The sequence below is a fragment of the Tenrec ecaudatus genome, chromosome 17 (genome assembly GCF_050624435.1).
Source record: "Tenrec ecaudatus isolate mTenEca1 chromosome 17, mTenEca1.hap1, whole genome shotgun sequence".
NCBI classification, from domain to species: Eukaryota; Metazoa; Chordata; class Mammalia; order Afrosoricida; family Tenrecidae; genus Tenrec; species Tenrec ecaudatus.
In genome coordinates this window covers 52,550,780-52,622,868 of record NC_134546.1, presented here as the reverse complement: position 1 = coordinate 52,622,868, position 72,089 = coordinate 52,550,780, and the positions used below count along the sequence as shown (strand labels likewise).

Below are 72,089 nucleotides of genomic sequence, written 5' to 3'. Positions count from 1 at the left end.
TCTAAATTTTTATGATTCTATGATTATTATTATGCAAGGAAGAAAAAAAAGGGTTTGCACTTTTCAAATAGATTAAAAATGAACCAGAGAAATTAAAGAGCCAGCATGACCTAATTTGAAGATAGGTACCTTTTTGATGTTTTCTAGTTACCAATTACACTGTTCCTAAACCTTTCATGTTCGTGGCTTGTATGACTACAGAACGAACATAAACTTCTGAGACGTCGCTGCGTTCTTCTAATTGGCTTGATATAAAACCATGTGTTCGGGATGTGCCACTTTTATATAATGAAGGCATTCCGAACTATTGCCTTATCTTTTCAGTGCGTCTAAAGTAATGCGCTTGAGACAATGAGCGTTTACCGTGGACTAGAGATCACATTAATGCCACCATTTTCCCCATGGCCTCAAGGTTTACCACCTTATTGAAAGCACCCCACCCAGCCACCCCCCAAATGCCCTTGGCTCTATTCTGATTCAGAGCGATGCTATAGGACACAGTAAAGCCGCTCCTTAGAACTTTCAAGACTGCAGATCGTTACAGGAACAGCCTCATCTCTCTCCTATAGAGCGGGGTAGCTGGTGGATTTGAACCATCGACCTTGTAGTTAGCAACCCAATGTTTAAATGACTGCACTACCAGGGGTCTTTTTATTGAAAGGATGATCTCTATGAAGTTTATGTTAATATAACAAACCTTTTCTTGTGGGCAATGTAACACACTAGCTTTCATGATAAAAGAATGTAGTTCTTTAAAATTCTTGCCCTTGGCCCCCAAATCCCTGTTTGTATGATGTGAAAGGGCTCTTTTTCTTTCTTTCTTCCCCCAAATAGTCTTGTCATAATGTTCTGTTTCCTCCTTAAGCTAACTTCTAGCTTCGTATTTGAAAAGAATCACAATAAATATTACCCCTGAGCTTAAAAAAAGATTGAGAAAGAAGAGAAAGTAAACAAGTTAGCACAATGAGGCTCCTGCTGGCCCTTATGAATGCCTCTGAGGCACCCCTGAGTAAGGGAAGCTCATAGACCATTTGTGAATAGATACTACCTTCCTTTCTCCATTGGTAAAGTGGTGGCTCCAGTTCCCTCAAAGCAGAAGAGAGGTGCTGCTTGCCATGTGAGGTAGTTCGTTTATTGGGCCAACCTGGCCGATAAACACATGTGGGGTTAATTGAAGGGCAGAGGGATAAATGGCTCGGTGAGCCTCGCCTTTCTAGTTCTCGGATCTCTTGCTTTGTGACAGTCAGACCAGGGTGCAGCTGCCTTAGCCAGTTCCCTGCTTCAGCTGGCAAGGCTCACTTCCCGCAAGACATCCCTGAGGAGAAACCACATGGACCTACCCCGATGCAGCCCTGGGTGCTGGAGCAGCAGCATGGAGACCCCTGCCAGCGCTGAGATGCTTACACATTCACTGATTTGGCTTTCCTCCTACAGTTGGCATCATACATAGTGTGTGTTTTGTGAGATGGAGGAGGACTTTGTGGATTGGTATTGGACATATGGGTTAATGAGTTAATGTTGGACTTGTGGGCTTGGGCAGCACTGGGTTGGGATGTTTTCTTGATGTGCACTTAACCTTTGTATAAAACTCTCTCTTATCCAGGAATTTCTGTGGATTTGTTTCTTTAAAGTCCCCAGACTAACGCACTGTGCTACTGCAATCTGCAAGGCAAAGCCCTCCACCGAGCACAGGGCGCCCAGCATTCATGTGTTAATGCTAGGCTGTCATATTTGTAGCCCTGCCTTGATCACTTTACCACCTAGGTCATCTGATTAGTTTAATAAGAGACAGTGCGGTTGTCTCTGCAATATGGAGCATCCCGTCATTTTTAATTTGCAGAAGGTTGGCTTCATTGCTAACGTTTTAAGAAATCCATATGTCAATAACTATGTTTATTCCATAAGAGCATTCTAGAAACAGCATGTTCTAAACTGGTTTCCACCTTTTGGCAAACTGTGCACAGAGCTACAGTGAACTTCGGTGTACACTCACATGGTCATTAATTTTTCGTGATGGCATAGAAACGTATAGAATTTGACTTCAAGAGTATTCTGAGAAATTATAGTGATCTCCTATGCATAGCAATAGTCACGTATGTGATAATTTCATTGTTACCAGCGTATGATTAACCTGTACATGTCTTTAGTTGTCTAGTGCTGCTATGACAGAAATATCTCAAGGGATGGATTGAACAAATGGATTCTGTTCAGGAGGGTACTGGCTCTGGGAAAGACTTTTTCTCTCTGGCTCCAGGGCCCGGGGGGTGGGTGGTGCGTGGGGAGGGTCCGTATCTGTGTTGAGTTTCTGGGCCTGGGTTCCTAGTTGGGCTTCATGTGGTGTGTGTCTCCTCTTCCATGGCTGCCCCCTTCTCTGTGCCCGGGGTGGTCCTTTCTGCAGTTCAAAGGGGATGTGGTGTCTGCAGCACAGGAAAAGAAAACCTTCCCAAATGGGATTACATCCGAGATAAAGGAGCCGAGTATCAGGAGCACAAAATCTGTGAGAACGTTGAAGGAAAAGATCATGAAAATTTCCCTTGAATTGTTTGAAGCCTCTCCCCCTCGTATTTGGAGGGGCACCACTCTTCCCACAGCAAAAAATTTAATTTTTCTGGTGTGTGTAATACTCTCCCACCATGTCTGTTAACGCCGACAGAAATGGAATCGTGGACACTCCATGAATCACCTCTACTGGAAATAGAGAGAAGAATGGGAGGATGCATTTAAAGAGATGTGTGGTTTTATTGAGAATGGCTCTCTGAACTGATGTGGACGGTTCAGACAGTAAGTGGACACTGGCAGTCTGAAAGTGGTGCTTGGCCTAATGTCTTTCCATTGAATCCTAGCAAATAGAATGAAGTAAAGACTAAGTAAATGTGAGGGGACTTCAAAAAGTTTGTGGGGGAAATGGAATTTTTCATGAACTTTCTGAACCTCCCTGGTGTCTTGAAGAAATGATTACTTCTGAGCCAGCAAATGTTTTGTGATCCTCGGGAGTGGTGAATGTTTATTAAACTGTAGATAAGTGAAAAATAAACTTAGCACACAAAGAATTTGTCCTTAGGGATGATGTCAGCAAAAGTGGGTGACAGAGTAGGATATTCCAAGGTTCCATTTTTCCACAAAAGTGTGCGTGCGTGTCTGTGTGTGTGTGTGTGTGTGTGTGTGTGTGTGTGAGAGAGAGAGAGAGAGAGAGAGAGATTGTGGCCAAGACTATTAATGTCAACTTTATTAGAATGCTGAAAAACAATTGAAATTTTACAGCATCGCAGTAAATGTTTAATTTTTTTTAAAGCCACAAATGGTAGGAGGGCTTGTAACTTTGAATTAATTGTGCCCAACCCCCTGGTTTGGTGGTGGTCTTCAAGATAGCAGCCTGAGTTCCTGATTTGGGTACCTGGTCTCAGAGAAGCAGAGTGGATCCTGTTCTCAAAACAAGATGAACAACTATTGTGTTTGTCTCTTTGGACCTCTTGGGGGCTCCCTGAAGGATGAACAGATAGGCTGGACCTTTCTATTCTCTTAACTCACAACTCCTAACCCAAGAACCAAACTCACTGCCATGGAGTCGATGCTGACTCGTAATGAATCCCTGTGGGTTTCCAAGACTGTTTGTGAGAAGAGAAGGCCCAGTCTTTCTCCCCCAGAGAGCTGCTGGGGGTTTACACTGCCGACCATGTGGATTTCAGCCCAACACACAACCACTGCCCTCCCAGGCTCCTAGGCCAAGACATGACTGTGGAGGCATTCCTGGACACCATCGAGAAGAAAATGCCCCTCTGGCACCTAAGACAAAGATGAATGATTAAGTTCATTATTTCGCACTTTGCAAATGAAAAGAATCTTGATCAAGTTTACCCTTGACAAAATGCCACCACACGCTATTTAGTTTTTCCAGGTGAGAGTGGTAATGGTAGCTGATGCTTGCTGAAAGCTTCGTTCTGCTTCAGCTACTTTATATGCGTAAGTTTACTTTATAGTCACAGTCTTTTGAAATGGGCACGCATATTCTGTCCCCATCGCACACTCTGGCCCCGTGTTACATATGAAGGAGCAGGGCATGGAGATTTCTGTGCACTGTGGACATGGGGTGGGAAGGCCTTCTCTGAAACTGGGCCGGGGACTCTTAGCCGTCCGGTTCCAGAGCCCATGCATTTGATACCGATACCATCTGTGTCTTTACACGTCAAAGGTATGAGTAGAGAATTGCTTGGAAACTATTTGAAGAGTTGGTCACTTGAATATATTTTTAGGTGGCACAATTTACATCCAAGCAAGTGGCTTTTGGGGACTGCTGCTACATGACATGAAGATTGGTTTAGTGCTTCCATAAACATTTTAAGAAAGTGGTTCGCACCAATATGCTCTATGACTTGAAGCAATATTGAGTAGGGGGGCCTCTATTATTTAAAAGATCACATGGGATAGTGTAAAGTTAATGAAGTCACCAGAGTCTGGCTCTCAGTCTTGTCTTAGCAGCCTCAGTTAGGGTCCCAAAGAGGATTAAAGCAGTGTAACCATCGCATAAGACTAGTGTGTAAACGCAGAATGAAAATTTCTCGACATACAATGCAATAAAACTGTCTCATACACTAGTTATACTAGGACGATTGATGCATCTTCTTCCAGGTGGAGACCTAGCTGGGAAAGTAAGAAATCTTTTGATTTCTTTGGTGAACAACAGGTAGTTTAAATGTTTCTTGGAGTTGTTATTTTTGATTCCCCCCACCTAGGTTTTTAACATTATCTATTTGAGAAGCTCCTAAAAGATTTCATCAATAATAGCTGCTGTTGGCATGCGCTGTCACTCCTCAACTTAGAAATAGCCTTCACTCCCATGTCCCACCAGCAGGGGCTCTGCTGCCATAGAAACAGTTGTTAACAAACATGAGTATTTTAGAGAATCTGTGGGTTCAGAATTGAAGGAAGGGCAGAATCTATGAAAAGCCGAATTGCCGAAGAATGCTATTTTCAGAGATTCCTAAGTAGAATGGATTTGCTTGAGTGGGGGCCTATTTGCCCACAATGTACTTCTATAAACTGAAGTTGCACCAAGTAGAGATTGGATTCTATTTTCCTAATCTTCTCTTAAAAACAGAAATATCTATGTATGGCAATTAATCTCCATGGATTTCCTAATAGCCGTTCTCCGTTGCTTGCTTTCGTTTTCCTTGTTGCCTCCAGTGTTGACTCACAGCGACCCCATGTACAACAGGATGAAACATCACCCAATCCTGTGCCGCTCTCACATCGTGCTTCTTTGTAATCATTTTATTGGGGCCCTCACAGCTCTTATAACAATTCATACATCCATTGTGTCAAGCACATTCATACATATGTTGCCATCATCTTTTTCAAAACATTTTCTTTCTACTTGAGCCCTTGGTATCAGCTCCTCATCCGTCTCCCCGCCTCCCCATGAACTCCTGAAATATTATAGATTATTATTATTGTTTCCATATCGTACACTGTCCGCTGTCTCCCTTCACCCACATTTCTGTTGTATAATGCCCCTGGGGGAGGCGCATTATACATCAATCATTGTGATTGGTTCCCCCTTTTCCGCCCCATCTTCCCCTACCCTTATGGTATCAATACTCTCTTTATTGTTCCTGAGGGGTTTATCTGCTCCGGATTCCATGTGTTGAGAATTCTTATCTGTACCAGTGTACAAGTTCTGGTCTAACGGGATTTGTAAGGAAGACCTGGGGTCATGATAGTGGAAGGTGAGGGGGGAGGAAGCATTAAAGGACTAGAGCAGTGGTTCTCAACCTTCCTAATGCTGCGACCCTTTAATACAGTTCCTCATGTTGTGACCCCCCAACCACAAAATCATTTTTGTTGCTACTTTATAACTGTAATGTTGTTACAGTTATGTTTTCTGATGGTCTTAGGCGACTCCTGAGAAAGGGTCATTGGACCCCCAAAGGAGTCCAGACCCAGAGGTTGAGAACCCATGAACTAAAGGAATGTTGTGTTTCGTTGGTGCTATACTGCACCCTGGCTGGCTCATCCCTTCCTTGTGACCCTTCTGTGAAGGGATGTTCAATTGTCTACAAATGGGCTGTGGGTCTCACTCACCCTCATTCGCATCAGTATGATTGTTTTGGTTCTTCTGATGTCTGATACCTGATCTTCTCAACACCTCATGATCACACAGGCTGGTGTGCTTCTTCCATGTGGGCTTTGTTGCTTCTCACAATTGTTCTCATGTTCAAGGCCACTGTTGCAGCCTGAGTGTCAATCCATCTTGTGGAAGGCCTTCCTCTTTTTCACTGCCCTGCAATTTACCAAGTATGATGTCCCTCTCCAGGGATTCGTCGCTCTTGATAACGTGTCTAAAATATGTGAGATGATGTCTCGATAGCCTTGCTTCTAAGGAACACTGGCTGTACTTCTTCCAAGACAGATTTGTTTGTTCTTTTGGCAGTCTGTGGTACTTCAATATTCTTTGACAGCACCGCAATTCAAATTCATTGATTCTTCTTTGGTCTTCCTTATTCAGTGTCCAACTTTCACCTGCATATGAAACAATTGCGTACACCATGGCTTGGATCCAGGTACACCTTAGTCTTCAAAGTAATATCCTTGCTTTTCAACACTTTAAAGACTTACTTAATGCAATGCATCAGTAGATGCATCCCTTTTTTTTTTTAAAAAATGCTGCACTATGATTGTGTGTATTAGCTGTTACTTCTTGACGGTCAACGAGATTCCTTCAGGGCATTTGATCTCTTGACTGCTGCTTCCATGAACATTGACTGTGGATACAAATAAGATGAGATCCTTGACAATTTCACTCTTTTCTCCATTTATCATGATGTTGCATATTGGTTCACTGTGAGAATTTTGGTTTTCTTTACAGTGGGCTGTAACCCATATAGTTGACTGTAATCCTTGATCTGCATTAGCAAGTGCTTCAAGTCCTCCTCACTGTCAGCAATTAAGGTTGTGTCATCTGCATATCACAGGTTGTTAATGAGCTTTCTTTCAATCCTGATGCCACATTCTTCTTCATATAGTTGTTTCTCTGTTTACTTGCTCAACATACATATTGATTAAGTATGATGAGCGTATGTAACCCTGATGCATATCTTTCTGGATTTTAAAGCAAGCATTATTCTCTAGGCTGTCTATAATTTGTTATGATCCACACAGTCGAACGTCTTTGCACAGCCAATAAAACACAAGTAAACATCTTTCTGATGTTCTCTGCTTCCAGTCAAGGTCCATCTGACATCAGCAGTGATATCCTTTGTTCAATGTCCTCTTCTGAATCTGGCTTGAACCCTGTCCATGTGCTGCTGCAACCATTGTTGGATAATATTTAGTAAAAATTATTTGCATGTGATACCAATGAACTTGTTCTATAATCGGAGCATCCTGCTGAGTCGCCTTTCTTTGGAACAGGTATAAATATGTATCTCTTCCTGTCGGTCGCATTTTCTGGCAGAGATGAGTGAGTGCTTCCAGGGCTTCATCAGCTTGCTGAAACATTTCAGTGGGTGTTCCATCGATTCCCAGGGCCTTGTTTGTAGCTCCTAACACGTCCAGTGCAGCTGGTGCTTCCGCACCACTGGGTCTTGCTCAGATGCTACCTCCTGAAATGATGGAATGTCCACAAATTGTTTTTAGTACAGTGATATTGTGTATTTTCCCCACCATCTTTTGGTGTTTCCTGCATCATTCAACATTTTAACCCATAGAATCTCTCAATATTTCAACTTGAGGTTTGATTTTTTTTTAAGTTCTTTTGGTTTAAGATATGCTGAATGGGTTCTTCCTTTTTGGTTTTCTAACGGTGGGTCTTTGTATAATTCATTATAATATTTGACTTTGCTTGCTCAAGCTGCTCTGTAAAATGTTCTGTTCAGTTCTTTTACTTAATCATTGTTTCCATTTACCTTAGCTACCCTGTTTCCCCCAAAATAAGACAGTGTCTTATATTAATTTTTGCTCCCAAAGATGCACTAGGTCTTATTTTCAGGGGATGTCTTATTTTCCCATGAAGAAGAATACGGTTCACATTTATTGTTTTATTAAAAGAGACCTCGCACTTCCTGTCTGCCCCGGCTGCGCTGCGGCCAACAGTGAGCTGTGCGGCAACGTCCGCTGCTACAGTCCAGAGTTATGGTAGCTTCAGGGGGGCTTATTTTCGGGGAGATCTTATTTTGGGGGGATGCCTTCTATTTCAGCGAGAGGCATACGATTCAGCGAGTAAACCATATGATTTTCTGGTTCGAAATGACGAATACCAGTCCATTTCAGCTCATAATGCCTAGAATATCCATCTGTGTGTGGTCCACTTCATTTATGACCATTTCCAATTTTCCTAGATTCATACTTGGTGCATTTGAAGTCCTCGTTATTCATTGACGTTTGCCATGCTTTCTTCTCATGTTAGGCATGCTCTACCAGCAAATGAAGGTCCCCAAGGCTGCATTCCCCAGGGTTTACTCCATCCAAGTCACAGATCGACTCTGTGAAGGCAGCTCTTCCTCAGTTGTAGTTTGAGCACCTTCCGAGCACCGAGCTGCGGTGCTCATCTTCTGGCACTTTCTCTCGCAAGGTTCTGCTCCTGCTCGTTAGGTTTCCAGTCACTGGCAATGTCTGGGTGCTCGCCACAGGGTTCTTGGGAGCTAACTCCTCTGAAGTGGGCAGCCTATTCCTTCTTTGTTGTCTGTCTGCCTAGAAGCAGCAAAGTGATCAATGTGGAGGAAAAAACCATGAGTCATTCAAACGAGTCATGGCAATCCCACTCCCCTTTGCCAATGATGACAAAGCTACAGCTGCTGGATTCAGAGGAAGTGATGAGGACATGGATGCCAGTAGTCTTCTCGTTTCCATTTCTATGCGGCTTGAGTGCAAGCATGATGCCCGGACTGAAGCAGCTCCCTTGCAACTACTAGATGAGAAAGAACTCTGAGGCTGAAACCAACGAGCCAAGGACCCTAGTCTAGACCAGGAGGATTAAAGAACAACACAACAACCAAACCAAACCAAACCCGGGGCATTATTGAAAAGCTCTTGAAAAATAGTAGCAAGTTTTAACCCTTTCATATAGTTGTCTAGTAGTCAAACATTTGATTACATTGTTGCTTGCTGTATTCCATGGAAGACTGATTCTGTACAAACTGGGGCTATAATTTTAGGAGAAATGATAGGACAAATGTGGCGTTTGACTGTGTTGGTTAGTTCTTGTGGCTTCAGCATGACCCTGCAGCAGAGGGGTGAATTCAATTACTGCTCAGCAGGAAAGCATGGAGAGAATAAGTACAGCTTGGCTAGAGAGTTATTTTTCCTTGGTCATGTACTTTATTTTGGGGGGTCATGTACTTTAAATTGACACAAAGCCCTATAATTTGGAATTTTGCAGGGATTAAGGGCTGTTACTACTGAAGGCTATTGTGAGAATTTTTTTCAAGTATATTTATATGAACTTAGAGGTCAGCGGCTTAGAGATAAGTATTTCCAGGCTTGGAAGATTATTTCTAGAAATATATTTTTGGCTCCAGTCACTCACACATGGAATTGAGCTGAAGCAAACGACAAGTTTGATACTGTATGGATGTGTGCTGAAAATAAATACAACAAAACATACAACAGGTCAACAATTCCAGTTGTACAATCCAGTGACATTGATTACGTTTTTCAAATTGTGCCACCATTCGTTTTGCATTTTCCCACAAGATCCCACCCCCAGGCGCATGCATTCAATGCACCACGAGCAAACCCCCCCTTTCCTTCTTCCTTCTATCCCTGGTAGCCGTTAGTAACTTGGGGGGGGGTTTCTATCATTTCCTCATTTTACGTAAATGAGATCACACAGTGAGTGTCCTTTTGTGTCTGACTAATTTTTCTCAGCAAGCTTGACACTCTTCAGGGGACTATGCTGCAGAGCTCACCATTAGCTAGGATTGTTTTACACCCACAAGCAATTCACCACAGAGCAGACCAAAGCTATGCAGCCCCTGAGAAGGTCAACTTCAAATCTTCCTTAGTAGTGGACACATAGGAGAGGGCACAAAGCAGGTCCTCCTGAGACTTAAAACTAGGAGCTGCCTGATGGATTAACCAAGGAATTTATTTTGTTGTTTGCCAGAGAAACTTGGAAATTCTCATCCAACAAGATATGACATATACTTTGGACAATTGACCACTGTCTGCTTCCTGTTATTCCCTTTTCTGAATGAGAATTCTTATCTAGGATACTTTATTCTTTCTTCTGTACATTATTATTATTACTATTCTGTACATTATTCTGAACTCATGGGATATAGGTTATAAACAGAATTTCCAATTCTCATGGACTCATACTTTCTGTAGCTATAGAAGAACCCTAAAAACTGATCAGTCATCAGGCATCAAACAACAAAAAAATCATATCATTGTGTGCTCACCTCCCTGATATGATTGCTGAAGACAAATAGGTGCATAAGCAAATGTGGTGAAGAAAGCTGATGGTGCCTGGCTATCAAAAGCTATAGTGCCTGGGGTCTTAAAGACGTGAAGGTAAACAAGCAGCCCTATAGCTCAGAAACAACAAAGCCCACATGGAAAAAGCGCACCAGCCTGTGAGATCACAAGGTGTTGAAGGGATCAGGTATCAGGCATCATCAGAACAAAAAATCATATCATAGTGAATGAGGGGGGTGGGAGTGCAGAGTGGAGACCCAAAGCCCATTTGTAGACCACTAGAGATCCCCTTACAGAAGGGTCTTGGGGAGGAGATGAACCAGTCAGGATGCGATGTAGCAACAATGAAACATATAACTTTCCTCTAGTTCCTAAATGCTTCCTTCCCTCACACTATCATGATCCCAATTCTACCTTACACTTTGGCTAGACCAGAGAATATACACTGGTACAGACAGGAACTAGAAACACAGGGAATCCAGGACAGATGACCCCTTCAGGACCAGTGGTGTGAGTTGCCATACTGGGAGAGTAGAGGGAGGGTGGGGTGGAAAGAGGGAACAGATTACAAAGATCTACATGAGACCTCCTCCCTGGGGACGGACAACAGAAGAGTGGGTGAGAGGAGACATCGGACAGTGTAAGATATGACAAAATAATAATTTATAAATTATCCAGGGTTCATGAGGGAGGGAGGAGTGGGGAGGGAGGGGGAAAATGAGGAGCTGAGGCCAGGGGCTTATGTGGAGAGCAAATGTTTTGAGAATGATGTGGGCAATGAATGTACAAATGTGCTTTATACAATTGATGTATGGATGGATTGTGATAAGAGTTGTATGAGCCCCTAATAAAATGATTTTTTTAAAAGAACCCTAAAAACTATTACCTTGGGGGACTCTGGAGGGTGCAGAAAAGCTGGGGAGGAGATTTGGTCTGGGGTCGGAGATCAACGAAGGGAACCAGCGGCCCCCCGGACTTGAGCCCCCACCCCCACCCCTGGGAGAGTCGTGCTGAGCAGCTTCCAGAGCCAGCCGGGACCCAAAGAGGATGGGGGTCCTGGAGCCCAAGGCATGGGCGGCGGCAGGAGGAAGATGAGGAAGAGGCCCCTGGGTCTGTCTGGGATGAGGAAGAGGAAGGTTCCACCTTCACTATCACGAGCAGAGCCGTCAGCGCAGGCCCCCACACCTCCCTCGCGTGCCTCCTGACTGCGGCTCCCACTCTCGAGGCCCTGGTCAGACATCTGCTGGATACCCGAACTTCAGGGTCTGCCATGACCTTCACCCCGACCTTCCTGGCCACCCACCTGACCTTCACCTCCATGTCTGCTCTGCTGGGGCTTGGAGCTGAAACCCAGAGTCTTATCCTACTGATGAGCTCCAGAGGACATCAGGGGTGGCCATCTCTGTCCTGTCACCCTGGCTGGCCTCTCACCCTGAGGCTTTTGGCTCTGAGGTCAAGGGTTCGCTTGACCGGCTTCAGAATGTCTTACTTCAGACCGGGTATGCAGCAGGGGAGGGTGTTGAGGGTGGGGGGCAACACTGAACTCATCAGCAACCTCTGGTCCCAGATGGACCCCCCCAGGCCCCTGACCATCCTAAATTCCTGCCCGCCCCACCCCAGGTGACCCCCCTGCTGGCCCCACGGATGTCCTGGTCTTCCTCAACGACCACTTGGCCCAACAGCCACTTGGTCCCCGCTCAGCCTGTGGGGTCACAGAGACCCACCGAGGCATTCCCACCTCTGCCCATCTGTCTGGGCCACTGTCACCCAGTTCAACCAGGTGGCAGGGACAGTGGTCAGCTCTGTCCTGGGGGCTTGGAGAGGTGACCGGTGTGGCCACTGCGCGCATCAGAGGGCCTGGCTCCTGGAGAAGTGGATCCACGTGGCAGAGAAGTGCGGCCGCCTCCGAAACTTGTCTTCGGTTTATGCCGTTGTGGCCGCCCCGCAGTCCAGCCCCATCCACAGACTTCCGTCAGCCTGGGGGGAAGCACCAGGGACAGCCTCAGAGTCTTTCCCAGCCTCTTTTCCAGATTTTCTCCCAAGAGGATAATGACTCCCAGAGCCGGGAGCTGCTCCTTCAGGAGGTGACGCTGCAGAAGTCCCCGAGGTCTGGCTCCCGGGGAGGGGGTGTCGTCCCATACCCATACCCCGGAACCTTCCTGAAGGACCTCATGATGCTGGATGCAGCCTCCAAAGCTGAGCTGGAGAATGGCTACATCAATTTCGACAAGTGCAGGAGGGAGTCCACTGTCCTTTCTGAACTGTGGAGGCTCCAGAACAAGTAGGAGCCGATGCCCTTCAACCTGACTCCGCCATCCAGCAGTGGCTGCAGAGGCTCCCGCCACTGGCCGAGGCCCAGAGCCACTGGGTGTCCTGTGAGGTGCAGTCATGGGGGCCCAGTGACCCGCCTGCACCACAGGTGCCTTGGCCAACACTGGTCATCTCACAGTGGACAGAGGTCCTGGGCTCTGTTGGGGTTCCCGCCCCCTCTTGTGCCCTGGGACTGGCCCAGTGTGGGGGGGAGATGAAGCACCTGGAGACCCTGCTCCTCTGCTGACCAGGCTAACCCTGCACATGAAGTGGCCATCTGGCTGGACTCTGGACACTGCCTTGGAAAACACTCCCTCCCTGCCCAGTCCTGCCCACCCAGGTCACCTCTCTCCCCCTGCCTCCTCTCTGCAGCCTTCCCAAGGTCACCACCGATCTGCCTCTTGTGGCACCCCCCTCAGTGGGGGAGCAGAAGGGACTTCAGGGGGACTGGATCTGGGGGAAGGGAGCGTGGACCAGGGCTGCCGCATCATTCACATCCAGCTGGAACTGGGGGGAGATGGCAGTGTCTACTAGAGCATCTTGGTGGCCCGCCAGGACAAGGCCCCAAGTGTCACTAGCCGTGTCCTGAAGAAAAACAATCATGACTCTGCAGTGGCTTCGGATGATGAGCTGGCACAGCTGCTGCCGGGGAGCGAGAGCTGACCATCCCACCCTTGGCTGACGTCTTCTACGCCTTGGACGGGAGGAGCATCACACGATTTTCTTGTGTGTCATCGACAGAGGCCCTCAGCTGCCACAGTGGGTGCTGCCAGCGGCCCCTTGGCCTCAGGAACACTCCCAAGTGAGGGGGGGAGGGGGTTCTTTTCCCAGGATCAAGGCCAAGGGGAGGAAGATTGCCCGGGGACTGCTCTGAAGAGGAAGCCCTGTCAGTTCACAGGAGTCAGGGTGGCCATACCGATGCAGGAGGGGGAAACCTCCCGAATGGTGGCAGTCACTCGCACTGGGACAGAAATCCTAAAAGGTGGCCAGCCACCCTGGAGCAGTGAAGTGTCATTGGTTTACCAGAAGAGTGTGCGCTGGAGCGCGGTGGAAGTGAACAGTCTTGGTAACCAAGCTGGAATCCTATGGTCCCACACCTTCCGTGAAGCTGATGCTGGCCCGAAGGGTCAGTCCTGATTCCTGACCACAGCCTAGCAGGCCAGAGGCCAAAGAAAAGCCTAGAAGTAGTGAGAGAGGAAAGGCCTATAGGCTCTGGGCCCCAGGGGAGGGTCAGTGGCAAGGCAGGTGACCCCACTCCCTGCCCTGACTCTGAGAGTTTTGTCCCTGTGACGATACTAAGATATTAAATCAAGGCACTACCTAGGGGGAAAAAACAGAACAAGCTATGACCTTGATGTAAATGTTTTTAAATAATTAGGAGGGGCATTAGGGAAGCTAATGGGTTACAAAAGGGCCAAGAGAGAGTTCTTTGGTCACAAGTCTCTTCTCAGCCATCCTGGCAAGCCCGTCTGTCCCTGGCCCCCAGCTTCTCAGCTATCTGGTCCCTTGCCTCTGCCTTCCTGGACCAGGAAGCCCACTGCCCTCTGCTTGGCCTCACGGTCTCCGTCGCAGGACTGCTCCTCTGTCCTGTCTCATGGTCCCAGCCCCGCAGCCTCTGGTATCCCTGCTGCCTCCACCCCTTCAGCCAGGAAGCAATTCCTTGAGACATTCTTTAAACCTTAAACCAAACTATCCCCTGGTGTCTCCTTGAAACCAAGTCAGAGTTGAGCTCGGCTAGTACAGGGCACTTGCCCTTGAACATGATGCTCTTGGAAGAAGTCTCTCTGTGGAATCAGACTGATAGTGACAACTGGAAACTCGGGGGTGGGGGTATGCAGGGGTTGGTCCGGGCAGTGAGTTTATGGGATTGGGGGAGAAAGGGCTCAGGAAAGGAAGGTAGAATGGCTGCATAGGGGGGACGCCCCGCCATCACTGGCATTGGATGGACCAGTTGAATTGGTGCATGTTCTGTGTATATGCTCAACAGCAAAAGACAGGAATACACAGGGGGTTGGAACGTTCTAAATACTGACTTTCCAGCCTTCCTCTTTTCTATAGTGGTCATGGAATTCAGTTCCAGCCCGTGGGCCTGCTAGAGCAGGTTTCATGGAAGGCCTTGCCTTTGTTGGGTATCAAGGTCAACCAGGGCTGGGAGCACCACTGACCTCTTCTGTTGATCTCCATTGCCGTACCGTGCTTGTTGCTTCAGGTATCATACTGGAAACATTAAGTGAAAAATAATGAACATTTTGCCGGCATCACTGACTAGCAAAGCAAGCTTAGTACTTATTCACTTACCTCCAGATTTCTTGTCTTGTGAGAATCGCGAACCCCTATTTATCCATGTTATTTCGAACTGGGTTTTCCCTGTTACCTTCAGCCTGGAGCATTCTAAGCTGATACATTATAAATATCACTCTTATGCTACAATGTCTGGGGCTAGGGGCTTTCTTTGTGTAAGCCATGTTTTATTAGTAAATAGTGGGTATATGAAAGGAGGACACTGCTTAAAGACTGCACAATAAACTGGCCCCCAAGTAGAGTTGGACTACCGCAGTGTTTCTGCTGACAGACGCCCTCTTAATGTGTGGTCCGGGTTACTTTTCTGCACTTTGTGGAATAGACTATGAGCCCTGAACTTTTTATATAATTAAGGAGCACCTTCTGAAATCTAATGTAATTAAGGTACACCTTCTGAAATTGGTTTTCCTATGCTGAGTTAGGATTTCTTACTAAAAATTGTTACAGCCAAATAAAAGTCTTCATAAAGAAAGTGCTGAGCCCAGTCGAATAGGTGCAATATGAACGCTTAGCTTTTATAAAGAAAAATCTTCAGTTCTGCATTATCAACTATTAGTAAATTGTGGGGGGAGGTCAGATGCTTACAGACGTCCTCCCTGAAGACAGTCAGTCACCAGACTACTGTAGGCCCCCTCCCTGATGTTCAGGACAATGGACAGGCCCGCAGTCATGGATTTGGTTCCTGTAGGTGGAGTTCATACCCTACTGGTAATGGTCACTATAGTTGAGCCAGAGAGCAGGTCAAATGGTTCTGAGACATCCAAAGCTAGGCTGCCATCCTGTATCTAGGATCCGCCCATTTTGCCACATGTATATCCCCAATCCCTCCTCCTTTTATTGTGTGGTTATCCCTAGATCACCCCTCCCATTACTGTATTACCTATAGCGCAACCCCTTCCTGTGTGTGACACATGTCTTCACCTGTACTCAGGGGGTCTGCATGTCCCCAGAGAATATAAAAGCCTTGGTTAGCATTAAATCTCTCCACGTGGACCACCAAGAGGAGCTGAGGTGAGCATGCTACCATGAAATGTGTCTGACTCCATCATTTCAATCTCTCTTCTATCTCTCATGCTCTCTATGACTTTACTATGATCTTTACTTATTATTGCTGTATAATTGCACCGACTGGACTCGTGATGATGTGTTAGGGGCAGGAACCCTGGCAGTAAATGTTTATTAATTCCGAAGTGATGCTTTATCAGCATATGTACTTTTTCTTCCAGCTAGCCTCATCAACAGTTTTGCTCATCATTTCCGGCGGGAGGGGGTTGGGGGTGAGAAATCATTCCATATTTTTTATTCAAGCATATGAACTTCAAGGTTTTCTACTTCTGCCTTACTTAAAATTAATGGGTCTTAAGCGTCTATGGGTCAGCCTTTTCAATCTTAAGGAAATACTTAACACCCACTCAAGGAAAATAGGGGGCTAGAGAGAACAGACATTTTTCCTTAGCTATGTTTTAGTTGTTTGTTTTTTTAAAGATAATTTTCCTTCAAGAAAAGCAGATCGAAGATACTTATTTGCACACTGAATGGATATCTATTTTTTTTACATCTCAGAAAATGATTTTAATCTTAACAATAAAAGACATAAGTTAAATTCTAAAAACTGTCGAATTGAATCTGAAACAGTCCAGTCCCACAGACCCAGTAATCTGCCTCCCTAACGAGCAGAAGTAGCTCTGGGGCATTGGTCTCTAATGTAACTTTGGACAGGCTGCAGCCATTTCCTCAGTATCCTTGCCGAGGTCCCTTGAGTCAGACGTGACAAAAGCTATTCAGGCAGTCCAGTGTTCCCACAAAGACTTTCCTTATCCCAGACTAACAAAGCTAACATGTAAGTGGGGCTTACAACTCGGCGCTTTTCTTGATTGAAATAGACAGTGGACCCTGGAACCACATAAGGGAGGGTGAGTGAAGGGCACTGACTCCCCAAGGAGTCAAAACTCCGTGTTTAATTTACAGCTGACGCTCATGAACCACGTGTGTTTGAACTGTGCAGGCCCACTTGGTGCCAATTCCACCCCCACCCCAACGCCCCCTGTTGCTACGGAGGTGAGTTCCAGCGTTGCCAGAATGTGTCCAAATTCTCTCTCTCCTGCCTGCACAGTTCGCTTCGCCAGGAAGGACATGGTGGCAGGGTGAGGAGCTAGCACTGACTAGAGAGCCAGCTGCTCACAAGTGGATGATCCGATGAAATGGCAGTATTTTAAGCAGATGCTCTCTCGTTACGATTTGCTTTTATTCAGTTATTTGTAAAGCATTTTATTGGGAGCTCTTAGAGATCATAGCATCCCATAGTTCCATCAGCTCAAGCAGCGTTGTACAGTTGCTCCCACAATCAGCTCCAAACATTTCCTTTCATCTTGGACTTCTTGATACCAGCTCCCCTTTATTCCCTCCCTCCCCCACTAGACCCCCCTAGGAATCCTTATTCTGCTGTTCCCCACTTCTTTAATAGTTTGGCTTTATTTGTTTTGTTTTTGCCATGTCTTACACAGTCCAGTGTATCCATTCACGTACAATTCTCTTGTTCAATCCCATTGAGTAGGGTTATAGAGTTATCAATGTTACCAGCTCCCCATCCCCCCCTACCTCTCTCTTCCCTTCCCGTCAAGGACCCATTACTCCTATTACTGTTTCTGATGGGTTATCTCTCTGGACTTCATGTACCAAATGATCCTAAATATACAAATGAACATATATAAATCGATTATGATCAATGAGGCAAAACAAATAAAAACCATAATTGTAAGGGGAGGAAATATTAAAGAACCAGAGGATAGTTATATGACTCATCAATGCTATACCACACCCTGGATTTATCAGCCCTTCTGTGTGGCCCTTCTGAAAGGAACTGTCCTATTATCTTACAGGTGGGTTGGGGGTCTCCATTACATCCACACCCCTTCTCGTTGATTTGGTTACTTGTTTCAAACTTCTGATACCCTCTTCTTGTTGACACCTCGTGATCACACAGGCTGGTATGCTTCTTCCATGTGGGATATGTAAGGTAGAATTGGGGTCATGATAGCAGGGGTGGGGTGGGAGGAAGTGTTAGGTAGCTAGCATTAGGGACTGGGATGTCCATTGACGCATGCCCAGGAGAGCCAGCATAAGACAAAGCTGGATTTTCCCGCCGGTGGGCATGGATGGGCATTAAACCTGAATCAGCCCACCTGGGCCAGGTGATTGCAATTCAGCCAATGGGACCGACCTGGGGGTCATTAACCACGCCCCCCCCCCCCCCCCAGGAATCCTTGAAAAGGCAGGAGCCGAGAGGGTGAGGGGTCGTCTTGTTTCGGAGGAAAACTTGGGAGAGAGATCTTTACATGACCCTGAGCAGTCTCTGCCAGGTCGCAGAGGTCAAAAGGAATCCTATGGGTGCCGCATAAAACCTCAAGCTTCTTTTAATTCTCATTAAATTCACTTGGATCACGAGCCAGGCTTCGGCGTGAATTCTTTCTCATGAGGAGCCAAGGACTGAGGTTTAAATCTAGCCCTGGGAGAGAGACCTTACAGACGCACCAAAGAACTAAAGTTGTGTGTTTCCTTATTGCTACACTGCACCCTGGCTGGCTTGTCTCCTCCTTGTGACCCTTCTCTGAGGGGATGTCCAATTGTCTACAGTTGGACTTTGGGTCTCCACTCTGCACTCCCCCTCATTTACAATAACATGATTTTTTTGTTCTGGGTCTTTGATGCCTCATACCTGATCCCATTGACACCTCATGATCACACAGACTGGTGTGCTTCTTCCATGTGGGATTTGTTGCTTCTCAGCTAGACAGTCACTTGTTTATCTTCAAGCCTTTAAGACCCCAGACCTTATATCTTTTGATAGCTGGGCACCATCAGCTTTCTTCACCACATTTGCTTATGCACCCATTTTTGTCTTCAGTGATTGTGTCAGGAAGGTGAGTATCATACAACGCCACATTATTAGAACAAACTGCTCTTGCACTGAGGTAAGATTTAAGTAGAGGCCCAAAGTCCATCTCAGCAGATGCTCTTTGAACATTTGAGTCCACCACAATCTCATGAGAAAAAAGAAAAACCAGTCTGTCAGTGGGCCTGCATAGCACAAACCTGAGCTTGTGCTCTGCTTTCTAAGAATGCACTGTGATGGGAAGCCGCCCTGGTGACAAAGTGACTGAGCACGCTCTTGCTACATGAAAGGTCAGCAGTTCCAACCTCCACAGCTGCTCTGTGTGGAGGGCTGTGTGTGAGGGGTGGGAGTGGGGGTGGGGGTCGGGGAGATGTGGGAATCTGCTAACAGTGTGCAGCCTTGGAAACCCCACAGGAAAGATCTACTGTGTCCTACAGGGATGCTACTCCTCCACTGGCTTGGGCCTTTTATTCACATTACTGGATGATTTTTGTAACTCTGAGGTCAAGTTCTTGTCTGTGGCTTTGTAATTCTCCTCTCTCTTTAACTTTTTGTAAAGTGAATGGAGGTCTATCGAGCCGCCCATCAGTTGTACATTCAACAAGTCCCACTTACTCTATCTCCTGCCTTGGACCCCCTCCCAGGTAACATCAGTTCTCCCACTTCCTCCTCTTGTGTCCTGTTTCCCTCCCCCCCCCCCACCTCCCTAACCTATCTGAATGTTGCCCTAGGATAAATGCTGCTCTTTTCAGCTCAAATGATGGAATATTCTAAGGTGGGACTACCTCCCTCGGGTTCCTTCTGGTCCTTGGAGGCCTGTTGTTTGGCACGAAGGCATTGTCAATGGGATTCCCTCAGTCTCTCTCTTTTATAATGTTTTTGTTTTACATTTGTCTCCTACTCTCTCCAGGGCCCTCCTTTCAGAGCTAGTCTCCTCTTGGTCGCTTTGCTGGCTCTTCTTAAAGCGTATGCGGGGTGCAGGTGCCATTGCTGTCCGGCTTAGAAGCAGCGTTGATAAGGGTACTTCCTCCCAAGCATCCGCTCCCTCTGCACTTACCTACAGCCACACCGTGATGAAATTACAAAGAGAAGTCAAAATGATCCAAATATCCACTATTGAACAAACCACACATGAAATTAGTCATCTCTCATACCTGTGTTCCTCTAGCTGAGGGGGTGTTGTTGATCAGTCTTTTGTTATGATTGGAAACAACGTAAATCACAAATACCAAACACTGTGGTTTTGTTAAAAAAAACAAACCAACAAAACAAAAACAACACGATTGATGATGAAAGCTACTTTAGTGAACTCAGATTGCACACGAAACTCATGACAGATGAAGACCTGACAAACAACCATGGAATCAATTCTGACTCAGAGCAACCTTATTGGACAAGGTAGAACTACCCACGTTGGGTTTCAGACTTTATACCTTTATGGGAATAGACAGTTTCATCTCTTTCCAGAGAAGCAGCTGCCTGGTGGGTCAGAACCACTGACCTCGTGGTTATCTGTGCGGTGTGTAGCCCACTCCACCACCAGGGCTCTACTCTGGCAGTTCGGCCATAGCAATTGAAGAAAAGAAAACCGACAAGAGATAATGGTATGCTCAGCACTCAGAGGAGGTCCTTAGGAAAATTGCTAACAATCTCAAATATTTCTACAAATAAATCCTTTTGTATGTGTTATATGGAAACTAGACATTAGATAAAGTCTGTTTGTCTATAGCACCATTTTGTTAGGAAAACTATGCCCAAACCCCACCTTAATTTATTCATTCCTAAGAATTGGCACATAATCGAAGCTATAACCAAAATTTGTTCTGTTTAAGATAAAATAAGCTTATCAAAAATTTTAACCGGCTCCTGTTTTAAGTACAGTAGCTTTAAATAGCTTTTCCCCCTAATCTCAATTATCCTCAGAGAAGGAAGGTCATATGTACATCTTAAAATTGGACTTCTAAAGAATTTCACCTGTCTCCCATAGTTGAGATCTTGGGAATGTATTTACATATTTCATTCACCACTATATATAAGAATAAATGTGTATAGTCCACACATCTGGTAAATGCTTAAAAATTCTAAGTATAAGAGGTTCTTTTGATTTTTACCTCGTTCACTTCTGCTTACTCTTTTGGTTTTGACTTCTTTTACAAAGCAACCCTGTCCAGGTCACGGTTCTAATTGCATGTCTCTGTACATGTGATTCGTTTATCAATAGCTGTCAGATTTGTGGTCTCTGAGCTACAGGGGGTAAGGATCTTTTTAGATCTGTTCATCATTTTACAACGGGACTTCAAAAGGTTCATGGAAAAATGAAATTAAAAGAGAGTGAAATTTTTCATAAACCTTTTGAAGCCCCTTCATTGAACCCCTGTGCCTAAGAGTCCCTCCTAGGTATTGAAACTATCTTTAGCATCAATGACAACTGGATTAAGTGTCTTCTCAAACAAAGCAGACAGGTCTATGTTTAAATCTTGGTGTTGCGCTTATAAGCTGTGGTCGTGGTTGGGCAAATTCATTTAACTTCTCTGAGTCTGAGCTTTCTTCTCTGTAGGATGCAGATCATCTCTATATTAGAAAAGTCTGTTGAGGGACTGGATACTATATCTGAAGTTTTCATTAGTTTAGCAGACTGTGGCTACACAATAAATGATGGTCGTTTTTATTAATTGACATGGATCATAATCACATGGGACAAATTGGGAGGGGAGGGCATGGATTTTATATGCACAATCTTTGTTGCTGAAAACTGAGAGGGTATGCAGCAGTGCTGTACACTGCGTTGGGGAAATCTACTGTCCAAGCACAGAATCTGTAAAGTGTTGAAAAGCAAGAGTGTTACTTTGAGGACTAAAGCGTCCTGACCCATGCCATGGTATTTTCAGTGGCTCCTAGGCATGTGAACATCGGACACTGAATAAGGAAGACTGAAGAAACCGTGATGCATTTGAACCATGATATTGGTGAAGAATGTTGTAAGGATGGGCAATGGACAGCCAAAAGGACAAACAGATCTCTCTTGGAAGGAGGACAGCCATGATGCTCCTTAGCTGCAAGGACAGCTAGACTTCAGTCAGGATGCAGTATAGCAAGGATGAAACATACAACTTTCCTCTAGTTCCTAAATGCTCTCTTACCCACCCCACTATCATGATCCCAATTCTACCTTACAAATCTGGCTAGACCAGAGGATGTACACTGGTACAGATAGGAACTGGAAACACAGGGAATCCAGGGTGGATGCTCCCTTCAGGACCAGTGATGTGAGTGGTGATACCGGGAGGGTGAAGGGAGGGTGGGGTGGAAAGGGGGGACCAATTATAAGGATCTACATATAACCTCCTCCCTGGGGGATGGACAACAGAAAAATGGGTGAAGGGAGACATTAGGCAATGTAAGATATGACAAAATAATAATTTATAAATTATCAAGGGTTCATGGGGGTGGAGCGGGAAGGGAGGGGGAAAATGAGGAGCTAATGCCAGGGGTTTGGGTGGAGAGCCCATGTTTTGAGAATGATGAAGGCAATAAATGTACACACTTGATGTATGTATGGATTGTGATAAGAGTTGTATGAGCCCCTAATAAAACAATTTGAAAAAACGTGAAACACACAAAAGCACAAGAGAAAGACCAATCAAAAGTAAAACACGAAAAGGAAGTTTCTCCTATGGAGGTCAGGATCATGTAAAGAAGAGAAAATGTTCAAACAATGGTGATAAATATAATTAAAGAAAGGAAGGGTCACACAGGAACAACAACAACAAAAACCCTGAAACAAGTTGAGGAATAATATTAGGAAACTGAAACCATTACAAATTAAAAAGAGCAACTGAATATAACTGAATCTCGAGTGAGATTTCATCTTCTACTCTGAACAGCCTGTAATCTAAACATTTTTGACACTGGACTGCAGGCCACGGAGATGGTGGGAGTCCTCCGTTCGGACGTTTTTGATTTTTCTTTTGTTTTGAAGCGGAAAGTACATTGGGACAAAGTCGGACTATGACTTGATTTGAAATCCCTGGTGATGCAGGAGGATGAGCTTTGGATCCCCAACCTTATGGTTAGCAGCCCACTGTGTCATTCACAGTGCCACAACCCTATGGAAACCTTATTAACATCGAATTGGGCGGTATGAAAAAGGAATTAACTAACTTAATATGGCTGAGGCAAAAAGAAAGGAGAATGGAGAAGGGGTCCCCACTTGACTGACGTGTGATTTCACCATTTTTCTGGAAGATGGAAAACAGATGTTGGTGGAGTAAACCATGTACGAAGCCCCACCCCAGAACATACTTAGGAAGAAGTTGTAGTGAAATTGGAGCCATTTCCCCCCTCTTTTGTGAACTCCAGAGAGTCTCCAGGCTTCCGTCTTAGCGGGCTGGACAGAGGACAGAGTGAGTAGGAGGACTGCAATGGGGAGGTGGGGAAGTGGGCAATTCAAGGTCAATACCTACAGCAACTGTGCCCTTAGCTCCCACCTGCCACTTCCCCCACGCAGCATGCAAATGGGGGCAGTGAGGAGCACGATTCCCAAGGAAAAAGAAGTCTCCATTCTAAAAGAAATGAAACTGGGTCTCAGGAGAACTAGGGCGTCCGACATTCGCTCTGGAACAGAAGTCAGCAAAGTTTCGATGTAGGGGAAGATGACAAGTATTTTAGGCTTTACAGACCACGTAGACGATGACTGCGTGGCTGCTGTGACATGACTCTGCTCTGTTTTGCGTGTTACAGCCCTTGCAAAGTGTAAAGAGCATGTTTAGCTCAAGGATCCATCTGGTCTGTGTCGTACAGTTTACTAACACATCTAGCATGGGGTCCTCAGCATCCTGCCATCCAGGAATTGCAGTCTGGTAGAGAGCTGGCTCCTGACCAGGCTTTTCTTGAAAATAAGACTGCCAGGCAATGCCCTACCCTGGTGCCCTGAGCCCCGAGACCCTGCTTCTCACTCAGGGTGTGAGGCCTATTGAGACCAACAGCACAGGGATCCACATCTCTCATCCAGTGTAACCAACCAGCCAAGTGCTGCACGGTTTCATCTGAGCAGACAGCCAAGGCTTAGCAGATATCTAAAGAAAAGCAACATAAGAGAGAAAAACCGAGATAAACGGAAAGTCTCATCCTAGAAAGAAGGAACGGAACCAGCAGATTTGAGATGCCACGGCATCACCCAGAGAAGAACCGCCATGTGAGATAGGGCCATTTAGAGATTAAAACCACGGGTCAGAATTGAAAACACAGAACAACGCTGTGATAGTTTATTGTGCCAGCCTGGCCGATTAACACAAGTGGGATTCATTGAAGGGCAGAGAGATAAATGGCTCAGTGACCCTCACCTTTCTTGTCTCTCGCTCTTTAATCATTGGGCCAGTGTACAGCTGCCTTGCTTGTTCTGTGCCTCAATTTAAAGGGTACACTGCCTGTTGGACGCCTAGCCTGTGGACTGTGTCACTGTAAGCTGAGGTCCCTTTAATCCCACAGGATTGGAATGTTCGTCTCTGGAGTTGGGTACCAACAGTTGGTGACACTTGGTGACCTGCCTTGCTGTTTGCTGCCTGGGTATATGTAGCCCAGCTCTCTCTACAGAGAAGGGACTGGCGGCCCTCAAGACTTAAAGGACTGCTAGTGTCTCACAACTCTCTCAGGGAAGTTGCACTAAGCCATTTGTACTGCTTTATAATTTAACTGTTAATTTCTTGTATTATCTATCTATCTGTATATGATTTAACAGTTCATTTCTTGTGTTACATATCTATCTTTATCTCTCTCTCTCTCTCTCTCTCTCTCTCTCTCTATATATATATATATATATATATATATATTTACTAGCAATCTGGTTTTGTCTCTCTAGAGAACCCTGTCTAACCCAAACACCAAAGCAGTCAGTGTCAGGAGAAAGTATAATTAAAAAAAATCTCTTGGAACATTGGACAAAAACCTGAAGAAAAATGTAGTTGATTCTTAGTATTCATGGGAGTGATGCTCTATAAAATCCCTCTAAGCATTGAATTCGTGACCACTGAACTAGATGCAGCGCTCCACTCCCAGAAAGACTTACAATCTCAGAAACCCCTAGGGGCAGTTCTTTTTAAATTTATTTTTTAATCATTTTATTAGGGGCTCATACAACTCATCACAAACCATACATGCATCAATTGTGTAAAGCACACCTGTACATTCATTGCCCTCATCATTCTCAAAATATTTGCTCTCCACCTAAGCCCCTGCCATCAGCTCCTCATTTCTTCCCGCTTCCTCCCAGGTCCCCCCTCCCTCATGAACCCTTGATAATTTATAAATTATTATTTTGTCATATATTGCACTGTCCGATGTCTCCCTTCACCCATCTTTCTGCCTTCCGTCTCCCAGGGAGGAAATTACATGTAGATCCTTGTAATTGGATCCCCATTTCCAACCCACCCTCCCTTCACCCTCTCAGTATCACAACTCACACCACTGGTCCTGAAGGGATCATCTGCCCTGGATTCCCTGTGTTTCCAGTTCCTATCTGTACCAGTGTATATCCTCTGGTCTAGCTGGATTTGTAAGGTAGAATTGGGATCATGATAGTGGGGGAGGGGTGAGGAAGCATTTAGGAACTAGAGGAAAGTTGTATGTTTCATCATTGCTACACTGCACCCTGACTGGCTCATCTCCTGAGACCCTTCTGTAAGGGGATGTCCAGTTGCATACAGATGGGCTCTGGGTCTCCACTCTGCACTCCCCCCCCCCCTTATTCACAATGATATGATTTTTTGTTCTGATGATGCCTGATACCTGATCCCTTCGACACCTCGTGATAGCACAGGCTGGTGTGCTTCTTCCATGTGGCCTCTGTTGCTTCAGAGCTAAATGGCTGCTTGTTTACCTTCAAGCCTTTAAGACCCCAAATGCTGTATCTTTTGATAGCCAGGCACCATCAGCTTCCTTCACCACATTTGCCTATTCACCCGCTTTGTCTTCAGCGGTTGTGTCGGGAAGGTGAGCATCATAGAATGCCAATTTAATAGAAGAATGTATTCTTGCATTGAGGGAGCATTTGCGTGGAGGCCCAATGTCCTTCTGCTACCTTAATACTAAACCTATAAATATATGAATATAGATATATTTGCCTATCCTAATATATAGATATGTTTACATATGTACATGTCTTTATTTAGACCTCTATAAATGCCTCCTAGCTCTTTGCTCTATTTCCTTTGACCCTCCTTTTGTCCAACTATCATGCTCAGCCTTCATTTGGGTTTCAGTAATTCTTCTTGGTTACATTACCCTTTGTCATGCCCTACCAGGCCTCCTACACCCTCCTCATGACCAATTTGGATCACTTGTTGTTCCCTTCTCCCTTGGTTTGTTAACACCATTTCCTTGCCCCCATCTCCCCCTTCCCATGTCCCCCAGAACTGTCAGTCCCGTTGTTTTCTCCTCCAGCTTGTTCATACAGCCTATCTTATTTAGACAGACATGTGGAGATAAAAACATGCACAAAAACAAGGCAGAGCAAGACCAAGCAACAATATACAACAAAAGAACAACAACAAACCACTGACAAAAAAAACAACAACAGCCCAAACACAAGAAAGAAAAGCTTGTAGTTAGTTCAAGGAGTGTTTGTTTTCCAGGAAGTGAAGGTGTGACCCTGACCCCGCAGGCTCCTCCCACCCCGGAAGTGGTGGTGTCCTAGCCGGAACAGAGGCCTATTGGGAGGCTCCTACTTACTGTGCGCTGCACGTGGTGCCAGGGAAGCGCCAGCAAACTGAGCACCTTGTAGCCAACGCTCCCAGAGACTCCTTGCACCTCTTCAGCTCAAAGCGGTGCCTCCTCCCTGAGACTCCTAGAACGTCTTCAGCTCATAGGTGAGCCCCGGGTCTGTTGCTTCTCTCACCATGAGGAAGTGAATGCTATTCAGGAAGCGAGTGGCTGCAGCTGGAGCACAAAATGTTAGGTGGGGAGCGCGCTCAGCCTTGAGGGTGTTGAAGTGACATTCCAGCGCACCCACCGTGCATTGAGACATGACTGGCTTTCCAAAGTTGCTGGGCAAGGGCCAACCTGACTTAAGCTCTCCCGAGATGGCCAAGCAGCCAGACTACAACCTGGAGAAAATTGAGAACAAAGCAGAACCCACCGTAGTCATGCTTCCCAATTACCTGCAAACTTTCAAGAAGGCCCTGGCCTTGGTCATGCAGGAGCAAGAGCAGACCAACAAAGGAACCAGAAGCAAAAAAAGCCCCAGCGATGACTCTAAAAAAATCTGAAAATAATGGAAGTTTCCCACAAACTTTTGGAAGCCCCCTTGAATCTATCTCACAACTTTTGCCTGTTCAGTATTGACAGGTTTAAACCTTATTGACAGCAATTATAAAAATCTGTTTGCAAGCTAAAAGTAAAAAAAAAGAGCGTTTTCCAGTCCAGTCTGTTGGGCCACCAAGCCACCTTTGGCACTCCCTGGGAACTTGGCCAGTCCGTTCCCTTGCTGTTCTGTTGCACCCCTTTAGTGTTTTGCCTCGGTGTGGTGGGATCAGATTGGGCACACTTCACACATTGTACCTCTAGTGTTGTCCCCGGTAAGGCTATGGGTTAGTGGGGGATGTCATGTCTCATAGTGGGGCCGGCCATGTGGTCTTCTCTGTGGACTGGCTGCTCTGAGTGGGAACATCATCGTCAAGGCCTGGTGGGCTAGGATGTGCTGCACTCTCTCTTCCTCCCCCTTCATCTGGTCCTGTGTGCTCTGATCAGACATGTCCCTCTCTCTGAGCTGCAGGTTCAGTGCTGTCCTCTGAAATAAATTCTTCTGGAGGGAGGGGCAGGGGTCCACGTAGTTTGGAGTGGGGCCGGCCCCTCAGACCTCTCCACTGGTTCCCTACTCCATGCTTGCATGTTGCTTTCACATCTTGAAGCACTGGATTGAAGTCTGGTCCTGCTTTCCCTGCGGAGATATAAACAATACTCTCCCACCCATCGGGGCAGTTCTGTCCTGTCCTATAGGTCACTGTGAGTCAAAATTGATGTGAAGACAATGAGTTTGGTTTGGAACTAGCCCTATTTGACCTTGGCCGAGGATGTGTTCATCGCTCTTTGCATGCATGTGCCTGTGACAAGTGCTGAAATGCAGAAGATGGACTGGCTGTACTACAAGCAAAAGGGACAGAACTTGTCCGACTTGAAATCATCTGTTGCCACATATGAAGTCCCAGATGACCTCCCGTGAGGAATGTAACAGTTATGTTGACCTTAGTTCTACAGGTCAAATGAACTAATAAAAGGTACTCGCTTTTTATGAAATGATTTGACATTAAAACACTGCAAGCGACAATGCTTTATATATACAAATTGATATGTGTATCTGCTTAATGATTATTTAAAAGTTCCCACTGCCATCTAGTTGATTCCAACTCATAGTAACTCTAGATAGCATTTCTGAGACTATGATTCTTTGTAGGAGTAGACAGCCTCATTTTCTCCCCTAGAGTGCCTGGTGGGTTGGAACTTCCAACCTTCTGGGGAATAGTCCAATACCTAACCCACAGTGTCACCCAGGCTCCTGTAATGATTATAGCTATGTAACAATTGCCTTTGAATGTGAGAGATGATATTTGATAGTCGAATGGTTTGATTTTAGAAGGTGGGGTTATATGAGTTGATTGTTTTCTTTAAAAAATGCAACAGAAATCATACTGGTTTCAGTGTTGTACATCAATCAAGTTGTGGACATAGAGATATTGTCAGAATTGTAGCTTTAAAAAATCATGGGGGTTAGAAGGAAATGGAGAGCTAGTAACAAATACAAGAGGAATAAAATGTTCTGGAACCGATTGTAGAGGCGATTGTACAATTCTTTTTAATATGTCTAAATAATGAAGCATATGATACAACATATATACTCAAGTATAAGCTGACCCGAATATCAGTCGAGGCACCTAATTTTACCACAAACACTGCATAAAAATGTGCTGAAAAATTCGGCTTATACATGAGTCTATACAGTCTGAATCATATAGTCAATAAAACTATATTTAATAAGTAATCATTCAAACACATGCCATACTTCAATTCTGTGATGAAGAATCATGTACCTCATTTAAAAGTTATGAATTATAGTTTTTGTCAATATTTTTTAAATCGCTATTTTTAACTCATATTTTCCTTAATGCTATGCCTTTGTAATCATATTTAATGTTCTTCAAGTTCATTAATTATCTTCTTTTCCTATATGTATTTCCAATTGGACATAGTATTATATATTCTGCAGTTGTTACCTACTCTCAGCTTTATAGATTCTTCAAATGATTTATATAAATTTTCATGTGGTTTGTAAGGAAATTCTTTTTAAATAAAAAAACACAACTAATAAACTCTGGACCACCATTCAATTAACTCTACATTAAAATTATTTTTTTCACAGACTCTGGCTTGTGTTCCTTTACTGTCTACAATTATTTTTTCTACACACACACTGTATCAATCCTGATTATTCAAACATGCAAAGAGAAGTGAGGAGTTAAAAGGAGGTGGCTGATTTTGGAACTTTAAAAATGGGACAGAAATTTGTTAGTCCAGCTCAGTATAACACTGGGCCGACCTAGAACTCTGCTCTGATTGCAAATGTGAACACAGGGGCTTGAAAGCGGCGGCTCCCTGGGCCGGCCGGATAGATCCATCCTTATAAATCCATTCCCAAGCCCAAGACACTGCTGCTGCAGTCTGCAGTTTTCAAACAACAAAACAAAACATGGCAACACTGCAAGTTCAGTAAAATTAATTTTGGGTGCGATTGTGAGTTTGTAAATGAAGGGCAAACCAGTGGTTCCAAGTTAAAATCTAAGTGAGTCTCATTGCCCCGCTCTTCGCGGCTCCCCATCTTTGCTCCCTGTCTGTGTGAAAGGGTAGTTGGTTTGGGGAGGAGATCTTGAAATTAGACCTGTGCTAGTGGGGAGTTTTTGATTCAGGTTTTAGTTCAAAGGCCTTTGAGCTTAGATCAGGAGTAAGTGCCGGTGTAGAAATCCTTCGTCTCTTCAAACCTGGTTTGGATTCCTTTGGCTCTGTTCGAACAGATAACCTCACACACAGGTATGTCTCATTGGTTACTCCACTCTGCCGCTGCCAGCCTTTTTTAGAGGCATGTCCAGACGGGTAAATGTTATGTGCCATCAGTGGCACACTGAGGAGTATTTTTTATTAAATATGTGAACAACTGGTCTCTAGGTAGGCAAAATACTGCTAAAAACTTTTTCTATTGGCTATTTTTTGGGCCTTTGCAATAAACTGGATATTTGGAAGTGATTGATTCCACTTGAAAGGGAGATTACCAGTTCAACCTAAACCTAAGTTCATTGCCATTGAGTGGCTTCTGACTCAGAGCGACTATGTCGGACAGGGTAGAGCAGCCCCTGTGGGTTTCCAAGACTGCACATCATCCAGGAGCAGAAAGTGCCAGCTTGCTCCCATGGACTGGCTCCTGCATTTGAACAGCTGACCTCGTGGCTAACAGCCCAACCAGTAACAACCCAAGCTCCTTACATCTTAAGGAGAAAAGCAAAGAGTCAATCCAGGTCATTCAAATTCACTTACTGACTGACATCTTTGAGTTGTAATCTCACACAGTACTTAACTACATTAACAGAGGGAGCTTACTCTACACTATTTAGGCAATGATTTCTATTGAGTGCTTTTATATTTCCTTTGTTTAAAAATAGTTATACTTCTTCTCGTCCTGGCCTGTGTGTCCCTGCTCCCCTGTGCAGGGGGGCCGGAAAAAAAATTATACTTCTTAATGTTGATCTTTTAGTTTTGTCATTTCAGATTTTTTTTTTATTAAAAGAGAAGTAGTTAAAAAGTATATACCTTAACCCCCCAACTTTTCATTAGTAGACAAATGTCTTGGTTATTTGTAACATTTGAGAAAGTATTGTTGTCATAATATGTAGCATTTTCTAAAGGCTTCTTAAGAAAACTTTTCCTGAATTATTCATCTGAAGCCATTTTATGTGCTGTTTTCAACTTGTCTTTTGACTGAAAATGAAAGCATTTAAAAACTAAAGATGCCAACACGTAAGTTCTCATGGTTTCTACTTTTATCAATGTGTCATACATAAACAGGAAAAAAATAATCATTTAACACAAGGCTATATCTTCCTTTTCTCTGAACTTGTTTTTAAAAATCTGAAATACTTTGTTTCGAAAGACCAGCCTTTATAAGACTTAGATTTCATTATCTGTCTTACTGCATTCTTATTTTTTCACACCTCACCTTTTATTTTATTTATTTTTTAGATCATTTTATTGGGGCTCGTACAACTCTTATCGCGATCCACACATACATCAATTGTGGTAAGCACACTTTTACATTCGCTGCCCTCATCATTCTCAAAGTTTGCTTTCTACTTGGGTTCCTGGAAGTTACTGTTTCTTACAAGCTGACCACCTCCAGTGTTGTCCATTATCTGACAAATTCTCAAATGACATGTCAAATTAGAGTGAAAAATAAATTCAGAGTTAGTGATCCAGGCTAGATGGTAAAATGCTAGTTTGTTCAGACGTGTCTGGTTATAATCCAGGCTTTTTTAAAGGGACATTAATTTCAGCTACAAGAAAACATTCGGGGATAAAGATACGCTTCATTCTCAACGGCAAATTGGAGACAATAGCCCTCTGATGTGAAGTAATGTTCATTGAGATTTTAGTGGTTGGCCTGAATTACTCCTGAATAATTGGAAGTATTATTAAAAGGTGATTATAAAGAAGCGTGATGTTGCATGGAAAAGAGAGAAAAAAATCTAGTTTCTTTTTGTCTATTTAAATTATTTGTTCTGTTTTCTTTATATTCAAGCAAGTTTTTCTAAATTGGAGTAAAGCAGTGAATTTTAAAATTTCAGATTGAGATTGGGGAGACATCTGTGGTGATATCTTAATGATATTTATACAAATATCTTAGTGATAAATGTCATATCATTTTTTAAATGTAGTGGTTCTTTTTTTTAAGTACCAAATTGGCTGCCAAGCAGGAGCAATGCCATTTTTTCCTTCATATTAGGTGAGACTGGGTCATTTTCTAGACAAGAACACAACACACAGGAAGCAGCAATGCATAATTTCAAAGCATCCCAGTTCAAGGCTAAAAGCTTAAAGCATTCAGTAATGAGCTCATCTGATCACAAACAGAAGTAGAATGATTCAATTAATTTTACTGTTGTTTTCATGTTTTTTCACTCCATTGAGTTTGGTGCGCACCAGTGAGAGAGGTTTTAAAGGGGAGGTTTTAAAGGCGCTCAAGGAGAGAGGGGGGTCGGCATAGAGATGAGACTTCCCAAAAGGAAAAGGTAAGGAAGATTGGAAGGCTGGGAAAAAAGGAGGGAAAGAAGGGGGAGGTTTTTCTCTCTCAATTGATAGTCTACAGATTGGGGTCACTGACTCCGACATAAGAAGGGAAAACGAGAGAGAAGGGATTCAGGTTTATGATGCTAATGTCCGGTGCAGGGTCACATTTACTAGCCCAAACCTCCTGGGAAACGTACATGTTCAAAGACTGTTTGGGGATGCTATAGATAGAAATGTGTAGATTATTTTGGAAGTCAGCATTTACTTCAACTGTGTAATTCTTTTTCCTGCAGTCATCTAAGATTTTCATGGATTTGAGATCCAGTAGGAAAAAAATCTCCACCCTTGGAGTGGAGAGGGTCCAGAGAGGAAGACAGGGGATCAATGACTAAACGCCTCTGTCATTGCTCTATGCAAACCTGCAGAAGCCCCGTTCTACATGAGAAAGGCCGCTGTTCAGTCCAAGATCCCACCAGCCTCCTTGGGAACTAATAGAGAGATTGCCTGTTTCCGTTGTGTCGCTGTACACGGTCCTGTTCCCCAAGGGATAAGAGTCTCTGCTTATCCTATAAGGAACAATTAAGTCCTTCATACTGAGAATCACTTCCTCATTGTAATTTTTAGAGTTTCTCCTTTCATCGGAGGTGGTAGTTCCTTGTTGCACAAGATAAGCTTCAGTGTGCCTTCTTCCGTTCCGTGTGTGTGTGTGTGTGTGTGTGTGTGTGTTTCAGACCATGAAGAGCCCTGGGGTCCGAGTCACAGGTCATTTGGCCTGAATGGGGTACTTGCAGTGTGATGCCTTCTATCCCCTGCCCATTTTGGAGGTAAGTGAAGTGGACTCAGCGGAAAGGGTGAGTTATTTTTTAATCATTTACTAACTTCTTTGAGAAATGACAGATGGATAGGAAGAAAAAGCTGAAGAAGTGTGAGGACTGCTTTTATTTTTACTTAGAAAAAATATGTTTTATATATGTTTTATCTAGAAAATGATATTACAAAAAGTAAAATAAAAAAACAAAATATCACTTGTCAAGGTATTTGTTTTGATCAGTAGTAGTAGTAGTGATTTCTAACCTAGAGAGATTTTTTTTTTAAATAACCTATTTTTTTGTGAACACTCCCATAGAAATTTAAGGATGACAGCCTGTGCTTAGGAGCCCTGGTGAAGTGGTTATGTGTTGGGTTGCTAACCACAAGATAACCAGTTCAAAACCACCAGCTGCTCCTTGGGAGAACAACAAGGCTTTCCACTCCTGTAAAGAGTTTGTCTTGGAAACCCATAGGAAGAGTTCTGCCTTGTCCTATAGGGTCGCTGTAAGTCAGACTCAATTTGATGGCTGTGCTGAGTCTATGTTTAATCTTGGTCATAGAGCACCTAGCGAATTTGCTAATGAAAACAACTCATTGTGCGGTATTTTGCTGGTTATAAAATGTATAAATGTGTAACTGTGTTATCAAACAATCAGGAAGAAATAAAGGCACCTCTTTTTCTTAGGGTGACAGCAAATAAATTTTAAAAAACAACATGTCTTAGTCACTATTATTGTGAATAATAAGATTCACTTTGGGAGTATAGATATAACCAGCGATCACTAAAGAGTGCAGAATAATTGTGGTAGTTACATAATCTGTTGTCAATTTGAGAGGATTAAGAAAAGGGGTAGAGTTTAGCCTGTCAATCAGGTCGAAGCTTGATGAACTCATTTGGAGGCATGATGGAGATAAATAGCTCACGGACAGCGGGACACATGTGCACTCCCTTGGAGACTCTCTACTGACAAGGTCAGTCCCAGGAGACATTCTTGTTGACAAGCCACATGGAGCCAGGCTGATGGCAACCAGAGCTTCAGAGCTGGAGGAGCCATGTGGAGACCCCTGTCAGCACTGAGATGCTTCCACCACCACTGGATCCACAAGACTTTCCATCCACTGGCTTGTGATTGTCCTGCATTTGGCGTCATTGCATGTGTTTTGTGAGTCTGAAGAGGAATTTATAGATTGATATTGGACATATGGGCTAATAACAGATTTATGGACTTGCTCTGGACTGGGCTGGGATGTTTTCTCAATATTCAATTGCTCTTGTCTATAAAGCTCTTTCTTCTACCCATATGAGCCTCCCTGGATTTCTCTTGTCTGTCCGGACTAGAAATATTTGAAACATTAACTTCCTGTGAGTTTAATGGAGTGGGATTTAAAGGGCTAGCCTTACCCTTCTTTCAGTATATGAGTTAGCAAATAGTATTCCCACTGAGGCCCGGGGCCCTTAGCAGGGAGGGGACCTAGAGGTGTCTGGTCTTTTCCAGCAAGGTGTGCTTTGACATTCAAACTCCTATTTTGTTCTTTCACTTTAAAGGATAGTGATACACAGTCTAGATTTAAGATTTTGCTAGAGAAAAATATCACAAAAACTCAAAAAGGTAGAAAAGTAAAATTTAGAAATTAAACTAGGAGTAGTAATAGAAATTGGGATTTAATCTGGAGGCGAGGCGCCCAAGGAAAAACTTCATCATGATCTCAAGAAGTTTTTGAGGGATTTAATGTAGAGAATAGTGATTAGATACTTTTCCTCCAAAGTGGATACGTAAAGGGAACATGGTGGAGAAACAAACCAACAGTTACGTAGTGACTATCGTGAGCCTAGACAATACGTATGTTTTAAATCCTTGTACTGGGAGATGATTTTTGCATACCAAATGGCTTTCACTTAAAAGTACACAATTGATGAATGTTGGCCGATGTATTTAGACCTACGAAACCACCATGACTGTATGAAGATACAGAATATTTCAATCCGTTCTTGAGGTGATCTCTAAATTCAGGTGAGATATAGTCAAGGCTGTGCTTTGGTTCTCATGGGCTTGTTCTAATTTTCTTCAGCTTCATTCTGAACTTGCACGTGAGCGACTGACTCTCTTACCGCAGTAGGCCCCGGTCTTGCTTTGGCTAATGGTCCTCAGCTGCTCCCCATCTCTTCAACCAGATTCCTGGAGGCAATCTGACTCCTGTCATTCCACCTGACAAGGTCCCCATGCATAGTCACTGGGTCTGCTGCCTGAAAGAGATGTCTGCTATGAAGAAGACTTTGGTCGTATGGAATTCTGCCCTTCGATCTTTGGCTTTGTTTCTGTCACCAGGGCCATATTTTCCAATGGCTGATCCATTTTCTTTCTTTCCAACTTTCCCATTCCAATCATCAGTGAATATCAAAGCATGGTGTTTGTGAATTTTGATCAATTTTAGACTGCAGAGTTGATAAAAATCAATAACTTTTTCATCTTTAACTTTAGTGATCAGTGCATAAATTTGAATGATTGTTATATTAATGGGTTTTCCTCGTAGCTATTTGGATGCAGTAGAGGAAGGACTGCAAATGATGAAGCATGATGGGACTTGAATCTTTCTTTAAAAATAAGCATATTCCATAGAAAGGAGAAAGCTGTGACAAAGTAAGTGATGGCTTTAACACTTGCCACAGATATCAGGTAAGATAGAGAGCAAGAGTCTTGTCCACTTCTTTGTGTCAAATGCTCACACTCATGGGCGTCTCATTCCTGTTTCAGGGGAGCCTTGTGCTCACTGCTTGTTGATGTTCTTTGTGGTCTCTTTCTCCTCAGATGTTGTACCTTCCGGTAGAGGTCCTGTCTCTGCCTGATCCACTGAGGCAGGCTTTTCTCCAGGCTTTTGCTGCACAGTTCAGGGTGGATATTTTTAAAAATCATTTTATTGGGTGCTCATACAACTCTTATCACAATCCTTAACTATATTCATTGGGTCAAGCATATTTGTACATTTGTTGCCATCATTTTCAAAATATTTTCTTTCTACTTAAGCCCCTAGTATCGGTTTCTCATTCCCCACCTCCCTTCCCTACCCTCTCTCCCTCACGATGTCTTGATAATTTATAAATTATTATTACTTTTTCATGTCTTACACTGACCAATGTCTCCCTTCACCTACTTTTCTGTTGTCCATCCCCCTGGAAGAGGGTTATATCTAGATCATTGTGATCAGTTCCCCCTTTCTCCCCACACCTTCCCCTTACCCTCCTGGGATTACCACTCTCAATATTGATCCTGAGGGATTTATCTGTCTTGGATTCCCTGTGTTTCCAGCTCTTATCTATACCCATGTACATGTTCTGGTCTAGCCAGATTTGTAAGGTAGAATTGGGATCATGATAGTGGGGGGGGGGGGGCATTAAAAACTAGAGGAAAGTTGTGTTTCAATGGTGCTCTACTGCACTCTGCCTGTCTCGTCTCCTCCCTGCGGCCCTTCTGTAAGGGGATGTCCAGTTGCCTACAGACAGGCTTTGGGTCTCCACTCTGCACTCCCCCTCATTCACAATGATACAATTTTTTTTTATGCCTGAAACCTGATCCCATTGACACCTCGTGATCACACAGGCTGTTGTGCTTCTTTCATGTGGGTGTTGTTGCTTCTCAGCTAGATGGCCGCTTGTTTACCTTCAAGCCTTTAAGACTCCAGACACTATACCTTTTGATAGCCGGGCACCATCAGATTTCTTCACCACATTTGCTTATGCACCTGCTCTGTCTACAGCATTTGTCGGGAAGGTGAGCATCATGGAATACCAGGTTATTATAACAAAGTGTTCTTGCATTGAGGGTGTACTTGAGTAGAGGCCCAATGTTCATCTGCTACCTTAATACTAAACCTATAAATATAGGTATGTAGATCTGTTTCCCTATCGTCATATATAAATATATTTACATATGTACATGCCTGTATTTCAACCCCTATAAATGTCCTTACCTCCTTGTTCTTTTCTCTATTTCCTTTTTAATTTCCTCTTGTCCCGCTATCATGTTCAGTTTTCATTTGGGTTTCAGTAATTCCTCTGAGTTACATTGGCCGTGATCAAGCCCTATCAGGCCTCCTACACCCTCCTCACCATCATTTTTAGATCACTTGTGGTTCCCTCAGGGTGGAATTGTTTGTGTGAGGTCAAAGTGTAAAGCACACACACTGTCTCTGGAAAATAGAGCATGGTCCTTCTTTTCTCTGGGCTCTAGGTCTGACCGTAACTTGCTCGTCATGATCTTTAAAATGCCCCACAACCCTTGGGAGGGATGATATTAACAGTAGGACATAGCTTCATCAAAGCTGACTGAATGCCATGTCCTACAGCAAGCACCTAGAATTTGTAATGATCCCACGTCTGGTGCCTGGTAAATCGCTCCAGCAATGCTGCCCTCAGCTACTGGGTGCACTTAGGTGGGGGACCACTGCTGTTACTTGCAAATAATAAACCTAGGGGTCCTTGAGCAAGTAAAGGGATGTATTCCATCCTCACCATTGGCTTTGAATGTTCTAATGCTAGTCTTTGCATTTTGACTATTTCCTCATGTCATGTCCGGTGTTTAAAAAAAAGCGGGGGAGTGGGGGTGGTGGCGGAGGTGTTGCTTCTTTCTAAGAAGTAATCCAAGACACTATTGTCGTTCAAAGTGGGGATCCACATACTGTCAACTCAGGAGATTCCCAGCAGGTTCTCTCCCAAGTCCCTGGCCGCCACAATCCCCCAAACCGCTCACGGATTCTTCTTCCAGTGCCGAGTAAGCAGTGCAATGACGACTTCGATGGTGCGTCCTCTAATGTAAGCTAGTAAAAGCTGGGGTGCGGGGAGGGTGGTGCAAGGATGGGAGGCGCGGGCCCCGGAAAGCGCAAGTTGCCGCTGTTGTTGTTAGGTGCCAAAGGGGCCACTGCCGAACCACACTGCCTGGCTCTGGCTGCCCTCACAATTGTTCCTAAGTTTGGACCCATGGATGGTGAAGCGAGAGAAGGACTGAGAGGCCATGGAAGCTGCAGGGACGATGGGGGAGCCCGAAGGTGGGGAGCCGAGGGGCGGGGCCCTGGATGTCGGATTTCTGTTCCCAAGTCATTACTTTGGGAACTTTATGTCTAAATCAGTTTCCTTCTGAGTAATGAATTACAACAGATTTAGCATCTTAGAACAACAACATTTAATACCTGTTTGTTTGGGTCACGGTCTTAGCCGAGTCCTTTGCTCCATGTCCCGTAAAGCTACCTGCAGTCAGGGTGTTGTTGGGGCTACGTTCTTATCTGGAGACTAGGCTGGGGGAGAATCTACTTCCAGGCTCATTCCGGCTGTTGGGAGATTCCCTTTCCTTGTAGTTCTATAACTGAGGATCATGGCTTCTGTGCCAATTGTTGGTTGTGGGCAGCTCCGCACCCTAGATGCTACCTGCAGTTCCTTGCCACGTGGTCCTCTCTATAGGTAGCTGATAGGCTAGCAAGGCTTCTTCAAGGCTAGCAAAAGAGTTTCTTCAGTCTGCGAATGCCATGGCTCATATGAAGTCACATGATCATGGGGGTGACATCCTGTCACCTTTGCCATATGCAGTTGATCAGAAGCAGGCACTGACCCCACCTGCACTCAAGGGGAATACATATCAGCATGGAAGCCACCCCTAGGGGAGGTCCCCTGCCTTGTCCTTAACAAAACCTAAAGTTACACAATATCTTTTGTCTCCTGCACTGTAGCAGGGCCTTACATGGTATTGCTGCCCTCTTACTTTAACTCTACAAAGTAGATGTAATTATTTTATGCTATCAAGATTAGTGTGATGGGTTATGTGTTGGGCAGCTAACTACAAGGTCAGCAATTCGAACCTACCAGTTGCATTGTGGGAGAAAGATGAGAAAGATGTAGTGTTGGAAACCCAGGTGGGAGGGAGAGTAGTTCTACCCAGCCCCGAAGGCTTGTGATGAGTCAGAATTGACTTGATGGCAATGAATGTGTGTTTTGATCAAGACTTTTAATTATAGGGAGTTTGCCATTCAGTTTGCTCACCATTCCCGCTCATATTTTAGAACTGCTTTTTAACATTAATTTCCTTCATCCCAAAGTACATCTCTCAGAAAGTCACAATGTACACACATTGGATTGAGATCTAAATATCTTTGGTTATTATTAAAGATTAATATTAAGAAATTCTTCAAAGAGGAAGTTTAATTAAATGGAAATGTATTTGGTTATGGGACCACGGTGCAGTGGGTTAAGCACTGAGCTGTCACCCAGCCACTCTGTGAGGGGAAGACGGAACTGTTGTTTCTCATATATATTTACAATTTTATCACCCCTAAGGAACAATTCTGCCCTGCCCTGGAGAGTCGTTAGGAGTCAGAATTGACTTGATGGCAGTGGAGTTGGTGTGGTTGGCTGATAGCTCTCCTGTTGATCTCTAGGAGGCCTAACTGGTTTGCACTCAGTGACTAGCAATGGACTCAAATGTAACAATTGTGCCAACAGCGCACAACTGGGTAGCATTTAATTTTGCTGTGCATAAGGTTGTTATAAGTTGGAGCTGACTCATCAGCACCTAACAATAATTCTAACATAAGGTTGGTGGTTCAAATCCACCCAGTGGTGCTATTGAAGAAAAGACCCACTCTATTTCTATTAAGATTAAAGCCAGGAAAACCCTGTGGAGCAGTTCTGCTCTGTCACCTGTCGAGTCCGTGTGTTGGAAGCAACAGCAATAACAAGCGCTCTCTGTAGCTGGTCAGACAGGGCTGGCTTTGGCTTTTGACTGATACCCATCTTGGATGCTAAAGAAATCCGTAAAACAGACCCATCCCAAGAACACACTGATAAGAAATGGGTGTTTATTGAAGATTTCAGGGGGAAGAGAGGTGTGTGAAAAACGTAGTTTGTTTCTCAGATTATATAAGGGACGCTCATAAAACTACTTTAAAAATCTCTCAAATGATTGAGAATTTTCCCATTTCCTCTTTTAAAAGAATCATGGTTATCATTGAGCCAAAAGCCAAAGCCAGCCTGTAAGACCAGCTATAGAGATACGTTGTTGCAGTTAATTTATGTGGAATTTAACAGAAGTGTATGAATGAATTTTAAAAAGCACCCCTTACCCCATTGATGTCTCTGCCAACAGTTGTTAAAGTAGGTAATGAATACATGAACAGCTTGGGCATTGCCATCTTCCAAGACTCACAGGCCAACCAGTCACATGCCCACGAATTGGGCAGCTTTTCTATCTTGTATTCAAGATAATGGTGTATAACCATTCTGGTGGTAAAACTGTCCAGCCAATTCTCCACAATACATTTTGCTAAATCAGTGGTGATTAGCAAATTAGTTACCTTTGGCACACAGCTGTGCTTACTGCCTGGAAGCTGGTTTTGATGCTGGTCAGAGAGCATTGAGATTCTAAGTTTCACTCTGTAAGAAATAAAGTCGTGACCTTCTGAAGGGTAATGTGTGGTGACCAGCATGTGTGACAGGGGACCTATTCCTTGGTATATCTTTTCAAGATATTTTCTGTTTGCTTCTTGTGTTAGTCTGGATTGACTAAAGAAACAAATCCAGAGATATTCATATGTGTAGAAGAAAGAACTTTATATCAATGAGTAATTGTATATTAAGAAAACATCCCATCCCAGTCCAGATCAAGTTCATAAGTCAGATGTTAGTCCATATGTCCAGTGCCAGTCTATAAATTCCTCTTGACTCATGCAACGTATGCAATGATACTGAATGCAGGAAGATTACAGGCCAGTGAGTGGAAAGTCTTGTGGATCCAGTGGTCGTGTCGGCATCTCTGTGCTGCTATGGGTCTCCACGTGGCTCCTCTAGCCCCAGAGCTCTGTGTCCATCAGCATAGCTCCACATAGCTTGTCATCAGGCAGACGAAGCAGAGTGTGTGGGTCTAACCTCCCGTGGGCTATTTATCTCCTTTGTGCCTCCAAAATGAGGTCATCAAGCTGCGACCTGATTGACAGGCTAGACTCCACCCCTTCGCTCAAGTTGCCAAAAGATTATGTAACTGTCACACTTCTATTAGATTTTCCTTTGATTATAAATTGGTTATTACTATCTATAGAAACATTGTACTTCTCCAAGATGTGAATGCAACGTGCCGGCATGGAGTAGCGAACCAGTGGAGAGGTCTGAAGGGCCAGCCCCAATCCCAACTATGTGGACACCTGCCCTCCCCCCAGAAGAATTTATTTCAGAGGGCAACACTGAATCTGCAGCTCAGGGAGAGGAACATGTCTGGTCAGAGCCCATGGGAGCAAATGAAGGGGGAGGAAGAGAGAGTGGAGCATATCCTGGTCCACCCAGACTTGAGGACGATATTCCCACTCAGAGCAGCCAATCCACAGAGAAGACCACATGGCTGGCCCGAGTATGAGACACAAGATTCCTCACTGACCCATAACCCTACAGGAGACAGCACTGGAGACACAGTGAGGGAATCCACCACATCGAGGCAAAACACTGAGGGTGTTCAATGGAACGGCAAGAGGAGGAGAGCAACAAAGTCCTGAGGGAATACCAAAATTAGATTTTGGGGCCTGGGCTTGGCGCCCCAGCGGACTCGACTGGAAAACACTCCTAAAGGCCAACAAATAGTCCTTGAAGCTTTTTTTTCCTTTTGTTGTGTTTTGTTTAATTTTTGTCATTGGCTCATTGTTGTTGTTTGGTTTTGTTCTGTCTTCTTTTTGTGCATGTTATTATCTTCTCAGGTCTGTCTAAATAAGATAGGTTGGATGAACAATTTGGAGGAGAAAACAATGGGACTGACAGTTCCAGGAGGACATGGGAGAGGGAGATGTGGGGAGAAAGGTAGTGGTGTTAACAAACCCAGGGACAAGGGAACAACAAGTGATTCAAATCAGTGCTGAGGAAGGTGTAGGAGGCCTGGTAGGGCATGACCAAGGGTAATGTAACCGAGAGGAATTACTGAAACACAAATGAAGGCTGAGCATGATAGTGGGACAAAAGGAAAGTCACAGGAAAGAGCTGGGGGCAAAGGGCATTTATAGAGGTCTAAATAAAGCATGTACATATGTAGATATATTTATATATGAGAATTGATAAATATATCTATTTGCATATCTTTATAGATTTAGTATTAAGGTAGCAGAAGGACATTGGGCCTCCACTCAAGTACTCCCTCAATGCAAGAATACTTTGTTCTATTAAACTGGCATTCCATGAAGCTCACATTCCCAACACAATTGCTGAAGACAAAGCGGGTGCATAAGCAAATGTGGTGAAGAAAGCTGATAGTGCCCAGCTATCAAAAGATATAGCATGTGGGGTCTTAAAGGCTTGAAGATAAATAAGCAGCCACCTAGCTCACAAGCAACAAAGCCCACATGGAAGAAGCACACCAGCCTGTGTGATCATGAGGTATTGAAGGGATCAGGTATCAGTCATCATCAGAACAAAAAATTTATCATAGTGAATGATGGGAGAGTGCCGAGTGAAGACCCAAAACCCATTTGTAGGCCACTGGACATCCCCTTACAGAAGGGTCACCGGGAGGAGACGAGCCAGTCAGGGTGAGACGTAGCAACGATGAAACATACAACTTTCCTCTAGTTTCTAAATGCTTCCTCTTCCCCCCCACCCCCAACTATCATGATCCTAATTCTACCTTACAAATCTAGCTAGACCAGAGCATGTACACTGTTATAGATAGGAACTGGAAACACAGGGAATCCAGGGCAGATGATCCCTTCAGGACCAGTGGTGAGAGTGGTGATACCAGGAGGGTGGGGTGGAAAGGGGGAAGAGATTACAAGGATCTACATGTGACCTCCTACCTGGGGGATGGACAACAGAAAAGTGGGTGAAGGGAGATGTCGGACAGGGCAAGATATGACAAAATAATAATTTATAAATTATCAAGGGTTCATGAGGGAGAGGGAAGTGGGGAAGGAGGGGAAGAAATGAGGAGCTGATGCCAGGGGTTTAAGTGGAGAGCAAATGTTTTGAGAATGATGAGGGCAATGAATGTACATATGTGCTTTACACAATTGATGTATGTATGGATTGTGGTAAGAGTTGCATGAGCCCCTAATAAAATGATTGGAAAAAAAAGAAACATTGTACTTAATTCATCCAATAAAAATGCAAGGAGAAGTTTGAGCTGATGATGTAATAATTTAGAGATAACTGTAAAGTTAACAGAACACCTTCATTTGTTTGTTTCTATAATCGGTGGAAGTTTCAGGACATATCTGCTTACTTTCCAGTGGCCATATCTGAATTATTTTCCCTCGTGATTTTCAACATTAGATTCTGTAGCTGCCCAAGCAGAGTCTCTTGGTCACTGAGGGAAACGACATAATTAGAGCAAAGTAATAGACTTGAAGAAATGGAAACTAGAATTAGTTAGCTTAAAGGCAAATATTTCTACTCAGTCTATGAGAAGAACAATCAACAACAACAACAAATCTTATTTTGTTGTTTAAGGGTTGTCCAAGTCTAAAGAAGGCCTAACAAATTATGTGGGATATGATCAAGAGGAAGAACTTGTATCTTACTGGGGTAACAGAACAGGAAAAAAACAAAAAAAATATGTACAAAGAAAATAGTGCAAGGAATCTTGTGAAGAGAACTTCCTTAACAGCATAAAAGAAGAGGAAATAACTATACAGAAAGCTCAGGGGACCTCAAACAGGATAGACCCTAAAACAAAAGCATCACAACCTCTTGCACTCAAAATTTCCAATATCAAGAGCAAGGGGCAGTTAAGGAAACAATAATAGTCACCTACAGAAGAAAACCAGTAAGAATACGCTCTGATTTCTCAGCAGAGGCTGTGACGACAATGGAATACCATATATAAAACCTTGAGAGAAAGAAACTGCCAAACAAGAATCCTATATCCCACAAAATTATAACTTAGATATGAGGGATAAATTAGAGGATTTCCAAATAAGAAGAAATTTGTAGGAGCAAGATCATCATTATAAAAAATATGAAGGGGAATACTCTGGACAAATAATAATAAAAGCAGACAAACCTGAGACCAGCATACAAGCCAACATCAACAAATCAGCACACTTAACAGTATCTCAAACACAGAAATATAGGAAAAACAGAAAAATGAATACCACCACAAAAACACATCAAAATGATACTACACATAACAATAATGACATTAAATATCAGTAGATTAAATGCATCAATTGAGAGAGAGTGGCAAAGAAAGGAAACAAATGCCCCATCGATATGCTGCTAACAAGAAATACTTCTCAGACACAAAGACAAAAATATATTTTTTAAAATGCAGGAGTGGCAATATTAATCTTCAATAAATAGACCAATGTAAAAGCTATCATGAGAGACAAGTCACTATGATTAAAAGGGCAATAGAACTAGAGAACATAGCCATAATAAACATATACAGTCAATGAAAGATCCTTGAAATATGTTAATCACGCTTTAATGAGCTAGAGAGAGAGAGAGAATTCAACAACAATAATAGGGCACTTCGATACACTACTCGGGGGAGGACAGTTCAGGACAGAAACTCAATGAAGACACCACTACCATCACCACTCAATGAAGACTCCACTACCATCACCACTCACTGCCGTCAAGTCAATACTGCTCATCATGACCCTGTGGGACAGGGTAGAGTCACCCTTTTGAGTTTCTGAGTAATAAAGACCCTTCTTTCTACTTCAGAGCCTTGACATTTTAAAAACATACTGATATTACCTAATTTTTTCAGACAAATATGCTATAAAATTAGAAATCAAACATAGGAAGGGCAGGGCCAAAAAATCAAATACATGAAAATCGAACAACACTGCTTTGAAACTACTGGGTCAGAAAAGTGGGTGAAGGGAGACGTCGGACAGGGCAAGATATGACAAAATAATAATTTGTAAATTATCAAGGGTTCACGAGGGAGGGGGGAGCGGGAAGGGAGGAGAAAAACTGAGGAGCTGATGCCAGGGGCTTAAGTGGAGAGCAAATGTTTTGAGAATGATGAGGGCAATGAATGAACAAATATGCTCTATACAATTGATGTATGTATGGATTGTGATAAGAGTTGTATGAGTCCCTAATAAAATGTTAAAAAAAAGAAATCTGTCTAGACCAGAGGCTGTACACTGGTACAGATAGGAACTGGAAACAGAGAATCCAGGACAGATGATCCCTTCAGGACCAGTGGTGAGAGTGGTGATACTGGGAGGGTGGAGGTAGGGTGGGGTGGAAAGGGGAAACCAATTACAAGAATCTACATATAACCGCCTCCCTGGGGGACAGACAACAGAAAAGTGGGTGAAGGGAGACATCAGACAGTATACGATATGACAAAGTGGTAATTTATAAATTATCAAGGGTTCATGAGGGAGAGGGGAGCGGGAGGGGGAAAATGAGGAGCTGATGCCAGAGGCTTAGCTGGAGAGCAAATATTTTGAGAATGATGAGGGCAATGAATGTACAGATGTGCATTACACAATTGATGTATGTATGGATTGTGGTAAGAGTTGTATGAGCCCCTAATAAAATGATTTTAAAAACAAAACAAAAAACCGAACTTTTTTTTTAGGTCTAATTGGCTTTACTGGAGAATTCTACCAAGAGAAGAGTTGACACCAATTCTGTGCCAATCTGTGGAACATAGAAAAGGACAGCAAACTCCAAAACTCATTTTATGAAGCACATGTAACCCTAATACCAAAACCACTACCAAGATAAACAAACAAACTACAGACCAATATCCCTCATGAACATACATGCAGAAATGCTAAGCAAAATACGTGCCAATAGAATCCAACAGCGTATGAAAAACAACAAAGGAATACACTGTGATCTAGCAGGACTCATACCCAGGATGGTTCCGTCTTAGAAAAACAGTGCAAACACCACATACAACAACAGATAAGAATCATGGATCAGATCAATCTACTCAGGACAGGCATTCATCGCCCCTCTTATTCAACAGGTGCTGACGTCTTGGCCAGAGTGAGTTATCTTAATGTTTTCCATTTTACTGCTCCTCGTGATCTCTCTGGGTCCTAATAATATCCATTGCAGGGGTTACACAGAAATTCACAAAATTAATGATTAAAGGATTTACCAAGGGAGCTAACAAGTCGCAAGGTCAGTGAGAAATGCTCAGGGTAATTGTTTACCAAGACAAAGTGTCAGGTCTGTTAACAAATGCCCAAAGGGACATGCCACTCTGCTGTAAGTCTCAACCACCGGCACTCAGCGAAGCTCCGAGGGGCAGTAAACGGAGCTCTCTTTAGTACCCGAAGGCACCCCACTCCAGTAAACCTCACCCAAAGGCATTCAGCTCCACTTTCAGGGTTCAGCAAGCCCAACTTTCCCAGCGGTGAGAAGCACCCCATTCCCACCAGCCAGCCTCCTGCACAAACGCACTAACTTGAACTTGCTCCCTGGGAAGTCCATGGGTTGCGAAGTCCATCCCGGGTGTTGCCGGCCCTGGCTTCTGGTTCTGCTGCTAGACTGTGCTGAAGCGGAAGAGGCGTCCACCAGAAAGAGAGAAATCAAGGAGCAGGTTGGGGGTTTGATGAGGTGACACCGTTGAATACAAAGTTGATGGTCTGAAATGTAAATCTCCATCGAATTTACGATGAAAAAAATAATTTTAAAATGTGAAACGTTTCTACAATTTAAAAAAATGATATAACAAATAAGTACTTCATTGAGTAGTGTGCTGTCATTGCGTGATGTATTTCTTTTCCATCTTTAATTACAAACATTCTTCATATAAAAAAATTTAGCTTTGTGTTTAGTAGACAGAGATTTCAGTTAGTTAAGGGAAGGCTTTGCCATAGTTCTTGCAGGAGGTGCTGCGCAGGGTTGGGGGGGGGTCTTTTTTTGGAGGAGGGCCTGTAGGGTGGTCCAGGCCCCTGTTGCGGAAGTGAGGCAGAGGGAGAGGGTTTTGTCTCCTGGTGTCATGGCGGCTTCAGTCTGCCAGTTCTATCCTCAAAGGCTGTGGGGGCGGGGCGGGGGCGGGGGTGGGTGGGTGGGGGGAGGTGGTTGGTACTCCTGGCAAAAGAATTCTCCTGAAAGGTCAGGAAACCAGATTGAGGCTCTGATGTAAAATCTCCCTCAGGAGAAGCGCAGAAGAGAAGCATTCGTGAAACTTTTATTCGTGAAGTTCTTGTATCTTTTTGCAACGGCTAGGGACTGACCAGTGCTTAAATCATTCATCTCCAGAATGGCAGTGGAAGCTTGTGATGTATGATTTCGACCTTTGCTTGTACTGTCTTGGTAGCTTTCAAATGAAATAGTTGAAGCAGAATACAAACCTAAATAGGTTCTGGGTCGAACCTCAACTATTTCCAGTGAAATACATATGGGAATTGCATCAGAAAGATCCATAAATACTTGTGTCGCCAAGTTCTTCTTGATGGCTAGGATTAGATACTATATTTAGAATTTTCACTGAACACCTATTGGTCGAGATACTTTGTAACAAAGATGAGGTAGGTGTAAAACAGAAAATAAATTTAATGGTATTTTTAAGGCTTGTTCCTGAAACCTTCCCCCATTTGAGTTTGTTCTCTCTGAATAGTCTATTAGAAAGCTCCTGAGATTTTAAAAAGAGCACGTTTGTTATCAATTTTAACAGGAGAAGGAAAATATGTAAACAAAAAAAGGAAAAATATTCCATAATACCTGTATAGAAAATTAAAATTACATTTTTAAGATAGGTTATCCCTAATGATATTTTGACTTTTGGTATACATTCAACTTAAAACATTTTTTTAATTAAAAAAAAAAGTGCAAGCATAACTCCAGGCTCAAAGGCTGTGTGCGGTTCCACCAGTCTATGATATCAGAAGGTGTGTTTTTTTTGTTAACATTTTATTAGTGACTCATACAACTTTTATCACAATCCATATATACATCAATTGTATAAAGCACATCTGTACATTCACTGCCCTCATAACTTTCAGAAGGTATGGTTTTTATATGCTTTCTTCTCCTCTCCTCAGGATCCCCTATGGTGATCTTTTCTAGAACAGCAGCAATGGTACCTGGGCCCACCTGGTTCTACTTTCAATGTCATGGGCGCGGTGGTTGATGTGGTTCATTGGTCCTTTGGCTCTTTCTTTGTGTCTTCGATCATTCATCTTTGCTCTAGATGGGAAGAGATTAACAGTTGAATCATAATTCTAAGGGACCAAAAGAATTATTACAAGTGGGGGTGGAGTGTCTCTTGCAACATGGACGATGTTCTGATCAACAAGTATCTCTGCAGAGTTGGGCAAAATGGATTATTCATTTTGTGAGTAAACAAGCCTACAAAGAACCACCAGGGGGCACCCTGAAGGAGGAACTGTATATTAAACCAAGTTTGGGGAAGGAGAGAAACAACCCAAGTTTCGTTAACAAGCGTGTTGCTTGTGAGGAATCCGTGAGGACAAGCCAGTCAGTTCATTTATGAAGCAAAGAATGAGACTGTGGAGGGTCTGTGGCCGGGCTTGTCACAGAGAAACCAGAAGGCGTCATGAGTCTCTCTGTGCTTTTATGAGAAGAATGGTGTTTTCAGCTAACCATTTTCCAGAACTCAAGAGAACCAGGGTGGATTTACTTAACACTTTTGCTACTTTCCAGGATCCCAGGGTTCAAATAAAATTCAACATGGTTAGAGGGAAATGGAAAACAACATTCTGTTTTCTGGTCCAGAGCAATCATATTTCACTCAGCGAAACCTGCCGTCCCATTGGTCGATCCCCACGTTCGTTCTGCATATCACGTCCTTTCGTTTCCTTGGCCTGCGCCTCTGCCGGGTGGGATGGGCTGCTCTAGTCATTTCCTGTCAAGGCAACAGGTGAAGCAGTCGTTGAAGAATATAAGCTGCAGAAAAAGCAATGGGCTGCTACCACAGGTAGGTGGTTCAAACCCACTAAAATGAGGCTGTCTGCTCCATGAAGACTTATAAACCCAGAAACCCTGTGCAGGATCACTGTGAGTTGAAATCCACCTGTTGGCAGTGGGTATGTGGGGTTTTTTTGGGGGGAGTCCGTTTATACTTTCCCACCGTGGTTCTTTCACTTCATGATATATTTTGGGCTTCTTTCCATGCTAGGACACAGTGAGAGCTTCCTCGTTTATTTATTACAGCTACATCCAGTATTTTTATGCATGTACTTAGGTGCATTGAATCCTGTTGGTGGTTACTGGGGTTGTTTCTAATCCTTTGCTAATGCAGATAGTGCCAGACTGAATAACCTCATTTTACAGGGTGCAGGTAAATCTCAAGAATTTGGCTGGCTCCAGGGAATAGGCATTTCTAAATTCCGTAACTATTGCCAAATTGCTCTGCGTAGGCATTTGAAGTCCTCGTTTCCCAGCAGAGTATGTTGTTAACTTTGGACTTTTGCCAATCTGATAGAAGAGAAATGTTATCTCGGTGGTACTGTAATTACACTTGTCTTCTAATAGGGCAGGTCGATCCACTTTTATTTCTGACAGAAATAGATGATGAATTCTTTTTTCTGTCAACAGGAAAAACAAGACAAACAAAAATCACAATGAACGGCGGGGATCATTTGTATTTTTTTAGTCAGCAGTGTACCAGTCTGATCTAGTACCCTGTTTCCCCTAAAGTAAGACATTCTCTGAAAATAAGACCCACTTACAGCTTTGCCTCTCGCTGAAATATAAGGCATCCCCACAAAAATAAGACCTCCCCGAAAATAAGGGTTTGGATTGTTATGATGATGTTCCGGAAGATGATGACATGACTGTTATTGAATAAATGAATAAATATATCATAGATTGTTGTACATGGAAATAATGGTAGTAACAAGAAGTTCTTGATACTGTAGGATTCAGTTTGTCTGGTTAGGCTGGTTTGTGATGACAACTACTACCGTACCGTATACAGGTAATATATTTCCTTTTTTGTTCAACAATAAATATGTACCATATTCTTCTTCATGGAAAAATAAGACATCCCCTGAAAATAAGACCGAGCACACCTTTGGGAACAAAAATTAACATAGGACACTGTCTTATTTTAGGGGAAACAAGGTATACAGTAAGGATTTTACTTGAAATTTAACAATACAATGTAATCTTTTTTTTAATCATTTTATTAGGAGCTCATACAACTCTTATCACAATCCATACATACATCAACTGTGTAAAGGACATTTGTACATTTGTTGCCCTCATCATTCTCATAACATTTGCTCTCCATGTATACCCCTGGCATCCGTTCCTCATTTGTCCCCATCCATCCCCGCTTCCCCCTCCTTCATGAACACTTGATAATTTAGAAATTATTATTTTGTCATGTCTTATACTGTCCAACGTTTCCCTTCACCCACTTTTCTGTTGTCCATCCCCCAGGGAGGTGGTTATATGTAGATCCTTGTAATCGGTTCCCCCGTTCCACCCCACCCTCCTGGTATCACCACTCTCACCACTGGTCCTGAAGGGATCATCTGCCCTGGATTCATTGTGTTTCCAGTTCCTATCTGTACCAGTGTACATCCTCTGGTCTAGTCAGATCTGTAAGGTAGAATTGGCATCATGATAGTGGGGGGGAGGGAGGGAGGAGGAAGCATTTAAGAACTAGAGAAAAGTTGTATGTTTCATCAGTGCTACACTGCACCCTGACTGGCTCATCTCCTCCCCAATACCCTGCTGTAGCGGATGTCCAATTGCCTACAGATGGGTTTTGGGCCTCTACTCTGTACTCCCCTTTGTTCACAATGATATGATTTTTTGTTCTGATGATGCCTGATACCTGATCCTTTCGACACCTCATGATCACATAGGCTGGTGTGCTTCTTCCAAGTGAGCTTTGTTGCTTCTGAGCTAGATGGCAGCTTGTTTACCTTCAAGCCCTTATGACCCCAAACGCTATATATTTTGCTAGCTGGGCACCATCAACTTTCCTCACCACATTTGCTTATGCACCCATTTGTCTTCAGTGATCGTATTGGGAAGGTGAGCACACAGTGATATGATTTTTTGTTCTTTGATGCCTGATAACTGATCCCTTCAGCACCTTGTGATCACGCAGGCTGGTGTGCTTCTTCCATGTGGGCTTTGTTGCTTCTGAGCTAGGTGGCCGTTTGTTTATCTTCAAGCCTTTAAGACCCCAGATACTATTTCTTTTTATAGCCAGTCACCATCAGCTTTCTTCACCACATTTGCTTATTCACCCGCTTTGTCTGCAGTGATTGTGTCGGGAAGGTGAGCATCATGGAATGCCAGTTTAATAGAACAAAGTATTCTTGCATTGAGGGAGTACTTGAATGGAGGCCCAATGTCCATCTGCTACCTTAATACTAAGCTTATACATATATGCACATAGATCTATTTCCACCTCCTCATATATAACTATATTTGCATATGTACATGCCTTTATTTAGATCTCTATAAATGCCCTTTGCCTCCTAGCTCTTTCCTCTAATTCCTTTGACTTTCCTCTTGTCCCACTATCATGCTCAGCCTTCATTTGGGTTTCAGTAATTCCTCTCGGGTACATTACCCTTGGTCACACCCTACCAGGCCTCCTGCATCCTCCTCACCACTGATTTGAATCACCTGTTGTTCTCTTGTCCCTGGGTTTGTTAGCACCACTTCCTTTCCCCCTCCCCCCACCTCCTCCTCTCCCATGTCCCCCTGGAACTGTGGTCCTATTGTTTTCTCCTCCAGTTTGTTCATCCAGCCTATTTTATTTAGACAGACCTGAGGAGATAATGACATACACAAAAACAAGACAGAGCAAAACTAAGCAACAAAAGAAAACAAAACAACAAGCCAATGAGAAGAAACTAAACAAAATGACAAGAAAGAAAAGCTTGTAGTTAGTTCAAGGACTGTTTGTTGGCCTCTAGGAGTGTTTTCCAGTCGAATCTGATGGGACACCAATACCTGGCCCCAAAGTCTACTTTTGGTATTCCCTTGGGACTTTGTCGCTCTGTTCCCCTTAGTGTTTTGCCTAAGTGCTCTGTTCCACACCCTTAGTGTTTTGCCTTGGTGTGGTGGGATCAGAACGTGAGCAATTCCTGCACTGTGCCTCCAGTGTTTTCCCTGTAGGGCTGTGGGTCAGTGAGGGATGTTGTGTCTCATTGTGGGGCTGGCCATATGGTCTTCTCTGTGGACTGGCTGCTCTGAGTGGGAATATCGTCTTCAAGGTTTGGTGGACCTGGATTGGCTCTACTCTCTCTTCCTCCCCCCTTCATTTGCTCTGATCAGACAGGTCCCTCTTCCAGAGCAGCAGATTCAATGCTGTTCTCTGAAATAATTTCTTCTGCGGGGAGGGGTGCGTGTCCATGTGGTTGGGATTGGGGACAATGTAATCTTTCAAACCAGATTTGAACTAGCTATTTTGATCATCACAAAGAGTATTATTCATTTATTTATGCTCTACAACTACAAATTCAAACACAGTCAAAACAGTATTCCTAGGTAATAAGTCGCATGGAAATTCACAAGTTATTTATATGTATGACTTTGAATATATGTGTTTTATATTGCTTATAATGGAGGGAGTTAAAGAGCCTTCCTAAGTGCAAAAATAGGGGTAGCAAAGCAGTCTATTTGGACATAGGAAAAGATAATGTGAAGAATCTTGCTGCTGTCAGCACTGGCTGATGCTATTGCCGCCTAAATATAGTTGTGCTGAGCTGAGCTGCTACCGGTCAGGTGTCGGCATGTCTATTGTGGCCTTCCGTTGCAGTTATGAGAATTTACTCTAATTTATAGTGGAGAAGAAAAGCAGAGTTTTTGCGTTGGCACTTCAACTGTGAATGTTAACACAATAGGAAGAAATATTGCACCAATTTTAGATTCCCAGTCACAGTACTTAGCTTTCTACCGCAAAACGTATATGTAATTATCAAAAAATCTGTTTAAAGAAATTTCAGAAAGTGGGGAAGTTAATGTGTTTTCATAAATTTGTGTGTATATATATATGTATGTATATATATATATACAATGAGAGGGCTTCAGACAGCCATGAAAAATAGAATTAAAAGATAATGCAATTTTTGAAGCCCCCCTTTTAGTATACTTTGTGTTTACTTGACCACTTTACGCATATAAAATAAGCTTTATAAGTCAATTTCAGAAGCTCAAAGGCCAGACTGTTGTGGAGTGTCCCAAAGTACACACTCTCCCTTTGTCTATTTGCTCATTTCCTTTTCACACGTTCTCTACTGGTGCCCTTTATATATGTACGTATTTATATTTACAGAAATAGCTGACAATTCAGACCGTAGTTCGTATTCAAGAGTTTATTGCTTTGCTCATAAACATTATTGAGCACCTTGATATGCCAAGTACTCTGAAATGCATTACCTCTTCGGATCGTCCCAGGCCCCTTTAAGGTAGGTACGAGGCTCCGATTTTGAGTAATTTGCTTTAGGTCACAGGCTATTTCTACTGCTTCACAATTGCTTCTCTTTTCTTCCCAAGACTTTTCTTGGGCATACCTACCCTAATGACTGCCCCAGGAAAAAGATGGCTGTTATCATGAATTAACTGTTAAAAAGCAGAAGTTTTGTCTCACTTAACCTCTTTTCTTATCATGATTTTCCCCCCCTAAATTGTGTATTCTTTCCACTGCTTAAAAAAATTTTTTTTTCTGAAAGCCTTTCAGAGGAGGGAGCAACTGACGCCTCTGGCTCTGTTTCTGTTGGGAGCACTTGACCCGTCTTGTCAGAGCGGCCGGTCAGTTTTTTGGGATTTTACTCACACAGGGGTGAGTTACCACGTGGGGCTGTGGTCTCCCCACATCGCCGTGAACTGGAAACACTGGATGGTTGTGAATTTTTGTTTCGAGGTTCTGCTGTCGGTAGTTTCCATGTCTCTAACCGGCACCCTATAATTTCTGGGGCCGTTTGGGCATTCTTGAGGGACTTAGAGCATGTTGCTTCTCAATGTGTTTTTGAGGGTGGACAATGAGACCTGCCCAGAGGAGCAAGGTCAGGGCTGTAAGATGTAGGGGGTATGGTTTCTGATGAAAGGTTTTTCAGATAGCTTTGCTTGCTACTCTCAAGGACAAGCAGATGTGTCAGCACGATGAAAAAAATTCCGCCGTGAAGCTTGCCTGGCCTTTTTGTCAGTTGTGCAATTTTCTACCTTCTGTAAAACTCATTCAGAAGGGGCCCCCTGGATCATGTCCTTTGAGAAAATCATCAAGATGACCCCTTTGGGATCCTGAAAACCAGTCACCAGAACCTTCGGAGCTGGCCTCTAGCCCTGACTGACCAGCGGCCCCCTTGGTACTGCTGTTTGGGTTGGATCTTCTCTTTGAGGCGCCCCCGTGAGAGTAAGGCACGCGTATGGCTGAGAGAACACTGCAGCTCTCTACTCACTGCAGAGACATGGAGAACTATCCTTTGTTTGGAAGAAACCCGTGGTTCTGTACTGTCGGAAGCTAACAATGGTCATTCCTGCAGATTCTCCCCCAACGGCTATGCTGCCTTAACGTGAGCACATGGTTGATTCTGTCTCCCTGTAGAGGCAATACACAGACATTCCCTGTTCATCTCCTCCCAGGGAGGCACCCATTCCCCCTCGTTGCCTCTCCCCTATGCAGGTATTGAGTTTCCTCACCTGTGAGCTCAGGGACTTGACTGTGATTGCCACCCACCTTGTGACATGTCACTACAGAATATGCATGTCTTAATGTTACCTACAAATAGCCCCAACACAATAAAGATGCACTCTCCCCCGGTCGCTCTCTCCCCACTCCCTCTCCCCTGCCATTCCCACCTTCCAGATCCCCACGTGGACCACCAAGCAGGGCTGAGGTGAGCATGCTACTATGACAGGTGTCTGACTCCTTCATTTTACTTTCCCTCTTATCTCTCATATTCTCTATGACTTTACTATGATCCTTACATATTATCGCTGTACAATTGCGCCTGATGTGTTCGGGGCGGGCTTCCCTGACAATGTATGTATGAACTGGAATGTCAGTAGTCATACTTTTTAACTTATACTTCTGTGTCCATTAGTTCTTTAAAGGGCAAAAAAAGAGGACTTTTTGATAGTTTTGTTGCTTGACATTCTGTTCTAAAATGATTTTGTAGATTGCTTCTCTGTTCGCACACAATTTACAAATGGCAGAAGGCAACCCACAGAATGTTGTGATTCTGAAATAAATTGCTTCCTGTTTTGTTTTGCTTTTAGTGAGTAAATGTCGTGAGATAGCTAGAAGAATTTTATAGGCACTGTTTATTCCTGGCCAAAGGGCTTTATCCAAGATAGAACTTGCTTTATCGCAGCTTTTGTCTTACTTTCAACTTTTATACATAACATGTCCTGAAAACATGCTTCGGATATTTTAGTCTGTGAACTGCTCCAATAGACTAGGCACCCTGGCAAGCCAGCCCCTGCTCGTGGTGACCCCATGTATCACTCTTAGCATGATCCTTAGACTTATGATTGGCTGATTTTCAAAAGCACATCTCCAGGCGTCTCTCTTTCTAGTCCCGGCGTGGTGGCCGCCGAGAAACCAGTGCTGCAGGCAAGCAGACACAGTGCGTGTCTAGGCCTGAGGGTATCACCCATGTCTTTTGTAAGTGCTCTTGAGACCTACAAGAGGCCATAAGTTTCCCCCACCCCCTGCTCCCCAAAATGGAAAAATGCTCCTCTGGGCAGAGCTTGCATAGTACAGATGCATTTTCCCACTAGGAGAACATTGAATAATTGGCTCTGAGTTAGTGCACCATGTGGTGTCGCCTGGGAAGTGTAATAGCCCAAGTAAAGCCATTTATATTAAGCAAACACTCTACACCAGACCTAAAGTGCAACCAATGCCTTATAGCATTCTCAGAAAAACCAAATAGCCCCTTGTTCTTAAAAAACTAGCAACAGACTATCCTGTACCAGGAAATTGGGAAACCGCCTAACCGCAAAGTCTGCTTCTGTACCAGCTTGCTTGCACCGCTGCACAGTGCAACTGTTGGATGAAGCCCTATAAAAGCCTAGGTCTGTAAGCAGGGGGACTGGCCAGCCAAGCTGCCTCTTCTTTTCAGGCTGCTGGTCCCTGCGCAGGTTCTCCTCCTCCTCCTCCTCCTCCTCCTCCTTCTTCTTCTCCTTCTCCTTCTTCTTCAATAAACTCTTTTAATTCTCCCAGTCTCATGTCTCAGTTGTTCTTGTCCGGCTCATGTACAACAGAAGGTTCTCTCGGGTCACAGTGAATTTTTTCATAAAAGCAGTTTCACTCATACTTCATTGTGTTGTGATGGCCGATTTAGGAGAACAGCATACAGCTGTGAAATTTTGTTTCCTGCTCAGGAAAAATGTCGCAGAAAATGTTGTGATGTTGAACACAGTTCACAAGGACAGCACTATGGGAAAAACTCAAGAGAATGAGTGGTTTTCTTGTTTCAGAGAAGGTAAATACCGATTGATGACAAACCTCTTTTGGGATGCCCATCAACTCCCCGAATGGATGAAAATGTCGAGTCCTAGTGCATTTGGAGTTTGTTCCACCAGGTCAGACTGCTGATCAAGCTTTCTACTTAGAGATTCTGCAAAGATACTGCAACAGTGTGCATCCAAAAAAGGCATGATTTGTGGCAAACAGGACTGCTTTTACCACCATGACAGTGCACCTGCTCACGCAGCCATTTATGTGCGCCAGTTTTGGGGGAAAAAACAGCAGACCTCTCTTGTCCCATGCATCTGACTCACCTGACCTTGTTCCCTGAGACGTCTTTTTATTTATGTGAATGCAGAGGGACCTGAAAGAACAGCAATTTGACAACTTAGAAGAGGTGAAGAAAAAAATGAGGGCGGTGCTGTCAGCCATCCAAACAGATGAGTTTGAAAAATGTTTCCAAGAATGGAATCACGGATTTGACAAATGCATTAAGTGTAATGGAGAGTACTTTGAAGGTGATAAGGTTGTCATATATATATATATATATACACAAAAGCTAAATACATAGCTTTGGAGGGGGGGGGATTCCACTTTGGGCCGTCAGGTTACCCTCTTGTGTAATTGCTGCATGCCTCAACCCTGGAGCCTCAGTAGGAACCTTCTTAGGCTTTGGAGCCTGGGGTCAGCTTTCCTGCTGTGAAAAGATCATTTTCAAATAACGAAATAAATAAATGCCTGGTTCCATTTAAAAGAGCACATCAAAGTTTTATCTAATTTACTAATTAATGAGGGCTGTTATTAACCAGGTCAAAGGAGAATCTAAGCAGCAGCACACACATGTAGACAGTCCGGAAAGCTGAAAGTAAGTTACAATTGATGCAAAGCCAATCAGTTTGCACCGTCATATTCCACAAGACAATAGTAAAATTTGCATTTCCAGAGAACGGAGTCATTTGAATTGTCATAATTTTTCTACAATTTGCAGAGCTGTAAAACAGTTCAAAGAGCATGAGGTGTGCGATTGTCCAGAAAGACGTGCTGGATAGCACAACCCTGCAAGCTTTCCTTTGGGTCCATCTCAGGGTTTTTCAGTTTTCAGGATCATCGCCCCCTGTTTGATTACAAACGTGATATTCTTGATCCAAAAAAGGCTGATGCACCTTACATGGGCACAGCAATAGGGTTAGTGATCCATTCAGGTCCTCCTGGGGTTTGCTTTTGCAAATCTGAGCCATTCAGTCCTGGACATCCATGAAAGTTATAAAATTGACTTCTGTCTGAAAGTTTTCACTACAACTCTCAGAGCAGACTTTAAAAGCCTCTATTAGTTGCTATGTAAGATGCTCTGATGGTCATGTGGGTTAAGTGCAGGCTGATAACTCCATGATCAGTTGTTCAAATCCACCAGCTGTTCTGTGGTAAAAATATGAGGCAGCCTGCTCCCATAAAGATTTTCCGCCTCTACCAAGGACTCAAGTAGAAAGAAAATGTTTTGAGAATGATGATGGCAACAAATATACAAATGTGCTTGACGCAATGGATGGATGGATGGATTGTGATAAGAGTTGTACAAGCCCCCAATAAAATGATTTTAAAATATTTTTTTTCAGCCTCAGAAACCCAAAGGAGCAGCTCTATTCTGCCCCATAGGGCTGCTAAGAGTCTTAATCGAGCCAATGGCAGTTGGCTTGGTTTATTCTATTAATACTCGCTATCTTGAGACTGGGAAACAGAACCTAAGAAGCTCCATTATGGTGCCTGTATTGGCACTGAACAGCGCCTCTTTTTTTGATGTTTCCAAAATTGAATAGAGTATCCAGCCCGTAAAGGAGTGACCTTGCTTATTACCTGAAAGGGGCCTAAAAGCTAGGTACCAGCCAATTTTCCTAAGAGAACTTTGAAGATCCTGGATCCCTAAGTAAAGTCAGCCTTCGTTCCTTAAAAATGGATTGTCATATTTGACTGAATGAGGATCCCAGCAGTCCGGGTAAAACCTTGGCTGCACAATGACTGCCCAAAATTTCCTAATGAAAATGAGGACATTCTTATTGAACATATGCAAATAACCGTATAGCCATGACATGTAAAAAGATTTAGTAAGAGTTTCTGAATTTGGGGCTAAGGGTGGTAGAGAATCCAGTGTCATTTCAAAATATTTTATTTTAGTTTAGCTATCAAACAGTTTTAGAAAGAGGATACACATCGAAAGAAGGACATATGCCTATCAGAAAAATGGAACATCCAATGGTTATCAATCCTACAAGTCAATAACCCCTGTAAATCATCCCTCATAAGATGATTCAGTCCTATGTAATTCTTGCTCCTCGGGGGCTTAGGTTAGCAGTCTGCTTTCAGGAAGATGCTTGCTTTCCAGGGGTAAAGAATCGTGGCAATCCTGGAGAGTTTTATAGGAAAGCGGTGTACATAATACCATCTCAAAATCCGGATCCTAAGTGTCTGTTCTTTGGAGTATTGGAAGGTTGGCAGCGCCTGGCACTTTCCTTTTCCATGATACTCTGGATTTGCCCATTTCCCCCTCTCCCTGCATCCTTACCCTCAGAACACGCACACACGCATACATGCACACACATGCACCACACACACACACACCACACACACACACCACCACACCACACACACACACGCAGACCTGACAAGCACCAGGTTAAAACAGAAACCATGTAGATGGTAGACGCTTCTGTGATTAATTTATTTCTGTAATAAGTCGTCTCAGAAGGGAGAAGTCTCTACTGGAACGCAGCATAAATCGAAGTCGTGAGAGCTGTGAGGAGCGTTTCCTCTGTGTGGCCAGCGGGATCGTGGACAGAGCCCCGGGGACTCCTGGAGCCTTCTGTCTCAAGTGTTATGATGATCACTATCTCCATCAGCTCTATTTTTATAAAGTGAGAGACACAGATCACTGCGATCTCCCAGGCATCATCTGGGGAATGACAAAGACAGTTCTGGTGTAAAAGCTATCCTGAAATGTTGAGTCTAATTTTTCTATATTTGGGGTCCAGCTCAGGGGACACCAAGTCAAAGCAGTTGGCAGAGGCGATTTGGGTGCTTGACTAACAATGCATGTGTAGGTACCTTGTCAAAGTGACAATAAGCAATCAGAAATAACCCAAAAGTCAGAACCATGATTGGGCTTGTTTCTCTTAAACAAGCAGCTGAGATTTTCATAAAGACTATTCGAAGTATGTAAACGTATGCCAGTAAGGCACAGAATCCCTGCTGCTGGCACCAGTTTCCCAGGCAGGCAAGCGTAAACGTTGTAGGTGAAAAGCATTCCCCTGCAGACCCGGAAGACAAGCCCACCACATTGTAGTGTTGGCAACAAATAGAGCTTTAACTGTCCACCCAGCCCATCCCGCTTCACTCTCGGATGCTCCACGTGGTCTGAAACACTTATATAATACGTCTAAGATGTGATTTTGGTCCACAAGCGAAGTGTGCTTCCTTGCTATCTTGAAATGAACCAGGAAGTATTTAAATTTTCCTTTCAATGTCCCATATGGTGAACACCAGTGGCGTAAACGGAAACTCTGTGAGTAAACAGAAACTTCCTGATTCCTTGGTAAGCTCCAGAGCCCTTTGCCTTTGAGACGGAAAAACCCGAGAGCTGCTGCTTTTGGATAAAATACATTTTTTTTTCTTACACGTATATTTGTGGGATTATAAAGAGACTTTTCCCCAGCTTTGTCTCTCCCAAAGACATGCCAACATTAGGGGCTTTTTGCTAGAATATGTGGGAGGTCAGATGCTTGGAGACATCCTCCCTCCCGGAAGGTAGGCCCTACTCCCTGCTGTTAAGGACAATGGGCTACTTCTCCCTAAAGGCTTGGGGCCAGTAGTCTGGTCCCTGTAGGTGGGGTTCACACCCTACTGATAATGGTTTCTATGGAGAGGCAGAGAAAAGGCCAAATCGGCTCAGTGACATCCAAAGTTAGGCTGCCACCCCAATCTAGGATCCGCCCATCTTGTCACATGTACCCCCAATCCCTCCTTCGTACTGTGTGTATATCTCTAGCTTGTCCCCCTCTCGTTGCTGTATAACCTATAGTGCAACCCCTTCCTGTGACGTATGTCTCTATCTGTAATTAGTGGGCTTGCACTCCCCAAAGGGATATAAGCCTGGCTTAGCAATAAAGAGCTCTCTCTGGGCTCCTCCCTTAGCCACTAGTCAGCTTCCCCTCTCCTCTCCAATCCTCATCCTCCCTCTCCTGTTCCCTTTCCCCTTGTCCTCTTTCCCTTCCCCCTCTCTCCACGTGGACCACCAAGTGGGGCTGAGGCGAGCATGTTACTGTGACATGTGTCTGACTCCATTATTTCTATATCTCTTCTCTCTCTCATGCTCTCTATGACTTTACTATAATATTTACATATCTCAATCGTACAATTGCGCTCACTAAACCTACAACTAGTGGTGGGGGGCTGGTACCCCTTCCAACCACATATCTTTTATTTTATTAAAGAGTTGATTGAGGGAATAAAATGTTCCAAAATAGAGCAACACTTTGGAAGCATGCAGCAAAGTATTACAGTTAAGGAAATTTTCACAGAGCTTAAACACAGAGGCTACTTGCAACAAATCCTAGTAGGAGCTTTGGTGGTGTAGTGATTACACACTGGGATGTGAGCCACATGGTCAGCAGTTCAAGACCACCACCAGCTCCTTGGGAGAAAGACTGGGCAAGATTCATTAAACACTATTTGGCTAATCATAAAGTTTGACTCATATAACAGTTTATTTTTATTTTCTTCCAAATCATTTTATTAGGACATAATTCAGATATCATACCATTCAATAGCTCAGTCATATCAAACAGTACTGTACAATCATGACTACAATGATTTTCAAATGGACAAAATACTTTTTCCTTAAAAAAACCAAGGTGAAAAAATAAATAAATAAATAGATAAATAAATAAATAAATAAAACGAAGGTGGAAAAAAAAAGGTGTAAACATAATTGTATTTCTCTGCCACTATCGGTTCGAAGGCCACCGCCTGTCTGTCAGCTCGTCATACTATAGTGACTTGTGTGTTGCTGGGATTCTGGAAGCTATGTCACTGATATTTCAAATACAGCACAGCAAGAACATTGGTTCTAAGGAGCCCTGGTCATATAATGGTGACCCATTGGGCTGCTAACTAGAAGGTCACCAGTCTGAACCCCAAACTGCTCCATGGGAGAAAGATGAGGTTTACCGACAGCCTTGACGCTCTTAGGAGAAGTGCTCTGTCATCTAGGGTTACTATGAATCTGAATCTTAGTTGATGTCAGTAAATTTGTGTGTGTGTGTGTGTGTGTGTGTGTGTTGCTAGTGATCTCAGTACGTCAATTATAACTGTCAACTAAAGAATTATTTCTTTTTTTCATTAATCACTATATTAGAGGAACTCTTATCACAATCCATACATACATCAATCGTGTAAAGCACATTTGTACATTCATTGCCCAAATCATTCAAGAACTTTTTCATGGAGAAAAACTAGGGGGTGCTCTGGTCTGTCACATGCAAGCATTTTAGCAGACCCCAAAGTTCATTAAAACTTTCTGTTGCCACACACACCCCTCAAATAGCTTCTTAAAGTGGCAAAGGAGAATATGTTTACTAAAATGAGCTTGCCCCAAACTGTGCCCTAATGTAAGATGCAAAAGTATATAAACTTTAAGTGATGCTTAGAAATAACTTATTTTTAAGTCATGTCTAATGAAATCCATTCAATTAATTCAATTTGACATCAGTCCCAGGTTTTAAGTTACTTTGGAAATTAATTCCTAACTGACATATGACAAAACATAATTATGATTTAATCATATCATTGTGAGCTCACCTCCCTGATACAATCACTGAAGACAAATGGATGCATAAGCAAATGTGGCGAAGAAAGCTGATGGTGCCCGGCTATCAAAAGATATAGCTTCTGGGGTGTTAAAGGCTTGAGTGTAAACAAGCGGCCATCTAGCTTAGAAGCAACAAAGCCCACTTGGAAGAACCACACCAGCCTGTGCGATCACGAGGTGTCAAAAGGATCAAGTATCAGGCATCATCAGAACAAAAAAAATCTTACCAAAGTGAATGACCGGGGGGGGGGGGGGGGGGGGGGGGGGGGGGGGGGGAGGGAGTGCGGAGTAGAGACCCAAAACCCATTTGTAGGCCACTGGCGATCCCCCTGGAGAGGGGTCTTGAGGAGGAGACGAGCCAGACAGGGTGCAATGTAGCAGCAATGAAAAATATAACTTTCCTCTAGTTCCTAAATGTTTCCTTCCCCCTGCCCTCCATTATCATAATCCCAATTCTACCTTGCAAGTCTGGCTAGACCAGAGGATGTACACTGGTACCAATAGGAACTGGAAACACAGGGAATCCAGGGTGGATGATCCCTTCAGGATCAGTGGTGTAAGTGGTGATACTAGAAGGGTAGAGGGAGGGTGGGTTGGAAAGGGGGAACTGATTACAAGGATCTACATGTGACCTCCTCCCTGGGGGACGGACAACAGAAACAGGAGTGAAGGGAGACGTCGGACAGGGAAAGCTATGACAAAATAATAATTTATAAATTATCAAGGGTTCATGAGGGAGGGGGGAGTAGGGAGGGAGGGGAAAAATGAAGGGCTTAAGTGGAGAGCAAATGTTTTGAGAATGATAAGGGCAATGAATTTACAAATGTGTTTTATACAATTGATGTATGTATGCACTGTGATAAAAGTTGTATGAGCCCCTAATAAAACGATTAAAAAAATAAAATAAATAAAAAACCTAAAAAAATTATGATTCAAGTGGGTCAGAATAATGATTTCACTTATTTATGCAGTTTTAAATTAATTCCTAATTTTAATATGTAGGAGTAATTAATGATAGCTTATTTGAAAAACTCAAGTAGAATAAACTATGCAGTATACTTAACACTGATAAAGAAATAGCTGTTTTTCTTAAACAAAAATTATTAAACTAATTTTGCTTACCAAAAGATTTTACCTTTCTGAACATGAGCTTAGGTTCTTAAAATATTTCTGCAAAAATAATTTTATTCAAATCTAGTATATTTAAAGGATTAGAGATGCAATTCCTTATTCTGGGAATTTTAGGAATACTCAATTTCTAGAAATATTTGTTTATCTCTATATGTTGATCAGAACAGATCTCTCTGAGTTAAAGAAACTTCAGAACTTATGAGTGTCTTTTGGAGATAGGAAGACCATTCACTCTAACAGAATCACTTTCTGACTTTCAGACATTGTGGTTGGAAGGGGCCAGCCCCCCACCACTAAGCAAGGATTCAGTAAGCACAACTGTATGGTTGAGATATATAAATATTATATTAAAGTCATCAAGAGCATGACAGATAGAAGAGAGATTGAAATAATGGAGTCAGACACATTTCATAGTAGCATGCTCACCTCCTGGATGGCCATGATCTTACCAGCCAGGTCTGCACACAGCGTGGGCCAAGGCCAGGTGGGGCAGGGACCCGGCAGGATACTCGAGGACCCATTTATTGCTAACCAAGGGTTATAACTACTTCGGAGGGCGTGATTGCAGATGTCACAGGAAGAGGCAGTACAATCAGCACACACATCATAGGAAGGGGATGTATGATAGGCATGAGCGTGACAAGAAGAGGATGAGCTAGGACTGTACACATGATAGGAAGGGGAGGACCTAAGGCATACATGTGACAAGATGGGCGGACCCTAGGTTCATGATGGCGGCCTAACTTTGGTCACCCTTGGGTGGGCTTGACCTCTCTGGGGTCTCCTACAAGGAAAGAGTCAACTGCAACCCTTATCAGAAGGGAGTGGGCCCTACTTGTTGTGGGATAAACAGTGGTGACTGCTTGCTCTGGATGGCTGATAACCCTTAGGGAGAATAACCGCTGACCTACTTCTGATGACCTCCAAGTGTATAGTCATTCGCAAGCAGCTAAGTTTGCCATATATTTGGGGGAGACAACTTGGGAGAAATCTTTGTTTCCCACAAGACATGGACACAGAACTGACAGCTAGAGATCTTCAGCACAGGTCAAGAGTCAACACAGCCGCACAAAATCTCATTGGTCCACAGAACAGGGGGGCTATTCTTTGTGGTGGACATGGGATGCTTGATTGATCTAAGCAGAAAGTATGCAAATAGAGAAACCAGTTTGAAGGAGAAGGAACATTCTAGCAACCCAGACTCTCAGTTGCTTCATCTCCAAAGGCCACTGTGACAGGGGTATTGGTCAGACTGTACAGCCAAGCTCCTTGTCACGCTCCCCTCAGGGGGAAATGACACCGGGCGGAGGGGGACAAACAGACTCAGTAGAGTGAAGCAAGGCGGGGAAACAGAGCCAGCAAGTTCCAGGTGAAGTTCCATCGCTGCAAGACTCACTCACCTTGGGAACCAGGGCATGATTTTCCAGGAAAAGGTGCCCTTCCCTGGCAGTTCAGTTGATAGGCATCGGTTAGATGAGTCCATTAGGCATCACACACATGGAAGCAATCAGACAGGCGGAAGTGAATTTACAAACCAATGGGAACCTGGCCAAGTCCTCCAGGACAAGCGCTTTGGTTCTACTAGAGAAAATTCATTTCTACTTCTAAGGACAAGAGCCATTTGGTTCCTGTATATTTTCTATACCTTAGAGTATTAAAATAACTCAAGGACAGTGCAAAGCACAGACCTCTACAGAATCAGGTAACTCCGGAAAGCACACCCCACAGAACGGAACTGCCCACTCAGCAGCCAGAGCAAGCCTTTGGCCTCGTGGTCAACCGAGACATGAAAGGAGGCTCTTTCAACTTTCCAACGGGAACTTACTAGATTCTTGCAGCCAGGGAGGAGGAAAAGGGTTTGTCCTCACCTAGCCTGTGCTTTCTCATGTGACTCACCTGAGGACCCTCTCCGAGCCGATCTTCACAGTGCTGAGGTAGAGCTTTGGGAGCAGAGGTTTGGTTAGACCCAGGGGTCTCCGTTGTTCCCCAGAGTGATTTGCTTTGTTCCGGTTCCTTGAGCCTGATCACCCAGACTCGCTCTCCTCCCCCTCCCCCACTACGTCCCACGCCCCAGAGTATTCTGAAGAGGTGTCTGTTAGATCTCTCTGGAGATAGAGTTGTATCTCCGTCCTTGGCTCCACGCAAGAAAGAACTCACGCCGAAGCCTGGTTCGTGATCCAAGTGAGTTTTATGAGAGTTAGGAGAAGTTTCAGGTTTTACACGGTACCTATAGGACTCCTCCCGACCATGCAGCCTGGCAGAAACTGCTCAGCGTCATGTAGACCAACTTCTCCTTCCCTGCGACTCTATGTTAGATCTCTCTTCCCCCTCCCCCCCCCTCTTCTCTCTCTCTCTCTCTCTCTCTCCCCCTCCCCCTCCCTCCCTCCCTCCCTCCTCTCTCCTCTAGGCTCCTGTCTTTTCAAGGATTCCACGGGGAGGCGTGGTGGACGACCCCTGATCGACCCCATTGGCTGAATTGAATTCACCTGGCCCAGGTGGGCCAATCCAGGTTTAGCTCCCACCCATGCCCACCGGCCAGAAACCTGAGCCTCGTGCACTGCTCTGTGTTCCTGTGTTTGGCTCTCTGGGCATGCGTTAAAGGACATCCCCATCCCTGCGCCAATCTGCCTAGCAGTGTCTATGTGCCCCCACGGTCACAGCTCAGTGACAGCACAACCTTACAGGCCGGAGGTTGTGTGCGGTCTTGGCTGAGGCCCCCTGCTGTATCCATAATGATAGTAATAGCAATCCCACTGTTCTATAAACGGAAATCATGACTTATCAAGTGACACAAACAGAATTCTGTAGATGACAGGCAGTTTCAGGGTGCAATGTGTTTAGCGTATGAAAGGCTAGGTATATGACAGTACAATGATTGAGGTTGAGCAACATGTAGGACAACCACTAACAGCCCATGTGCTACTGCATTTGCCATATTGGCTTCATTCAATTACATACCGCATTTGTGTGTGTCAGCATTTTTGCTGAATGTCTTAATTATCTCAACTCAAATCCACTACTGTTGAGTCAATTGCACAGGTGGATTTAACAAACAGAAAGATGTTTTTCCCACCATTTGGTAGTCCAACTTCAGTGTGCTGACCCTAGTTTTCCCTTTGTCCTAGCTCTGGAGGAATGGCCTTGTTGGGTGAACTCTGCTCATGTGTGGTCTTCATGTGGCTTGGCATGTATCTCCCTTTATCGTTACGTGCTAGCTTCTATTTGATCTGTTATATCTCAGAAGAGATTGACTTAAAATACACCCTACAGTAACAACGAAGATATTAAAATTTACACCCAGCGAGGAGGGACACAATTAAACCCATGAACACTGGACCTCAACATATGTTGTACTAAACTCAGTTTCCAAAGAGAATTGTCAAGTGTCTGTGAGTTGTTTTATTGCCACTGGAACCATTTAACATCTTTCTTTCGTTTACTTGGTTAAGATCGGCTGCTGCTGCCCAGCTATCAAAAGATAGAGTGTCTGGCATCTTAAAGGCTTGAAGATAAACAAATGGCCATCTAGCTCAGAAGCAACAAAGCCCACATGGAAGAAGCACACCTGCCTGTGTGATCATGAGGTGTTGGTAGGATCAAGTATCAGTCATCAAAGAACAAAATTTTATCATTGTGAATGAGGGAGAGTGCAGAGTGGAGACTCAAAGCCCATCTGTAGACAACTGGACATTCTCTTTCAAAAGGGCTGCAGGGAGGAGACGAGCCAGTCAGGGTTCAGTGTATCAATGATGAAACATACAACTTTCCTCTAGTTCTTTAATGCACCCCCCCTCCCACTATCATGATCCCAATTCTACCTTACAAATCTGGCTAGACCAGAGCATGTACACTGGTACAGATAAGAGTTGGAAACACAGGGAATCCAGGAGGGATAAACCCCTCAGGACCAATAATGAGAGTAGTGATACCAGGAGAGTAAGGAGAAAGTGGGAGAGAAGTGGGGAACCAATCACCCCTGGGGGACGGACAACAGAAAAGTGGGTAAAGGGAGACATTGGACAGTGTAAGACATGAAAAAATAATAATAATTTATAAATTATCAAAGGTTCGGGAGGGAGAGAGGGTGGTGGAGGGAGGGGGAAGAAATGAGGAGAAAAGATATAAATTATGTGTTTAGAATGAGTACCCAAAACAAAAAAAAAGTCGATGACAGACATACTAGTAAGTAGCTATTTGCATAACTGTGTGATATACTGCTTTGTTTTATCTTCTAATTTTTTTGTTGTTGTTGAGAAAACGCATAGCAAAATTCAACAGGTTGTACGGTTTAGGGAACAACAGTCTTCAAGTTGTTCAAGGACTCTCCCCCTCCTTTTTTGAGTTGTTCCCCCTCAGTGACATGCATTCCACTTCCCCCGAGGTTTCGGTCTAGTCATTTCAGTTGCGATTGTCAATCTGATCCCATGGAACAGTCCTCAAAAGGCCACCGTTTTCAATGAGACAGACATTTTTACTTGTTAAGCTAAACTATTGTTCAGTTTAAGGCTTTGGGTTTGACAATTAAAGACGATATCAAGGCAGTAGTTTCGGGGGAATTTGAAATTCTGTTCTGGGTTTTCCCCCTTTGAGTCTGGAGTCTTCGACAGAAACTTTGATCAAATGTTCAGCAGTGGTAGCTGGACACCATTCAGTTCTTCTGGTTTCCAGGCCCAGGAGGCTATTGCTCCTGGAGGCAGTTAGCCACACATTCCATATTGCTCTTCCAGTCCTGACTTTTGTTGTCCCTCAGCTGCACCACACACATAGTAATGCCGCGCCTTAAATGGCTGCGTACAAGCTTTTAAGACCCACGGCACGACACAATTCTGTTGCCTTCATTAATGATCTATAATATATCTCTCTAGTTTCTAATATCCATTGTAATGGTTACACAGGCACTCAGACAAAACTTACGATTAAAGCGCTTGCAAGATGTAATGCCATTTGTTTACCAGGACATGTTACAAAATGTCACGTTGCTAATAGATACCTAAAGGGGCATACCACTCCACTTTAAGCCTTAACTCAAAAGGCGTTCAGTTCAAGTGCTGTGGGTCAGCAAGCCCAGCTTCCCAAGCTAATTGCCCAGCGGCATCCCATTCTGTCAAGCTGCACACAAGCACGCAGCTTAATTTGATCTGTGGGTTGGAAAGGCCACCACTCTGCTCCATGCTGCTGCTTCTCTGGTTGTCTAGCTATTATCTGGATCCAGGAGGTTCACTGTGTATGCATCTCAGGTCCAGAGGACGAGCTCCACTCCTAATTCTTGCTGGTAAGGAGACCCTTCCTCCTGCTTGTCAGAGGGCTCATTGTATCCCCAGCAGGGTGGCAGGCCAGGGCATCCTGCATAGTGGCTTACAGGTGAACTGTATCACTACCTTCTCCCACTTCTTATCAGCCCATGCGAGGAAAGCCATTTGGTGAGATTAGAGACGGTGGCTAGAAGAGCCACGTAAAACAATTCAGTGCCCCCGAAACAATGTACGTAGGAAGAAAAACAGAGGTTCTGAACATTATATTAGGTCAAGGACCCTCCAGTGCCCTATGAAACCAGGACCCCCCCCTAAAGTCTTCAAACCCAGGAGCCAGAGCCTATCAGGCATGGGTAGTTCATAAGTAGTTTCAGCAGTTACTCTTTGCTGTTGTCATACATATATCCGTCACTGTTGACGCTGCTTCGTTCCTAAAAGCCCTAGAGCATCGTGCCTGGTGCTCTCCATGGCCCATCTTCAGCTCCATGTTCGGGGGCCTCAAGAGGCACAGTGGCTCAAAGTCAAGGCCAAGTCAAGACCTTGGGGCCTCTTCTGCCTTTTCCTCCTCCTCGCATAACGCTGATTCTGGATGGGATGTATCCTACTAGCTTTAACAAGGAGGACTTGAGGCACTTGCTGATGAAGAACAAGGCTTGCCGTCTTCCTGATGGACAGCGACTCAATGCAAAGAAAATCCAACCCCTCACAACGGGACCAATAGGAGCATCATGCTCAATGGAGAAAAGGTTGGAGTTGTCGAGGATTTTGTCTTGCTTGCAGGCACAATCATTGCTCATGGAGACAGCAGTCAAGAGACCAAATGACGTGTTGCATTAGGTAAATCCGCTGCACAAGACCTTTTTAGTCCTTTGAGGACTGAAGGGGCACCCGACTCAAGCCATGGCGTTTTCTATTGCCTCATACGCATGTGAAAGTTGGACACTAAATAAGGAAGACCGAAGAAGAATGGTTGCGTTTAACTGTGGTCCTGGAGAAGACTATTGAAAATACCATGGACTGCTGAAAGGACAGACAAATCTGATTTAGAAGTATAGCCAGAGTGCTCGCTACAGGCAAGGATGGCAAGAGTTCATCTTATAGACATTGGACATGTTGTCAGGAGAAGACCAGTCCCTGGAGAAGAACATCCTACTTGGTAAAAGGCGGGGGGAGGGGGGGCGGGAAAGAAGAAATAGGCTTCCACAAGAAGAATGGACACCAGGGCTTCAACAGTGGGCTCAGCCCTGGGAGACTTGTGAGGAGGTCGCAGGACCGGGAGGTGTTTCATTCTGTTGTGCACGGGGAACAGAATTGAGGGCACCCAGCATCAACACGCATCCCCGGCCTACTATACACCAGGCGGGAGAGGAGTCCTGGGAGGATGGTAGGGAGGCGTTGGGCTGCTAACTACGAGGTCAGCAGTTTGAAGTCACCAGCAGCTCTGCCGGAGACAAATGAGGCTTTCTACTCCTGGATGATTTAGTCTCAACAACTCACAGGGGAGTTCTACCTTGTCTTAGAGCATCGCGGTGAGTTGAAATCGACTGGATGGGCGGCGAGTGGGTTGAACTCTTTCAGACCCTGGAGAGAAAACCGTTTTTAAAAATGCTGGACTCACAAGACAGGCATTTTAACAAAAGCAGTGGTTCTCAACCTTCCTCATGCCGTGACCCTTGAATACAGTTCCTCAGGTGGTGGTAAACCCCACCCTCCAACCGTAAAATCATTTTTGTTGCTACTTCATTACTGTCATTTTTGGGGGGTGACTCTGTAAAAGGGTTATGAATCGGGTGACCCTGTGAAAGGGTTGTTCGAGCCCCAAAGGGGTCGCGACCCCCAGGTTGAGAACCACTAAACTCGAGGCCCTAATAACAGACAATAAATAAACTATCTTCTTTGGCTTTGACTGTTAGTGCGCTGAGGAGCCACTGGAGGGAGCCCTGTCTTCCAGGATAGCTGCAGCTGTGCCGGGGCTCTGCGACAATCTGAGGGACGCGTGGAGGGTCAGCCCAGTCGCCGTGGAGGTGGTAAGAGGTCTGGAGTCTGATTTTGAACACATTTTGAATATAGAGTTGGCCAAGTCTTTGGATGGATCACAAAGGGGTGTAAGGCAGGCCAAGAATGATTCCAAGTGTTTGGCCTGACTAGTTCGCTAGCTGGAAGGATGGAGTTGTAACTTATGGAAAGAGGACGACTGCAGGAGGACAGGTGTGAGGCTTGGGGTGGCATGTAGGGAGCTAAGGAGCCGGTGGGGGATTGGACAAAGCATTAGCTGCTTTTTAGGCAGTTAAGTGGTGATAGCTGCTGGGAAACTAAGGGGACAGGCCTGGGTGGCAGCACCCCAGAGGTGACATTTAAAGCCATGACATGAGGTGCAATTCCCTCTGATCCCTGATGTCTAGTCACTCCGAACACTTGGCCCAGCCCTGCGTCAGCCTCGTGAACCAGACCACATCATCGCAGCCAGAGACGCATTCTCCCCAGCCTCCTGTAAGGCTTATATGTTTGAAAACATGTGTGTGTGGTGACATATTTGTTGTTAGGTGTTGTCAAGTCCAGTCCAACCCAGTGACCCTACGAACAACAGAATGAACTGGCCAGACCTGCATCTACGAGTTTTAGGCCCCAGTCCATCGCCATGGCCACCGTGTGAAGTCATCTTGTGGGTCTTCTTTTCACAGATTCCCCCGCCCCACACTTTTTTTTTAAACCAAACATGACCTTTTCTAGGGGCCGGTCTCTCCTGATAGCATGTTCACGATACCAGATCTATCACTGGGATCACCATTTAGGGCCATGAAGTATATCTAACGTCTTTTGCCGCCATCATTGCTGTCCGCTACCAGATCTCTGTCATCCAAAATAGAAACATCTGTGCCCGTTCGATAACCCCCCTCCCCACGTCCCCCCCACCCCCCACCGGACCCCTAGGACCGTCCATTTTGCTGCATCGTCCTTTTTGCGTGTGTGGATGTAGTTTTCCCAGCATCTTTTGTTGGAAACAATTTAAACCCAATTGGCCGTTACCTCCCTGTCCTGGGGTCTCCCTCTGCAATGTCTCGCGGCCTTACGTGGGCAAGCCTTGCACTTACCGTCAATACATTCTGGGCTTTCATAACTTCCAGGTAAACGGTCCTTGGGAATTTCACTTTCCGATGGTTCATTGTCAGTATGTAAATAGTGGGTTCTGTAATATTGGCCATTCACCCTGTGGAACCTTGCTAACTGGTTGGCTCACATAGCTTGTTTGTGGATGTCATACGTTTCCCTGTGTTCACAATCACGCCAGCTGCGGATGGAAAGTTCTGGTTTTTAAAATAATCTCGATCTGTTTTATGTCCCTTGCCTTAGTGCACTGGCCAGAACCTCCGGTGTGATGTTGAATAGGAATGGTGAGGGTGAATTCTTGTTCTTAATCAGGGGGGATGTGTTAATTTTTTAGTTTACTATGCTAGCTCTGTATT

At 44.0% G+C, this 72,089-nt stretch overlaps 2 pseudogenes; one reads left to right on the top strand and one right to left on the bottom strand.

Moving 5' to 3' along the window:
• Positions 1-8,743: 8,743 nt before the first annotated feature.
• On the top strand, positions 8,744-13,597 carry LOC142430448 (ral guanine nucleotide dissociation stimulator-like 2 pseudogene; annotated as a pseudogene).
• Positions 13,598-37,204: 23,607 nt separating this feature from the next.
• Positions 37,205-71,789, bottom strand: LOC142430447 (mediator of RNA polymerase II transcription subunit 6 pseudogene; annotated as a pseudogene).
• Between the last annotated feature and the right edge of the window lie 300 nt (positions 71,790-72,089).